The sequence below is a fragment of the Hakea prostrata genome, chromosome 7 (assembly GCF_041222555.1).
Source record: "Hakea prostrata isolate BN-2017 chromosome 7, UWA_Hpros_2, whole genome shotgun sequence".
NCBI classification, from domain to species: Eukaryota; Viridiplantae; Streptophyta; class Magnoliopsida; order Proteales; family Proteaceae; genus Hakea; species Hakea prostrata.
The window spans coordinates 53570019-53642107 of record NC_142606.1 but is presented as its reverse complement, the minus strand read 5'-3'; the positions used below and the strand labels follow the sequence as shown (position 1 = coordinate 53642107).

At 38.5% G+C, this 72089-nt stretch overlaps 2 protein-coding genes across 2 annotated transcripts; both read left to right on the top strand.

The window, feature by feature from the left end:
- The first annotated feature begins 18239 nt into the window (after positions 1-18239).
- On the top strand, positions 18240-38961 carry LOC149011381 (early nodulin-93-like). The gene is made up of 4 exons (XM_089164262.1): positions 18240-18668; positions 18900-18961; positions 19647-19722; positions 38474-38961. Exons 1-4 carry the CDS (start codon positions 18575-18577, stop codon positions 38557-38559), a joined length of 318 nt encoding a protein of 105 aa, XP_089020388.1. The 5' UTR covers positions 18240-18574; the 3' UTR covers positions 38560-38961.
- Positions 38962-41555: 2594 nt separating this feature from the next.
- On the top strand, positions 41556-48893 carry MKK6 (MAP kinase kinase 6). Its single transcript, XM_089164261.1, has 8 exons — positions 41556-41874; positions 42072-42156; positions 42972-43106; positions 44144-44368; positions 44459-44641; positions 44799-45022; positions 48157-48202; positions 48300-48893. Exons 1-8 carry the CDS (start codon positions 41804-41806, stop codon positions 48390-48392), a joined length of 1062 nt encoding a protein of 353 aa, XP_089020387.1. The 5' UTR covers positions 41556-41803; the 3' UTR covers positions 48393-48893.
- The last annotated feature ends 23196 nt before the right edge of the window (positions 48894-72089 follow it).

Sequence of the window (72089 nt, the reverse complement as noted above, 5' to 3'; positions counted from 1 at the left end):
GAACGTCTTCATAAACATAGACTTCATCAATCAAGCACAGACGCTCCCACTCCAAGGTAGGGCTAATCATGGTACGTAACATGATCACTCGAGAGATCATTACCGAAATCTTCATAGTTGCCAACACCTTGCGTATAGTACGCTTCTTCAGCTTGCGCTTCCTCATATTGGCCTTCATAATACTCAGTAGCTATCGAATAATCTAACAAAAGATATTTGCACAAAAAGGAGTGAGTTCAAAAGAACTTAGCAAGACAAGTTAATCCACAACAGCATAAATAACATGATTGCAAAACATAGCATGATGCAATGTGATATGAAATAGACAATGTATGTATGATTCTAACTCTATGTATGCTGGTCTCTATAGGCAGACATGCTTTAAGTCATAGCTCCATACTTCTTTGGGAGGGTCTCAATTCACTCATCCTCGGTTGGCAATGGGCCCTTCATCCCTTGGGACAATCCATGGCTAGGGTATAGGTCACCGCTCTCTCACATCCGTTTGGTCTAAGTATTGGCGCATGTCAAGGTAAAACCTAGCCAAATGCAAGTCATCTACTTAGTTATATCAAATCAGATCCAGATACATCCATTCCTCGCCACTGGTGATCCTTTCCGGTATCCTTCACACTAGAGTCACGATAGTCCCTAACTACGGACTCATCGACCCTACTGGTCATCCACAAATAATACACAGGAAGTTCTCATGTCCCCTCACGGATTGGTTACCGGTTTTGAATGCGCATGAGCCCAAGTCTACTATTTGCAACCCTACCAATAAATGGCCCCCATAATGTGATTCATGTCCTCTCACAGATTGGTTACCGGTCTTGAGCGCCCACGAATCCCCATTGCTACCACGGGTCGTTCAGTCTCAATACCCTTCCGAATCGGGTCTAATATAACGGGGACATCCTAGCCAAACACTGCTAGACAAGCTTTAGGTATGACAATCAATAATCCGGGAAAGTGTCAATGTCACGCCCTCCCAGCCGGTACCCTATCTGGCATACCCGAGAGTGTGATCCACAGCCCGAAGATCAGGTATCGAGTGATCAACCTCCCACATAAACAATAACATAATCATGAACAATCATAATAAAAGTGCGGAAGATAAACCATAGATCCAATAAAGAAAGAATGAATCATAAATGAATCAGAATAATAGATATAATCGAGTGTCAAACAGATAAGTAAAGTGAGGCAAAAATCCCACTTTACAACCAGCGGAAAAGTAGCTCTAAAAGAATAAACTAGACAAAATCTAATCCCAGTAGCAAGTACATTGGGTAACTAAATTGTTCTCCACCTTATAGACAACATCCTTATAAGTGTAAATCTCATAAATGGCACAAGGACGCTTCCACTCAATGGTCGGACTAAGCATCGTACGGAGCATAACCACTCGCGGGATCTTCAGTGTAATTGTGGTAACCGCAATCACCTTCCTGGAGATATGCCTCTTCGACTTGCGCTTCTTCATAGGGACCGTCATAGTACTCAGTACCTGCAGGATAGTCTAACAAACATGGTACAATAAAGGAATGAGTTTCAAAGAAACTCGGTAAAGCGATTAAAATCCATAATAACATAAATGGCGGGATTCCGAACAAACATAAATGCAATATGATATGAGACAAACAATGAATGAATGAATCTAACTCTATGTATGCTTTGGTCTCTATTGGCGGACATGCTTTAAGTCATAGCACCGTACTTCTTTAGGAAAGTCCACTCACATCCTCAACCATTTAAGATATCTTGGATTCTCTCACGGATCATTTCACCGGTCTTGAGCAGCCGATTGGTAATGGGTCCTTCATCCCTCGGGACAAACCATGGCGGGGGTTAAGTCAACACACTCTCTCACAACCATTTGGTATAAATCTTGGCGCATGTCGGGGTAAAACCTAGCCAAATGCAAGTCTTCTACTTAGTTACATCAAGTCGGATCCGGATACTTCCATTCCTCGTCCCCGACGATCCTTTCCGGTATCCTTCACACTAGAGTCCTCATAGTCCCTGACTACGGACTCATCAACCCTATTGGATATCCACATATGGTAAACGGGAAGCTCTCACGTCCTCTCACGGGTTGGTTACCGGTCTTAAGCGCCCGTGAGCCCAAGTCTAACCATATGCAACCCTACCAATAAATGGCCCCCACAATGTGATTCCTGTCCTCTCACGGGTTGGTTATCGGTCTTAAGCGCCCATGAATCCCCATTGCTACCACGGGTCGTTCGGTCTCAATACCCCTCCGAATAGGGTCTGACATAACAGGACATCCTAGCCAAACACTACTAGACAATCCTAGATATGTCATCCAACAGCTTAGGAAGGTGTCCAGAGGGCATCTCCGGAAACATCCCATAATATTCCCGTAGTAGTCCAAGGACAGAAGTGTCAAAAGGACACCTCCCCTTTCCAAACCATACTTAAGCATACACATGCATCAATTCATATCATCACATATATGGTAACTTCATATAAGGAAAGAAATCAATAATTACAATCACTTGTATAACATTGGTAAGTAAATCATACATGAATCAATTCAATATGAATAAGTAATGCTACTGTAATCAAAGTTATGCAACAGTAGTATATCATTGTAAGAATCTAATTTAGGAATCATATCAATGATATTCAAATATAGAAACTAGATTCATGCTATCTATGTAATTAAGGAAATAACCATCCTTACCTTTTATAACTCGCAAAGGAATCCTAAGAAATCAAGTAAGATCTTGGCAAACTTGAGAAGAATGTCCTAAACAAGTATATACAACATATTAGGAAAGATCCCTAACAGAAAAGATACCAAAACATCCAACAAAGACCAATTCTGGAGTTGCTGTACTCATTGGTCGAGTGGATTGGTCGATCTGGTCCATCGACCAATCGATCGACCAATGCGAGACGATAACCTAGAAAAACCGAGTTTTAAGATATGAAATCCGAATCTGGGTGGTTCAAAAGGGTACTAATCAAGGGGTAAACTACATCAGCAGTATTCCAACATATAGGGGACCTCAAAACACCAATCAAATCAAGGTATCAAGATCCAAATTAGGAAACAAAAAGTTACCATAATTAGATCAACCATGGATCTTGATGAATTCGAAATAGAAATCAAAGACAAGAACAATAGGAGGATGGATCATTGCTTCATGTAATGGTATCATGAAAACATACTTAGATCTTCAAGGAACAAGGCTTAGTAGCATAAATCTAAATTAGGAAATAAAACCTACCATATATGTAACTACCATGCTTCATGAAGAATACATAGTATGGTAGAAGAGAACAATTAGAGATTGATAGATCATGGATCATGGAAAGAAAACACAGTAACTAACTACTAACATGATCAACATAGAAGATCCAAAGAGATCAGAATTCAAATCAGATGTTTAACAAGATTAGATCATGGTTTGATCATGATTCCTTCAAAAGCTTGCAATGATCATGGTTAAGATCATTATTCTAGCCTCAAATCCTTAGGATGATCATGAGAACATGTTCAGAGATGTTTGCAACAGAGAATGCAACATCTCTTCTACTGTCTCAACTTAAAAAGGAAACAAAAACAAAGATGGAGGAGAAGAAGAGAGAGTAGACATACCTTTTGATGCAAAAAGAAGAGTTTCGACGAAGATCCGTCAAGAAAACACCAAGAATGCAAGGGAGATGACTTGCGAGAGGTCTTTGGTTCGCTCGAGAGTTTGGAGGCAGCAAATACGAAGTGGACTCGAGATTGGACTTAAATAGAGCAAGAACAACCTAATTGCCAAAGACAACACTCATTGGTCGAGTGGATTGGTCGACTGGTCCATCGACCAATCGGTCGACCAATGCCGACAAAGAAGTCCAAAACAGGGGAATTGAAGGCCCAGATCAAATCCAATCCTAAAGGGGTTTTGCACACAAGTCAAGTGACTTACCTAATAGGTAGAAATGCCTTCAAACCAAGATAGAGAGCACTCCAAGTCCATCAACTAATCAGATCTTCATCACGATTCAGTTTCCATAAATAGAACTTCATCATCAACTTTCATGGATTTAAAGCCAGACACCAAGTCCTCCACTGGGATGGCCCAAAGCTGACTTCTTACTTTACTTCGGGTCATCGGACCTACAAATAACAAGGTTTCCGGGTCAAGGTTAGGGCTGGGTTTTACAGTCAAAGGGCACCATCGGAAATATCTCATACTATTCCCACTGATGTCCAAGGACAAAAATGTCAAAATGACACTTCCGAATCCCAAATCATACCTATTCATCACATTCTCAAATCAGTCATAACATACATAACTGATATCTCATCATATAGAAAGATACACATAAACATGATCAATCGCATATGTAACTAATTAGAATAAGTATTCATAATCAAAAGAATACATGAACATGATATTGTTGTAGTTAAAGTACTTGCATCAGTAATAGAATAATAAGAAAATACATTTATGGTAGTGAATCTAAGAGAATCCCAAAATAGAAACTAAGATTCATGCAATCTACATAATTTTGGAAATAACTGTTCTACCTTAAATAGCTTTGATGAATATCCAAAGATCAAAGAGAGTGGTTCCAAACTTAGCAAATAAACCCTAAACAATCATAGATACATCATTAGGAAAGATGCCTAAAAGATTGAAGATCAAACGAATCAAATCGGATGAAGAACACAGCTACTGTCTTGCTTGGTCGATCGGGTGGTAGCTTGGTCAAACAATCAACCAGCTGAAACAGTACGAAGCAAAAATGTGGTTTTTTATCCGAAACTCAATCTAAAGATCCGAAACACTACAAAACTTGGAGAAAACCTCTAGAACAGTAATCTAACACTAAAATAGCATAGATTAAACACTAACAATGATTAAAAACACTACTTACTAATTTGGAAACATGACTTTCTAATTTGGTAAAAAATCATAGTTTTCGATGAAAACATGCTATGAATCCAAAGGAAAAACTAGAGATGATAGGATCTCATCCTAGTAGAAGATAAGCAAGAGATCAGACATGAAAACATCATGCAAAACAGATCTAACATGCTTAAGAAATCGAATCGAACGAATGATCATGGTTTCATGAAGATTTCACAATGATCATGGCGAAGATCAATATGAAGATCTTAAAACCTTAAGAATGAAAGGAGATTGTAGAAGAGATGGTTGCAAGGATGCAACATCTTCTTCATAGTCTCAATCACAAAGAATAAAACATAGTAAGAGTAGATCTATACAACACAAGAGAGATTACTAACCTTTGATTGAAGAATAGGAGATGAGAAGCTTGAAGTCTCGCAAAGTTCTTCACAAACACCAAGGAGAGGCTTTGAGAGAGTCTTCCTACGTTCTCTAAGGGTTTTAGAAACAAAGGAGGATATGAAACTCGTACTTCTGTTATATAGAGCACCAACAGACCTAAACAGAAGATTTTGACAGATTCTGACCCTGTTGGTCGATTGGGCCAACTCAAGTCCAAACCTAATGAGCTTCTCCCAATACAACATATGACTTACCTAGTATAGAGAAATGCCTTTGAATCATGTCTAACTATACTTTAAGTCCATCAACTAGACTCAATTTCAACAAGGTGGTCCCTTTCCAGTTCTGAACAAGCTTCCAAGTATGGAACACCATCATCAACTTCCATGGGTTCTGGGTAAACCACCATGCCTTCCACTGAGATGGCCCATAGTTGGCTTTTTCCTTTACTTCGGGTCTTCGGACCTACAAACAACAAGGTTTTTGGGTCAAGGTGAGGGCTGGATTTCACAATCATCATAAAGCGGTAGAGTTGCATATAATATATAAGGGCTCCTGGGCGGCTTGACCAGTAACCAACAGGACATGGAGAGCATCCTGTCCATTATATATGGATGATCATTGGGTTAAGGAATGGGGTCCAATAGATGCCTCCCGTTGAGGATTCCATTCCTAGGTGGGAAAGTATCGAACCAAAGTGGCACTAGGCATGAGGGGAGATATTGGATACTGAACCGAGTTGGTTGGTGCCATAGGGGAAGTATCTATACCACATATAGTACGAGACCATATGACTTTGCACTGGGCTAGGATTATCCTTTACACGCGCCAAATCTTATACCAAATGGTGATGTGAGAGAGTGGTGACCTATACCCCAACCATGGCTTGACAAGACTTTACCCAACAACCAGGGAGAACCCAATAGACATCTCTTGTTAAGGGAGTGACTGAGACTGCCCAAAAGAGAATGGTGTACAAACTTAATGTGTGTCTACCATAGAGACCTCATGATAGAGTTAGGAGCATAATATTATAACCATTCATATATCATATCATTGTCGTTAATTACATTCGATATTCATGCTATATGTGCGGGGTGGAATCTTGTGAACAAATGCATGATATGATGTGGAATTTTGTGAACGAATGCATGATATGATGTTGAGTTGACCTCACTGAGTTCTGTTGAACTCATTCCTTTTTATATATCTGTTTCTATTAGAATATATTGCAGGTTATAAGGACTCCTTCCAAGTGGAGGATTAGTCGCCGGTAGAATTTCTTAAAGGAGTGTCTGAAGAAGATGTAAATTCACATGGAGCTTCATGCACGTGCAAGGACTGTTCTTATGGGATTGGATTCCATTAGGGAACCAGTTTAGTTTAAATTCTGTTGCAACAAGCTATTCTTCCTTTAAACTCTGATGTCCATTTTGATTAACTTTAGATAATGGATGATTGTAACCTTTCGATAATCCAGATTCGATAATTTTATATTTGAACTTGATTTATTCTTGTCCATTTAATAATGCTTTATCATGTGTTGTATGGAATTGTCAGTGAACCTAGGTTTTGCAGTGTATCACCCCCATGGGTATTCAAGTATGATCGGATCTGGCTGGGTGGGGTGTGACATATGCAACCCTACCATTGCATGATAAACAATAAAACATTGAGTCTCCTCACGGACTAGTTACCTCTTTTAGATGATACAGAGTCACATCATTGCCATCACGAGTCACTTAGCTTCAATACCCTTGCCAAAAGGGTAGTAGCATGAAGGGACACCTAACCATGCAATCTAGACCCCTAGTCATGTGGGACAACAACCATGAGAGTGCTAGGGGTATCAGAGGAAAGTGTCCCATACCACAACCCCTGATATCCCAAGCTAGGAACACCAAGCTAGGTATTCCCCAATCAGAATCGCATCAAACACATCATTCCACACTAAGCAAAGTAGTAAAATGCATTAATCATCAATCATGACACTTCATTAACAAGTAAAAATGCATAAGGATAATTACAGTAGGTTATAAGACTATTGACATGTACAGAAAAGTAAGTAGTTCATCATAACATCATTTCAGCCATACATGCAATTGTGTCCTTACTTGTTTTAGCAAGAAAAGTATTGAAAAACGTGCTCGATCTCCAAAGCAAATAAACTAACAGATCCCAAAAAAAAACCCTAGATTAAGATTATAATGTTACATTAGGGTCTAAGAGTTAAACTAGGTAAAAACAACGTAAACACACCTCTTGGAAGCATGTTGATTGATTAAGGTAGTTGGTCAGTTAATTGATCGCCTTAAGTGACCGCCCCACTCTAGGACAGAATTCCAAGTCCGAAATTAATACTTTTGATCACCCATCCTCAATTTGATTTTGGGTTTTCTAAGTCTAAATCATGTCTTTAGACTTCCAAAGTGGTCACTTAGACTACAGATCACATGAGGGAATAATTTAATTTCACATCTTCTTCTTCGATAAGATCTGCCATTAAATCAAATATAAAATCCATTCTCTTGGTATGATCCAATCGAGATACTCGATGGAAAAAAGATTAAACTAATCCAAATCACTACCACAGAATTTAGAAGAAGAATAACTACTGTCTCACAAGATAACATTCATAGAATAAGAGAGTGGTTAAACTTACCTCCACTTGGATCCAAAAGTAGCAAACTCACAAAATTCATCGTAGAAAGAGGTTCCTCTCCACCTACCACGTGTGTTCTACCTTTACTCAGTCCACAGTAGCGTCCACAAATAAAATAAATGCAAAATTAGGCCATGGAAGACAATAAATAAGGTGTCGGGGGTAAATTAGGGTTTTTAGGCAGGGTTTTCCAATTGACTGCTAGGGTGGCCAGTCCCTTGGTCAATCGACCGCCTTAAAAAACCGCACCTTGGTATTTTTTAGTACGTGGGCATCTGCACTCCCGGTTGATTCCTAGCTCTGTTGCAACCTTAACCAACATGTGGAGGGGTTTTACCTTGTTCACAGACATCTTCAACTCAACCTTTCTCGCACTGGATATCCATCTGCCCAATCCATTTGGGTTCTGGTTGGATCTCCTTCCGTTTCTAGTAAGGCAAGTTCTTCACCAACAATATCTAAATCCCTGGGCTCTGGGGCCGAAACAGGGGCCTCTATCTGGATAGCCCACAGCTTCTTCCAGCTAGAGCTTCGGTTACTAGGACCTACAATTTGGTTTTCGGGTTAGGAATACGAGGGTTATTAAAAGGGGCATGACCAGCTCTGCCCATGGATTTGTATAGCATTCCTTGAGTCTAACTGTATCTAATAGACTAAAACTAGTTATCCTTGTAATTGTTGGGATAATGAGATAGACGAAAACTTGAGATGCATGATGTCAAACACAATAAGAGAGAAATTATAATGTGGAGATCTAATACCATCCATATATAGGAAATGGAATTTTTACTATTTGATTTCACTTCTAAAAACTCAATGCAATCCCTTAATGCTTATGTTAGGGAAGGCAAAATTGGAAGAAATTCGAGCCCTTGTGAGTTAGCGACAGGTGCTAATTAACGATGGACAAAGAGGCAATTATAAGTGTCCTAGATTGAATTAATTTAGGAGTTATATTCCTATTTGAGTTTGGTTATTTCCTATTGGGAATACTACTGCAAATGGCATATAAATAAGAGTGTTTTTAAGGGAAGTGCTCATTAATTGCATCTTGAGCCTCCTCAGCAAGATCGAGCTTCTCTTCTTTTTCTCTTTTTCATTCCTCTCCTTATTTTCTTCTCTAAATTTCATGGTTTTAGAGTTGTAGCTCATCTTTGTTGTGGTGAGGACTAATTTTCGTCAAAATTGAAAATTGGTTCGTGATAAGATCATTCATAATCAAATTTGAATTGATCGAAAGTGCTGAGGTGTTTCGAAAAATTAAAGAAGTATGAATTTGACAAGATGAAATTTGTAAAGTCTACTCTTGTCTTTTTTTTTTTTTTTTTTGTAAGAGTGTACTCTTGTCAAAGTTGAATACAGATGTGATGGCATAAATTGGACTTCGTTTTGAGGGCCTAAACATAATAGCAAGATTGTGTTGACTTTGGATTCCATGCATAGATAGTGCATACAAGGAAGTTGTTGCAATGTATAATGGATATTCCTATATTATATTTTGGCATTCTTTTTTGGTATAGAGGTAAATCTATCATCATCCATTTTCTTGTAACTATTAATAGTCTCTTAACAGCGGTTGAGAGGTGTAGAAAGTAGGAAGAGAAAAATTGGCTAGGTTGTAATTATCTTCTTCTTCTTCTTCTTCCTCATAGTGGAACACTATATCTATCTGGCCGTAAACATAGACTTTGGGTAAACCACATAAATTCTTTGTTTTGTGTGCTTATACATTTTGCTCGGTTTTTCTAACAACTGGTATTAGAGCTTTGATTTTGAAATCATATCTAAAAGGGGATTTAAATCAAGTGATAGCTTTGACAAAGGATGGAAAGACAAAAATCGAGAAGTTCAATAGGTACAACTTTCAGTGGTGGAACTTGCAAATGGAGGATCTTTTGTACAACAACGATCCTTATCTTCCATTATCTAGAAATAAATCATATAATATAAAGGAAGATTAACAGAAAATTCTTGATTGAAAGGCAATGGCTACGGCGTGGTTGTCTCTCATGTTGCAAGTTTCCTTCAACGTCACGAAAGAGATCACAAGGGCAGCAGGGATGGGAGAACTAGCTAGGTTATCCGAAAATCCCTTTGCCTCTAATAAAGTTTTTTGATGAAAAATTTTGTTTAATACCATATCTAATTTTGGATATGGTTGCTGAACAATTGTAATCTGTGGATGTCACTTTTGATGATGAACTTAAAGCCTTTTTGTTTTTGTGTTCTTTGCCTGAAAGTTGGAATAACTTGGTTATGATTGTTGGTAATGCAATCACAAGAAAGTTAGTCTTCAATGACGTTGTTAGTTGTATATTCAATGATGAGATGCAAAGAAAAAATTTTGAGGTCTCTCCTAGAACTGTATTATCAGCTGAAATAAAGACAAAAAAACAAGAAAAGGGTATAAATTTTGATGGAAAAAAGTTATAATCAAGAGGCAAATCATAGTCTTGAGGAAATAGATAACTTGAAGGCAAAATCGTCAAAAAGTGTTGGACTTGGGGGAAGGCAAGGGCATATAAAGAAAGACTTTTGAAGTGAAAAAATAAGGAAATAAAAGGAAAGCAAGCAAATGAAAAAAACTCTAATATAGCACTACAAAAAGGTCCCTTATGGTTATAAATAATTAACTATGATTTTTTTAATCGAAGCTAAAAGTCTCTTCTAAACAACATTCCATATGTTGGAATATAAAATAGTTATTGTTGCAGTATATAAGAACAATAATAACAAATACATTTATAGATGTGGTTGCAAAATTTTAACTAAAAATCATAGTAATATGGTTGGGATGTGGTTAGCCAACCCAAGATGAAGGGTGGACTAGGATTTAGAAAGCTGGCTCTAGTAAATGATGCTTTCATGATGAAGGTGGCTTGGGGGTTTTTTAAAACAAAACTCGCTTTGGGCGTCTGTTCTTAAAGCTAAGTATGGATCCTCTAGAAGGAAGGGAGTTTTTACAGTTTCGGCCCTAGATTCCCCTTTGTGGAGACCAGTTTGTAAAGTGGCTCCTTTGGTTGTTTCAAACTATAGCTATATTTTGGATGATGGCACCTCTATCTATTTTTGGCTTGATGATTAGTTGGGGATGGGATGCAATCTTGAGGAGGCTACAGTTCAATAGGTCCCTAATAATTTGAAATGGGAGGTAGTGGCAAAGTTGTCAATCCAGAGGGTGAATGGAGGAGGGAGATTCTTGATAATTATCTTGATGCTCAATCAATGGAGAGGATTTCTGCTACTATTCCTCTTTCGGTGATTGGAGGTTGTGATGTGGTTGCTTGGAAGCCAACGGAGGATGGCATTTTTACTCTTCAGTCAGCTTAAGATATCCTAGCGGGAGATGGCCAAGTGGTGAGAAGTGTGGGAGATGATCGACTATGGGAAGTTGTCTAGACGCTTCAAGTGCCTATGAGGATTTCCTATTTCCTCTGGTTAGCAATTCATGGTAGGCTCCTTACTAAAACTTGGTTAAAATACCTGCATCTTTCTTCACATGACAGGTGTATTTTTTGCATGGTTGGTGTTGAAGATACTCTAAATATTTTAAGAGATACTCTACATATTTTAAGAGATACTCTACATATTTTAAGAGTGTGGTGGGAGATGTTATCGGAGGCACAAAGGGGGGGTTTTTTCAGTGTTAATTTTGAGGAATGGATTACTCTCAATCTTGTTGGTGCGATGGCACGAGCTAAAGATGGTTGGGATCGTCTTTTTGCTTGCACAGTGTCCTTGCTATGGTTTTGGCTTTAGATTATGGGGCATCTGTGATGGAGGGTTGGGACACATGCTCGGACTATAGGGATCAAAGGTGTTGTTGTGAAAGGAAGGTGGCATCCACCACCAACTAGGTGGATAAAATTAAATGTCGATGTTGCTGTGAGTAAGAGGGCAAGCAATGGAATGGTGGGAGGTGTTTTCCGAAATTCGCAAGGTCAATTCATGGGAGGGTTTGCTAGACGGGTACCCTCTGGGAGTGTTCTTGAGTTGGAGTTAAGAGATATTTGGGTTGGCCTATATGTGGCTAAGGAAATGAGTTTCATGCCTCTTCATTTCGAGTCGGACTCCTTGAAGGCTGTGAATCTTTTGGACTCTGGATGCGTGGATCGGGGTAGATTTGACAGGCTAATAGATGAGATTGGCTTGGTGCTTGATGGTGGGGATTGCATTAGGTGTTGTCACGTGGGACATGACGCAAATAAGGTTGCCGATTGGATGTCTAAAATGACACTTAGTCTTGAGTGTTCTTCGATGTTTATTCAGAATGCTCCCTCAGCTTTGGAGGAGATTCTCATGGCGGATCGTATTTCTTGTCGTTCTTAGTGCTCTTCTTAGGTCATTGACCTCGTTTAGTTTAACAAAAAAAAAAATCATAGTAATATGGACTATTTATTACTATGGTTTTCCAAAATGCAATAACAAATTCCCTCTAATTGCAAAATATTACGGTTATGTATTACAATATTTTTTTATATTTTAAACTATGGTATTTAAAACCGTAGCAATAAAAAACATTATTGCTACGAAATAAAAAAACTACGTCTAAAAGTTCTAGTAATATGCAAAACTTATTGTTGTGGTAATAAGAAATATAGTAGTATTGACTTTTTTTAACTAACAAAATAAAATTGTAGTTTCGAATTGTAATAATATAGATTATATAATAGCTAAAGTACTTGAAAATTTGTAGTAAACAATTTTTTTTTAGCCAACATGGTTAAAAATCATAGTAATATTGTATAATTGTGGTGTTTGGAACTATAACAATAGATGATGTTGTAAATGTAAAAACATAATTGCACTTAACAAGTTTAGTACAACATATATTTTGTACATACTAAACCATAACAACAGAATTCCTATAAACAAAACTATCATTGAAACCACTTATTTTACGTTATCACTTTGAATTATTCTCTAGTTGGTCATCCTAGTTGTTTGGACAAATTTATACTAGTTCATGAATTTTATTTGTTTTTTCATTTGAAGTTTGTGATTTGTATCTACGATTTTATACTAGTGGTATTAAGTCAAAGAAATATAATTTATTAGAGTTATAAAGCTAGGGAATCAATAGTTGGGTGCAGTAACTTGCTTCCCCTCCTTCTCCCTTCCTTGACCATACCTTAATTTAAATTTAAAAATAATAAGATAACTATTTTATTAAAATAAGTTTTTTCTTATTGTTAAGGATGTTTTGCTCAGCAAATCTATGATTTTAATAGCTTGGGCTGATTGTTTTTCTCATCTATTTGAAACCATAGAATCTTATGATTTTATTTAAGGGTGTCAATTGGTTCGGTTTTAGTTTGGTCCTAGACAATAATAGTGCAATCTAAATCCAATCCAAGAACCAAGTTAGTTTTAGAGTTGGATTTAGATAGGCACGTACCTAGTTTCAATGCCAATTCAGTTCTAGAATATGGTTATAAATCAGCCCCAAATAAGGTTCCTTAAAAAAATTACATATATCGGCCTAGTTTTTCTTCTCTAAAGGTTGTTTCATTTTTTGGTAAATCTAGCGTGCTGGAAATTGTTGGATTTTTAGAAAGAAAATGTGCATTTCAGCTTACAAAGCTTTCCATGAGATCTCTTTGCCCAATTTGATGCTTGAAAATTACTTTGTTATGTTTAAAGATCCCTTTGAGATCATACTATCAGGTGCATTCCTCCTCTTGGGTTTATTAAGATGGATACGGATACAACTTGGAATCAAGCTACCAAAAAGGGAGGGTTGGGGGTGATCTTCAGAAACTTTCATGGAGAGTCTATTTCTAGAATATGGTTATAAATCAGCCCAAATATGGTTCCTTAAAAAGTTTTATATAACGTATTTCTAAAGTTAATAATGAGATTATTTTTTTGCATGAAACTTATAATTAAATTAATGTTGTTATTGAATGTGATCAGGCAGACTAGATCTATTTATGTAAATCAAGAGACCATACCTTGCTTGTAATTTTCCTTCCTTAAGTGACTTAATGATATTAGTCTTGAAAGTTACAGGTATAGTTTGATTTCATTTTTTCTTTTCTTAAAAAGTTGATTGCAGCATTTGAGAAGATGCTTGATAGTTTGGTGATTCAAGTAATAAGTTTGAACCAAGTAATGTGAACTGACTCAAGTGAAAAGAGAAAAACCAATAGGAATAGAAAAATATATGGGTAATTTTGGTGTTTAGAAATATGAAGGGAGAATGAGAGGTAAAGGTTTGGTTTTTTTTTGGAAGTCAGATATGAGAGTTTGAGTAGGAAAGTTTTAGTAAATAGAGTCTAGGTCTAGGGGAGTGATAGATATTTGCTCTTTATAAACAGAAAGAAACTGTAAACAAATAGAGAAAACACAAGACAACCAAATAGAATATATTTTCCTCTTATTCTCTAGTGAAATTTCAACCCAGTCATTGTTTGTGTGAAAGCTTTTCCTCTCTTCATCTTCTCCACCTTCCTTTCACTGGTTAAATGATAATTGTGATTCATTTTTTCTCCATCTCAGCATTCCACTGTGATTTGTTGAGGGAGAATCTGATCCATGAGGATCTCCCCTTATTTTATGCCCTCACCGTTACAAAATGCTCTAACATTCCCTTGTTTTGTTGCTAAGTGAAATTAAATATGTGCATTTATAATGGAAAGGGGCGGAACCAGGATTCAATAGTAGGGGGCCAAATAATAAAAGTTCAGATTGGGGAAGCACGGCTATATATATTTTGTGGTGCCCACATATATGTGACAAAAATAGATAAATTATTAATAATGGTATTTTTTTTCAACAAAATATAGGTAAATTAAAGCATCAGTTAAAAAAATACACATGTGACTTTAACCCTAAAAAATTTGCCAAAAAAAAAAAAAAAAAAATTTAGTAAGAGATGCAAACCAATGGTATTTAGTTACATTACAATTATAGACATTTTATTTAAAATATAAAATCAAATAATAAAAATTGCAAAATAAATGCAAAAACAAAGAATATAAAATCAAATAAAGAATAACATAAAAATAAGTAAAAGAGAAAAAATAAATAAATTGAAAAAGAGAAAGAGAACCAAATTGTGCAGAAGATTTTTTTCCAAGTTTTCCTTAATCCACACTTATAGAATAAATTAAAAAAAAAAAAGAAATTGAAGAGAATAAATAGAAAGAAAAGAGGAGAATGAGAGAATAAATAGGGATTGAGGAGTTAATTTCCATTAGAAATGACATTTTGAATATTTAATAATATTTTTTTTCAAAAATTTTCCATAACCCACGTTTATAGAAGAAGAATATATAGGAAGAAAATATGTGAGAGAGAAGAGGGGAGAATTAATCGGAATTGAGGAGTTAGTTTCCATTAGAAATGGCATTTTGAATATTTAATAATAAATTTTTTTAAAAATTTCCCTTAACCCACGTTTATAGAAGGAGAATAAATAAGAAAAAAGATGTGAAAGAGAAGAGAGGGGAGAATAAATAGGGATTGAAGATTTATTTTTTAAATAGGGATGACATTTATACCCATTATTTTACATTTAAATTTTGTTTTCAAATTTGAGGGGGGCCAAATAGTGATATTTCACATGTGAGAAGAGAAAAAAATTGAAAAAAATGAAGGAAATTAATATAAAAAATGAAAAACCTAAGCAAATAATAAAAAAATTTAAATATCCGGGGGGGTGCCCCCGGCCCCTTAGTGGGTCCGCCCCTGAATGAAGATAGGTGTGATATGGGGGCTTAGGACATATATAAGACATTTTGTCACTTGTTTTGGCCAGGTAACATTCTCTTATGATCCCTAGTTCCCAATCTTTGAGAGAAGTTTGTCATCTTAGTAAAAAATAAATAAAGGATTTTACTATTTTTTTTTCTTCTCTAACTCTATATTGAGGCATACGATCTTTCTAAACTTCTATTTTCAGATCCGAAGCCTTTTAGTTAATTAGCGTAGCTACCAATTCTGATGAGACCATCGAGTTATCTGCATACAAAATGGGTTGACCTTGGGTAGGTTGAGGGTGCCTCCGACAATCAAGTTAGTGCTTCGCACAACAAAGAGGGAGACTAGTGTATGTCTCTAAATAACAGTATGATAGCTGGTGGAGTAGATTTGTTACTTTCACCCTGTTCAGGTTTGGGGTATTTATAATATTACCTTAGCGTTTGGTTACCATTTGATTCAACTAGCGACCACCTATTATGAGTTGTTCAATCTCTTGCAGAGTTGTACTCCCACTTGGTTACGTTTGCTCAGGCGTGATGTGTGTGCGGGATGTTTCCTTATTCTACTTAACTTGGATTTTTTCCCTAGCCATCCACCAAGAACTCCTTGTATAGGCCTCTTCCCGAGTTGGTACTAGGATACTATAGTTTGACATTGGTTTGATAATGCTAAACCTAGTTGGCCGTCCTAGGTATAACAAGTATAATATGTTTTGGAACCGCTAGTTTCACTTTTAATAGACCTCCCTATTTTCTTACTTTGTCTCAACAAGGTATAGTGAAAATATGATTAATGATTTCTCGTGAGTATTTATTAAATGATTATTTGTATTTGGGAATACCTACTCTAGAGTAATAGAGCTTGATTTTTTTATGGTCAATTTGCACATGGTGATTCATGTTTTCTTTATTTTTACAAATTTTCAAATTTACTTTTTATTTTTAGAGTTTTTTTTTTAATTGTCCATTGTAGTTTTTTTAGTCAATAGTCTTAGTTGTTCTTTTAAGTTGAGATTAATCTTTTATTACCTATATGTGTCATAGGTATTCAGTGCCATAGCAGTCATAATGAGTTTACAATGCAATACAATCTCTCTTTCTTAGCAAGTCATAATGTTTTTTTTTGTCTCAAGAAGCTAAAATGAAAAGAAAGTGTTTTATTTTCTTATTAGCATTTATTAAGTAATAGTTAATTGTTATTTTTATTGATATTAATTGCTAAATGCCTCAAAAGATTGAATCACATTGAATCAAGGTGGTAGAATCAATACAAAGTTCTAGCACCTCATAAAGCTTGGAAAGCGGTTAAAGGTCCAACCTCCCTAGGGGAGGTCTTGGGTTCGCACCCATTCGGCGGCCTTAATTATATAAAAAAAACTTCTCTTGAAGATGTAATCGTGGTGCGCGTAAGCTGGCCCAGATGAACCTCATATCCAAAAAAAGCTTGGAAAGCTTGAATCCAATCACAAGTTGTGAATGACATAAAACCTCAACTACTAATCCAATTATTATATCTTCTTTAGGGTGTAGATGGAGGAAAGCATGGAGGGTTGCACAATATGAATTATTAGAGTTAAGTTTTTCAAGACAAATTGACCCAAAAAAAAAAATAAATAAAGCCAGAATTATTGATTTCTTAGGTAATAGGATTTTGGTGTGCCAAATTCAGTTTAAGCATTTACTCTTTTTGGATGTTAATCAATTTATTGTACTTTAGTAATATTTTGAAAGAATTTTTTCTTATTACTCATTAAATAGATTTGAATTTAAATGAATTGTACATTAAGTGGATTCTTTGGATTTAATAAACATTAAATAAAAAAATAATTACAGAAAAAAAGTCGAAACTATAAATTTGGGGCTAAAATCTACAATTTATATTTTTATGCAAAAAAAATCCTTCTTGAATTCTAGTTATAAGTTTTACAAAACAATTACAATTACATATTTATTATTAAAGAATCTACTATTATATACTTGCAATAAAAAAAAATTTAATTCTAAATCTATAATTATAAAGTTGTAAATTTGTTACAGAAAAATCTTAAGAGTATAGATTAGTTGTGGAAACATTTGCAACTGTTGCCAATAGAACAGTAGTAGGATGGTTAGGAACTTGATTTCTCAGTGGAGAGGTCATGGGTTCAACTCCTACCGGCGGCCTATATAATATCCATATCTCTATATGTAAAAAGCGCATTTGTACAAAACAAAATATTTATAACTAAAATATCTATTACGCCAACGGAGAGCTGTTCTAGTGGTTGAAACCATCCCCTACTTAATAAAACCCCTTTATAAAAATAATATATATATTATCAGAATATATATATTACCATAAATTAGCAATAAAAATATCTGCACAATTGTAATGTCCTTTGTTAATATAAAAATATTCACTACAATATCTGTAGTTAGATTTTTTTTAAAATGTATCACAATGTTAAACACTAATTACATGTCAATGATAGATTAGTCAAGCGGTTAACGTTGTCTTTAATACGTTTGATCCCATAGTAACAAGCTACTTTTAAAATAAAACAACCAACACGAAACGGTAACGTTGTCTTTAATACGTTTGATCCGATGCGTTTCACGCGTGGAGGATACAGTGCAGTGTGCTCCACCCATCCCGTTGCGATGTGATCCGAGATGAAACGCTCTCCACTGAGCGTTGGACTCTGACTCTGTTTCGGATTCAAAATTGATTCCCGTCTCTCCAGCAACTGAAAAGGTGGCAGCTTTTTGAAGTAGGAAATGCCCATACGCTTCTCCATCTGAGGATTGCTGTTAGGTTTTACAGTTTCAATACAACACTGTTTATATATATATAATCTGCAAATTCATCTCCATTTTCATATTTGTTTTAGCTGTATAGTTGATTCATCTCCTTCTAACGAGAAGAGAAGAAGAAAAAGAAAACAATGGGTATTCCATCTGAAATGAGAGATGCTTGGATTAACAGAAGACAATTGATCCCCTCTCCGTACGAAGATGAGAAAAAACGGTGTATTCAAGGTATAATTGTTCTCTTTCATAACTTTGCTCTTCGTTTTTTTCTGTTGCTTTTTCTTTGTTTCTATAATCCGAAACGAATTGTCTGTTGTCGTTAACAATTCGAAACGACGAGAAGTTTTAATTTGATAGCTGCGGAGCCTTATTTCAAATATATTATTATTATTATTATTATTATTATTATTATTATTATTATTATTATTATTATTATTATTATTATTATTTTATTTGCAGAGGGGGTTCGTGCTGGGTTAAAGGCTGCTGCTATTGCTTGCGTGGTTACTACTGGGCCAACGGTATATGTTCTCTCTCTCTCTGTTTTGTTTGAAGAAGGGTGTTCTGTCAAATATGATATCCCTTCCCTTCTTGTAATTTGTAATGGGGTCTTTTATCTCTTTTTAAGACGTATTACCATGAAGCTACCAAGAGAGAGCATAAGCCATGATTTCTTCCTTATACGATCAACTCCATAAGATATAGTAGAAAATTTACCAGTCACCTTCACAGCAATCCACTTGGCTGATACCTGAGGAACAATCTTCGGTTTTCATTTTTAGAGGCAGTATAAATATTTTGAATTGTTGGACAATTGGTTGCAGAATCCACAATACCAGTGAAGAAAAGAAAATGCTTTTGAATTATTTGACTCATCCCCTTTCCAAAATATGTATTTCTCCTACTATGCTATGCTTTGTAAGAACTGTTTCTATTAAGAAACAATCTCAATGGAAAAAATAGTTGAATAATTTCATATGAGAGAACCTCAAATATATAGGCAGCATACATCCCATGCTGTTAGGTAACTATGAACAATAAAAGAAAGATATAAAACATAGAAATACAATACATGGAAATGTTTAGGGAAAGGATGAAAAATCATCCTTATCACGCCTAATAGTTTCTGTATTATGGATGCTCTTATTTCTTTGCCTCTCTTTCCCTTTCATCTGAATTTTCATTTTTATCATATTATTGTTTCAGTTGCTTGCAGTTCGTATGATTCCTTGGGCAAAGCGTAACCTTAAATATACGGCACAGGCACTCATCATATCTGCAGGTACTATTAATACCGGTTCTGTTTTATGCTGTACATTTATATTTTAGTGATTTAGTGATGGGTAGGTAAATTTATTATACTAGAATCGGAAAGAAAATACACATAGTAGTAGAGTTGTTGAAGAAGAAAATGGATGAATCACCTAACCAATAAGTACAATACTTAGCTTGGATTAATAAACACAAATTATGGGATAACAGCTGTAAACATGGATGCTGGATGACCCCCCCTTTTGTAAGCTATTTCCTTACCACTTATCTGCTTACATTGGAATAGTCAATTCAATTGGGAGGCTGGATACATAAGGTGTTTGTCAATTATATTGAAAAACGTCGAAAAGGAGATCAGGAGAATATGGGAGATCAATTCAGCTTTGGTCGCTTAGAATTTGTGAAGACTACAGATCTAAGCAGCTTTAGTTGATTTTAGATTTCAGAAAAACAAAACAAAAATAGGACTTAGGTACCTTGAAAAACCAAACTCACTTCATCTGGTTGGCGTTTCTCTCATTCATTAATCTTCCCACTTGCTCTACCCAAAAAGAGAAAGTCCAAATGTACTTGCTGGATATGTACAACCAAAATGGCAAATGGAAAAAAATATAAATAGAATTTATAAGCAAAAGTTATTTTTTGTTAATCGTTTATGGTGAAACAACAGCCTTACTAAAATCTCGGGTGACTGATGCAGATCCATCGCTGAGTTGGACTCTTGAGGGTTGGGCCCTTTGTTTGATGGGGTTGTTCCTTATGGGCCTCAAACATGAGTACCGAAGTTGTACTTGGATATAGGCTTATTTATTTAGTTTAAATAATGTTTTATTGATTGAATCATGGTAGTTGTGGTTCAGTTGTTTATTTCTTGGTCCAACTTGATTTAGGGTACATAGGTCATTTTATGCCCTTATTAGCTTTTAAATTTAGTTAAATCATATTACCAGATTCCCATGCAGGAGCTGAAGTTGTGTTTTGTTCAAAGTCCTTTTAGATTTTTAGCTAGGTTTTAGTTTAGTCCCTAGGTGTTATCAAAACTGGTTTTCTATTTTATTTGCATTCCTTTTAGAATTACTTTATAACTGGCTGATTAAGTAAAGTCCCTACTTTTTGGTTTAGTCAACTAGTTTCCTACTTTATCTAATTCCTTTTAGAATTACTTTGTAATGAGCTTATTAGCTCTCTTTTATAGACCACATTGATGGGATGTGTAAAATTAGACTGGAATGTCGATGTTACAGAGTGCTACCTGTTTTCTCTGTGAGATCCTGTGATGTAGTGTTTAAAGTCTAGATTGAAGCTTCTTGGTGTTTCAAGGCTAACTAGTTGTCTAAAGTTAAAGGTGGTAATTAGAGTTTAGCATTTTGAAGTCCAAATGTGTGCTGTTAGTCTGCATTTAGTCTGTTACTTGGATTGTCTGCTTCTTGTTGTAGTTATGTTTAGGACTGTCAGAGAGTTGCTGCCATTGAAAACTGGCTTTAAAAAGTAAATTTCTTGGAGGAAGAATCCTGTTCTAACTTAGTTCCAGACCTTCCCACCGTCAGAAACGTCTTATATTTGCAGGTTATAAGCTCAACAGTTTCCCCTGCATAGATCCAAATTTTGTTCAAGCCTGTCAATTAAAAGCCCATTCACTTGCCGGTCCTACTTCTTCTAAACGGCCCTACTTTTTTAGGATCCTTATTCAACCATCAAAATTGATTCATATGCTAAGGATAGAAACCCCCCGCTCTCCCGGGCCGCCCTCCAAGGTACCTATACTTGATCCTACCTGCAGCCCTAAAACCCCAAGAAATCCTTGTGTTTCTGTTAACCCTAGAATTACCCAAAACCCTCATTTCGACAATCATACCTCCCACTATTGGTTTTCTTCTAATTCTCCCAAAATCCATTTTGCTTGATCCCGCCTTGCCCCAAAAGCTAACCTAAACCATAGTTATCTAATGTCACAATGCTTAACCCTAAAACAGATGCATTTGGCTGTTTATTATTTGAAGATTTTGGCTATTGGCCCTCAATCCTATTGAGGTACATATCAGTGTGAACCTGATATTTAGCTTTCTGGCATTGTCCTCTCCAGTTCTTGTTAAGATCATCTGGTACTACATGTCAAATTTCCAAACTAATCTCTGTACTCATCCTTCTTGGTTTCTCATTCTTAACCTGCAGGTCTGGGCCTGCTGAAACTTGTCAATGCTTTGAAATCCATTAGTTGTCCAAAAACAGAGTTTGTAATGTTGACAGTTGACCAAAAAAAAAAAAAAAAAAAACAGAAGTTTGTAAGAAATGCTGGTTTTATATATTGGTTTGTCAATATTGATATTCATTGATACCTGTTTAACCGGACTCATTACATAGTCAGCTGAAACTTCCTAAACCCTCATCTTCCAACCTTTTGATTTATATTATCGTACTTTAAGATTTAGCTTTTATTATACACTCAGTGTCAACAAAATCCAGTGGTTTGTAGGTTATAGATGTCAAACAGCAGGTGCAAGGCTGCACATGTCACCCTCTCCAGGCCCTGCCACTGGTGCACTGAGTAAACCTCCTAACCCCCCCCCCCCCCCTTATAGTCAAGTGTTAAATAAGTACTGAGATACATAATTCCCATCAACTACCAAAATTATGTTTTAAGGACCCTGATAGAGCCTTGTTGTAAACTTCATTAATCTTTAACCAGAACTGAAGGAAAACAAACTACTAGCTGCTGAATGTAATTCTAAGATAACAGTAGCATTACGATTGACTAGAATAACCATGAAACAGTAGCTGCATTCATTTAGTAATATCAAGTAATAGAACTCAACAGATAACCAGAACAGCTCCCACTCAACAGAGCTCCTCCGAGAGGTCTCCCCTCTCCCACAAGCCTCACTTGCTCCTTCTCCTTCTCTTCCCTCCTTCCTCTCCTCTCTCCCTCCTTACATACCCTAATCGTTCTAACAAACTATTACATGCCTTCCCACTCATCCCCTGCCATGAGCCTGTCTCTTCTGCAGCACTGCTGTGAGCAGAGTAATGATTGTTATCCAATAGAATGTTGCCAGCTGTTCCTTCCTTGCTTTTGTCCCCTTCAGCCACTGGAAGTGATATTGTTCTCTTCTCTTTATTTTTACGCTTGTACACCTTAGTTATGAGGGGTCTATCAACACTCCCTCCCTTCAGTTTCACCTTGTCCTCAAGGTGAAAATCAGGAAATTGGTTATGCACTTCAAAAAAATCCTCCCAAGTATTCTCACAACTGGGTAGTTGCTTCCATGAATCAGCACTTCAAGTGATCCTTGGGTGGAATAGCGGATGTCCAATAATTCTTCCGGGATGAGTTGAAGTTCCCCATCATCCGCTAAACATGATGGCAGCGGCTGAGTAGTGATGTTACTGCCCACCACTTTCTTAGCTGAGATACATGAAAAACTGGATGTACTTTGGAAGTTGGTGGAAGGATGAGTTTGTAAGCCACGGGACTGATTTGAGCTGCAATCGGATATGGACCATAATAACGATGGCTGAGCTTCTCATTGGGGCGTTTGGCTAACTTCTTGAATCGGTACGGCTGAAGCTTGAGAAAGACTTCCTCCCCTACTTGGAAAGTGACAGTCCTTTGGTGTTGATTTGCATGATAACGCATGCGATCTTGAGCCACACACAAATTCGACTTCAACTCGTCGAGAATGTGATCTCTTGCCCGTAAGAAATTGTCAACTTCTTCCACCTTGGAGTGATGGCCCTCCCATTTAAGCAAAGGTGGTGGTTCGCGGCCATAAACAATTTGAAAGGGTGTCATCTTAGTAGCTGAATGGTGTGGTATTGTACCAGATTCAGCCCATGACAGCCAATTAGTCCACTCCTTCGGTTGCCTAGCATAGAAACAGCGGAGATAAATCTCCAATCCCCGATTGACAACTTCTGTTTGTCCATCTGTTTGAGGGTGATATGCACTGCTGAACTTGAGGTTGGTGCCCGCCAACTTGAAGAGTTCCTTCCAAAAGATGCTCATGAAAGCCCTGTCCCTATCCGACACAATTGATTTTGGAAACCCACGGAGCCGCACTATTTCTTTGCTGAAAATCACAGCTATCTCCTTGGCTGTATAGGGATGTGTGATGGCAATGAAATGCCCATACTTAGACAGTCTGTCCACCACCACAAGTATGGTATCTTCCCCTCGGGTTTTGGGCAACCCACCAATGAAGTCCAAACTGATGTCCTCCCAGATTTGATTTGGTATGGGTAGGGGCTGAAGCAGCCCTGCTGGTTTCATGGCCTGATGCTTGCTTCTTTGACATACATCGCAACTTGCCACAAAATCTTTTACCATTCTCTTCATGCCTATCCAGTATGCTACTGCTGCAAGCCTTTTATAGGTGCGGAAATACCCGGAATGACCCCCAAAAGGTGTGGAATGGAATTCAGCAAGTAATTTAGGAATCATTCGAGAATTTTCAGGAATAAACAATCGCCCTTTATAAAAGAGTGTACCATTCTGCAATGTACAATCTGAAAATTCAGGGGAACCATTGATGAGTGATTGTATCACTTTGCGATAGCGCTCTGATTGCTGGATCTTATTGTCTAAGCCTTCTTCCTCTTCCCATAATGCTGCTGACAAGCTGGAAAGACGTATTGTGCCCTCCATTTGTCTTGATAAGGCATCTGCCGCCTTGTTTTCACACCCGGGCTATAAAGGACCTCGAAATCAAACCCCAAAAGCTTCATTATCCACCTCTGCTGGTCTTCAGCTATCAACTTCTGGTCCATTAAATATTTTAGGCTCCTTTGGTCCGTGCGTACTTTGAAATGCCTCCCCATTAAGTAATGGCGCCACTTTTGAATAGCTAAGACCATAGCCATCAGCTCTTTCTCATAAACCGATTTGGCACGGGCTCGCTGGGGTAGTGCCTTACTCCAAAAAGCTATGGGATGTCCTTCTTGCATAAGTACAACTCCTAGTCCAACTCCCGAAGCATCAGTCTCCACTACAAATTCCTTTGTAAAATCAGGCATAGCTAGTACAGGTACGGTGGTCATTTCTGCCTTCAAAACTTCAAATGCTTGAGTGGCTGAATCATCCCATTGGAAAGCCTCTTTCTTCAATAAATTGGTGAGAGGTGTTGCAATTTTCCCATAATCCCGAACAAAACGTCGGTAATATCCGGTGAGGCCAAGGAACCCTCTAAGAGCTCGAATATTCTTTGGTATTGCCATTCCATCATGCAAATTATCTTTTGTGGATCTGCTTCTACCCCTTCAGATGATATGATGTGCCCCAGGTAGTCTAATTTGGTCACCGTAAATGAGCATTTCTTTTTGTTCACCACCAAGCAATGCTGTGTTAGGAGATCTAAGACCACTCGTAAGTGACTCAAATGGTCTTTCAAAGTCCTGCTATACACCAAGATATCATCAAAAAACACTAACACACATTTCCTCAAATATTCGCGGAATACCTCGTTCATGAGAGCTTGAAAGGTGGCTGGAGCATTTGATAACCCAAAGGGCATCACGAGGAATTCGTAATGTCCGTCATGTGTTCGAAATGCTGTCTTCTCTTCGTCTCCCTTGGCAATCCTGATTTGATGGTACCCCGACTTGATGTCAAGCTTACTAAACACTTTGGCGCCACCTAGCTCATCTAACAACTCATCTATTGCTGGTATGGGGAATTTATTAGGCACTGTTAACTTGTTAAGTGCTCGATAGTCCACACAAATTCTCCACCTGCCATCTTTCTTTTGCACCAACAACACTGGACTCAAATAAGGACCAACACTTGTTCGTATTAACCTGGCAGCTAACATTTCCTTGACTAACCTCTCAACTTCATCCTTCTGTGAGTGAGGGTACCTGTATGGCCTGAGATTTGGGGGGTTGCTGTCGTTGGTCATACGTATTGAGTGGTCATATGGTCGGCATGGTGGTAGCCCTCTTGGTTCTGCAAAGAGTGGCTTAAAGTCCTCCAGCATCTCTTGTATCTCCCACCTGATATTTGCAATGTTCTGGTTATCTGCGGACATTGGTTTCAACCAAAAGCCATCGCCCTCTTCCTGAACTGCCTTCCATAGTTGTTGCAGAGTTGTTTCCAGTCTAAGTAATGCAGGGTCCCCTTTCAACTGTACTGGTTTATTTTCCCACATGAACTTCATGGTTTGAAGCTTCCAATTACTCTGTACATCACCCAATGCTGATAGCCATTCCACTCCTAATATCACATCAATGCCACCCAATTCGAATGGTAATAACTCCTGTACAAACGTTACTCCATTGATGACAATAGGCACATCGTGACAGATTCCTTGCCCTCGAACATTATTGTCGTCGCCTAAGGTCACATGAAATTGCTTCTCACCCTCAATCTTCAAGCCTATTTTCTCTGTCATGGTACGTGATATGAAGTTATGGGTTGCTCCACAGTCGACGAGCAACACCACCGATGCATCGTTTATGTGCCCATGAAGTTTTATAGTGCAAGGTGAGTCAAAACCAGCTAACGAACTGTGCGATAGTTCAGCTTCAATCACTGGGTCAATATGAGTATCGTCACTTGCGTCGATAGCCACTGCGACCTCCACCGTTTTGCCCCTTGCCTCGCCCTCGTGGAATAACATCACTCGCAGCTGCTTCAACGGGCATTGGTGGCCTCTAGAGTATGGACCGTCGCATCTAAAGCAAAGCCTTTGTCCATCTTAGTTTTCGTTTCTTCTGGAGTTAACCACCTGGGTTTGCTACTGCCGCTAGAGGCGGGTGTTGCAGAGACACTCGTTGAAGACGATGGGTTCGAGTTTGGTTGCCCTACGGTTGGTCGAATGGTTGTACTTGAACCGGAGCCTGTTTGGTTTGTTGAACCCACTGGAATGGACCATGCACTTGGTTGATTCGATCGATTTATTCCAATGGAGCGTTGGGCCGCAGGTTGGATCAAATTATTAATGGGCTGCATCAAACTAGTAATGGGATGGGCCACCGATAACCCTTTAGGCCCACGAATGGCTTGGTTTTTGGCTTCAATTGATTGGGCCAAGTCCATAATCTGGGCCAGCCCATTAGGTTGGAATAACCTTAACTCAGCCCTAATCTCCTCCTTTAATCCCGATAGGAAAGCTCCCTGAAGCCATTCATCTTCCCTAGCGCCGGCAGCGGCGACAAGAGCTTCGAACTGGCCACGATACTCGACGACGGTGTGATCTTGCCGGAGCTCCATAATCGCCTCTAGTGGTGTCTTAGCTTGAGTTGATCCGAATCGCTTCCTTAGCTCTTGCTTCAGCTTTTCCCAAGAACGAAGTGGATTCTGAAGTTCACAAAACTGTACCCAGCCTAACGCCGATCCCTCAAAACAAATCAAGGCGGCCTGTAATTTCTCTGCTTTCGTCAATCCTTGTAGCATAAAATACCCCTTTGCCCTGGCTGTCCACCCATGTGGGTCATCGCCATTGAAGATGGGAAGTTCGAGATATCTGGGAAAAAAATCGCGTCGTCCAACAGAGGTCAGAATTCGTTGCTCTTGTAACAGGGTACTTTGCACATCATCCTCCCTGTTTATGGTGACTTCAGGCGATGTTTCTTTGACTTCCAACGATTTTCCTTTTTGTTGTTCCATTGGCTTAAAATGAAGGTGTTGTCATTGTTGGCAACTTAAGTGGGCTTTTGATATGGTACAACAACACACAAAAAGGTTCCTTTTGCAATTGTTTTTATATGAAAAAAAGGAAGAGAAGATTGCTGCAATGTTTTGGGAAAGTAAATTTGAGAGAAAGAAGACAAGATTGCTGCAATGTTTTTGGAAAGTAGATTTGAGAGAAAGAAGAGAAAATTGCTGCAACATCTTGGGAAAGTAAATTTGAGAGAAAGAAGAGAAGATTGCTGCAACGTTTTTGGAAAGTAGATTTGAGAGAAAGAAGAGAAGATTGCTGCAACGTTTTTGGAAAATAGATTTGAGAGAATGAAGAGAAGATATTGCTGAAATGATTTGAATCGTTCTTTCTTCACATCTTCTATTATTCTGAAATTTAAAAAAAAAAGAAGAAGAGAAGAAGATGTTGCTGCTGCTGATTTAAGATCTGTGTTTTTTTGAGCAAGAAGATGTTCTGCTGCTGCTGGAAGATGTTGTTGCTACAGCTTGAAGATCTGCATTTTTAAACAAAGAGATGCTGTTGCGTTTTTTAACAAGAAGAAGCTGCTGTTGAAGGAAAGTCTTTTGTTTTGCTGAATAAGAAAGAAAGTGAAAAGAGAAGGAAGAAGCAGCAGCAGCAAGGGTGTGCATGAAACAAAGAACAGAGGTGCAACAAGTTTTTTCTAAAGAGAAAGATTGAAAAGAGAAAGAAGAATTGGAGAAAAAGAAAGAAAAAAAAAAAAAAAACAAGTATTGTTACCATGCATCTTACACAAGTGAGGTAACCCATATTCACAAGTTCTTGTCTATTATTTTCTAGCTATGTTAACTGATGAAAGACCTAGATCATGAATGTAATTGGGGGAACTTGAATTATTGTTTTACATTATAACCTAACAAATTGGAGCTTGTCTAGGGGGTTGGGGTTGGTGCCCTTGTTTGAATTACATTTTAGACTAAAGCAGGGATTGGTGTTCCTAGACTATTGTAGCAGTCAAAATATCTAGGAGTGTATTGAGTAATATACGAAACCCTAGGTAGGGTATTACTCCGTGGACGTAGGCAATTTGGCTGAACCACAAACTCTGGTGCATTGTGTCTTTGGTTTATTTTTCGTTGTTGCACATATTGGAGTGCCTTGATTGCAGAGTGGTGGTACACTATCTGGTAGGCCCAGCCACATTGTGGTGTGTGGTGGACGTGTCCTTGTGCAATCTTTTTTCGAGATTAAAGAAGCTTCACATCGAAACGAATTTTTGAAGACAATGATTCACCCTCCCCTCTCAGTGTCAATCTGAGAATAACAATTGGCATCAGAGCGAGGTTCTCGTGAAGAGAAGTTTAACCACTTCGGGATTTGATCAGAGAGTTTGTAAGAATGACCACAAGTGAAGGCAGCTCCAAAGACTTTGGGAAAGTTCCTATTTTTGATGGTATTGGATATACTTTTTGGAAAAGAAGAATGTAGATATACATTGGATCTCTAGGGTATGATGTATTGCAGTTTGTGATTAATGGCTATGAGGAACCAGTAGCTCCCCTTATAGACAATGAGGCAAAAAGGGCTTATGCACACAATCTCAAGGCATTAAATGCTATTATGTTTGGGCTGAATGAAGAAGTCATGGCTAAAGTAATGGACTGTAATACAGCTAAAGAAGTCTGGGACAGGTTGATAAGCATCTATGAAGGGGACATCAAAGTTAAAAAAGCCAAACTGCAAATCTTTAGAGCACAATTTGAAAGTCTTAAGATGACTGAAGAAGAAGACATAGATAGCTACATGGTCAAAGTAAATGAGGTTGTAAACTCCATCAGAGGAGTTGGAGAAAAAAATTGAAAATTCTGTGATATGTCAGAAGATTCTCCGATCTGTGCTTCCCAAATATGACTCCAAAGTCTCGGCCATTGAAGAAGCCAAAGACTTGGATACAATCACTCTTGATGAAGTACATGGAACACTTAAAACCTATGAGATGAGAACTGAAAAGGGCAAGTTCACAGAGAAGGAAGTAGCATTTAAAGCAATGAAGAAGCTAAGGGTCAAAGAAGAAAAAGAATCTGAAGACTCCGATGATGAACTAATAGCTTACTTAGCTAGAAAGTTTAAGAAAGGAACAGGTAAACACAAGAGAAAAGCACCTTTTGAGTGCTTCAGTTGTGGTGGAATATGACACTTTGCCTCTAAATGTCCTAAGAGAGGAAACATAGATGAAGAGGAAGAGAAAGAGGAAGAGAGAAATGATAGGAAGGGAAAGGAAAAATTCTTACCAAAGAAAAAGAAAAGCCATTTCAAAAGGAGAAGTCTTTTGACTAAGAATGAATGTTACTCCTCTGAAGAAGAATCAGATGAAGACAATGACTCAACTGATGAAGTTTTATTTATGGCTATTGAAGATGATGAATCACTTCAAACTAAAGAAAAGTTTGATGATAATGAAGACACTGAAGGTGAAATTGATTATGTTGGTGAGTTGTACTCTGCCTTGCTTGATCTCAAAAAGGAAAGGAAGAGAAATAGAGAAATGAAGAATCAACTTGAAAATTCTGAGACAACAATCAAGGAGTTGACTATCATAACTATTGAATTGGAGCATGTTATAAATTACTCATCATCTTGCCTCTCTCTCAAGTGTAAAGAGTGTGAAGAGCTTGAGAAAGAAGTTGGAAGGTTAAGATCAGAACTTGAAGGAGAACAAAAGAGGAGTTATTTAGAAGCTACCACATCATCCACTCCAGTTACATTGAACTTTAAGGACAAGATAGTTGAAAATCAAGTGACAGGGACTGCTCATTTTACTTCTACTTGGGGAAGAGATAAGGTACTAGATGAGATTTTGAGTGTTCAAAGGTCACCTCATATTAAAACTGGTCTTGGATACTCAAAAGGGGGAATGTTCAAATGTAAATAAGACCAATGGAAATGGAAATACAACAAATCCAGTGAGTCTTGATGAGGAGCACCAAAAGAATCTATATATTGGGAAGACCAAGCCAAAGATGAGTAAAGAAGGCTATACTAGAGCTTATCATAAAACATTTAATTGTCAAGGCTTTAATGGGTATTGTTATGGATGCAACAACTTTGGACATAAAGTGGCAAATTGCAGAAGACAAAACAGGGATGTGGCATTCAACAACATAAACAGATTTGCTCCATTGGATAAGGTTAAAATAGAATGCTTCAGGTGTTTTAAGTTGGAACATATTGCAAGGTATTGTTGGACTGCTCTTCCTTCACAGAAGAAGATAAACCTTCTCCAAAAGCTAGCTCAAAGACATGCACAATCAATTCAAAGGAAACCGAGGGAACCTATTGTTGTATCAAATAAAACAGTTTGGGTTGAGAAAGGACAAAAAGGAAAAATGATAAATTCCTTGGTAGTTCAAACAACTTTCAAGGCTTATAGTAGTGAGGCACCTTGGATTCTTGATAGTGGGTATTCCACACATATGACAGGTGACAAGAATAGGTTCTCAAGCCTTGATGTAGTGAAAGGTGGTTCAGTGAGATTTGACAACAATGATGGGGCCAAGATTGAAGGTAGAGGCTCAGTTAAGCTGGATGAAGGAAAGTTAAAATCCAATAATGTTCTATATGTGAGTGGGCTCAAACACAATCTTCTTAGTGTGAGCCAAATCAGTGATGGTGGATATGAAGTTCTTTTCACTAAAGAAGGTTGTGAAATCAAGAAGCCAAAAAATGGCAAAGCAGTGGCTTTAGGAATCAGAATAACAGAAAACTTATATGTCTTATCAAACACTAGTGAAGACAGGTGCATGGTGAGTCAAGAGGATGAAAGCTTGTTATGGCACAGGAGATTGGGGCATATAAATTTCAAGAATCTTGCCAAGCTCAGTAAAAGGGAAGTTGTGAGAGATCTTCCAAAGATTAAAAGGCCTTCAAATCATGTATGTGGTCTATGTTAAAAAGGGAAGCAAATTAGAGCCACTTACAAGCCCATGGAGTATCATATATGCAGCTCCCTTGATTTAATTCACACTGACTTATGTGGTCCTATGAGAACAGAAGCTTTTTGGAGGAGAAAGGTACCTCATGCTTTTCATTGATAAATGCACAAGAATGACTTGGGTATCCTTTCTAAAAGAGAAGACATAGGCATTGGACAACTTTATAGCTTTCAAGAAGCTAGTTGAAAATGAAACAGGGAAGACTATAAAATGCCTAAGATTAGATCAAGGTAAGAAATATACATGGAGAAAATTTTCAGAATTTTGTTGTGAGCATGGCATAAAGATCCAACATTCAGCTGCTAGGACTCCACAACAAAATGGAGTAGTGGAAAGAAAGAATCGAACTGTTCAAGAGATGGAAAGAACAATGCTCTCTGAAAGTAATATATCAAAAATGTTTTGGAGAGAAGGAGTCTACAGCATAGTTGTCAAGGCGTTGCCTAGGCGTTGCTTAATCGTCGCCTCGGCGTCCGGGTGCCTTCGGAGCGCCTCAAATCGGCGTCGCCTTATTTTTAGGCAATAAAGCAACCGCCTTAGGGTATGAGGCGTCCGCTTTTTTTTTTTTTTAAATCACATGAAAGATGCCAAATTGAAGGCATATATTGAATTACTTATTAGATTCCGATTGTAAAGTATCTATTGTTTGAACCTATATGCATATTTATAATGACGCTATATGTGATCAAAATAAAAAAATAAAAACAAACAAAATCGAAAGATAATAAGTTCTTGACTCAAGTCCCACACTCTCACTCTCACTCTAATCCTAATCTCTTTGTCTTTTCCTCTCTTCCCTTCGATTCCCGTTACAACACTCCGGCAAGCAGTGGCCAACAACAGGCGACTTCTTTTCTTGGTCTTCCTGCGACTTTTTATTTAGGACCTACTATGTGTGGTTTGTAGTATGTTGGATGACTTGAGGTAGGCTAATATTAGATTTTTTATTATATAAGATATGATAGATTTATAATGGATTATAGTGAATGAGATGTACACTAAAAATTTCACTTAAAACGCCTCAACCGCCTTAAAAGCGCCTCGGAGGGCGCCTCATTGACTCATCGCCTCAACTAGCCTAAACCGCCTTGTATCGCCTCGTCGCCGTGACAACTATGGTCTACAGTTCAGTCTACATCTTAAACAGGTGCATGGTGGGACCAAATAAATCAAAAACTCCATATGAAATGTGGTACAACAGGAAGCCAACTGTGAAGCATTTTAGAGTTTTTGGGTCCAAATGTTTCATCAAGAGAAAGGAAGAAAATTTGGGAAAGTTTGATGACAGGACTGATGAAGGTATCTTTTTGGGTATTCTTCTAAAAGCAAGGCATATAGGTGCTTTAACAAAAGACTTCGAAAAGTTGTAGAAAGCTCAGATGTGAAGATAGATGAAAATCTACCTCAGCCCAAATTTGTTGCGACTGAAGTCTCGACCTTGGACAATGTTGAAGATAATGAAGAGTTTGAAAATGAGACTCCACATGGAGTAGAGTCCAATGAACATGAGTCTGATGTTGAACCAGAAAGAGATGGAAGACCCAAGGATAACAAATGGAACAAAGTGCATCCTCCTGATCAAATCATTGGCACATTAGATGAAGGGATACAAACAAGAAAGCTAAAGAAAAAGAAGACTGCTTTCTCATTGATATCTCAAGAAGAGCCCAAATCAGTCCATGAAGCTTGTAAAGATGAAAATTGGGTGAAAGCAATGAATGAAGAGCTTGACCAAATTGAAAAGAACAACACTTGGGAACTAGTTCCTAGACCAACTGATAAGAATGTTATTGGCACCAAGTGGGTATTTAGAAATAAAATGAATGAAGAAGGGCAAGTTGTCAGAAACAAGGCCAGATTGGTGTGTAAGGGATATGCTCAAGTAGAAGGGATAGATTTTGATGAAACTTTTGCTCCAGTGGCAAGGTTGGAATCCATTAGAATGTTCCTAGCTTTGGCAGCCTTTAAGGAGTTTAAAGTTTATCAAATGGATGTTAAATCAGCCTTTCTAAATGGTGATTTAGAAGAACAAGTCTACATTGAGCAGCCGGATGGATTTGAAATAGGTGATGATCCAAATATGGTATGCAAACTCAAGAAAGCATTATATGGTTTGAAACAAGCTCCAAGAGCTTGGTATTCATAACTTGACACTTACTTGCTACAATTAGGTTTAAAGAAAGGAACCGTGGACAGCAACCTCTATGTCATGGCTGAAGTTTGTAGTAAATTGGTAGTTGTTGTGTATGTGGATGACATCATCTTTGGAGGTCATTGTGATGAAGTCTGTCAAGGTTTTGTAAGGAAGATGAGTACAGAATTTGAAATGTCCATGCTTGGAGAGCTATCCTACTTCTTGGGTTTACAAGTAAATCAAATGGCAAGTGGCATATTCATATCTCAAATGAAGTATGTCAAGGAAATGTTAAAGAAATTCATGATGGAAGATTGCAAACCAGTGGGAACTCCTATGGTGGTTGGATGCAAGTTGAGCTCAAGTGATGAGTCCCCCTCAGTTGATCAAACTCACTATAGATCTATGATTGGTAGTCTCTTATACCTAACAGCATCAAGACTAGACATTTTACAAGCAGTGTGTTTTGTGTCAAGGTTTCAAGCAAACCCAAAGGAGACTCATCAACAAGCAGTGAAAAGGATTTTCAAGTACTTAAAAGGGTCTATGGAATATGGGTTATGGTATCCTAAGTCTAAGGACTTCACACTTACAGCCTTCTCAGATGCAGATTGGGCTGGAAGCATTGATGACAGAAAGAGCACTAGTGGAGGTGCATTCTACTTGGGCAGAAGTTTGGTTGCTTGGCATAGTAAGAAGCAAGATTCTATATCTTTGTCTACAACAGAAGCTGAATATATAGCAGTTGCAATCAGTTGTACTCAAGTGATTTGGATGAAGAGACAAATTTATGATTTTGGCATCAAATGTGATAAACCTATAGCTATCAAGTGTGATAACATGAGTGCTATCAATATCTCCAAGAATCCAGTGCAACATTCTAGGACCAAGCATATTGATATAAGATATCACTTTTTGAAAGAAAAAGTGATAAAAGGTGAAGTGAGCTTGGAGTTTGTTCCCACAGAAAATCAAGTGGCTGATATCTTCACAAAACCACTGTCCAAACATTGTTTTGAGAGATTAAGAGTAAAGCTTGGGGTGGTGGCTCCAAGGGGGAGCAAGTGAGAAAATACATAGAACATCATCTCTCCATAGGATAGGAAGGTGCAGTGGGCACTCCTATGGAAGAGTCTATGTAAGGGGAGCTCTATGGTAGGGTGAGCACAAAGCACCCTTTGTACTTGTTGTCAAAGGGGGAGATTGTTGTTCCATTGGCTTAAAATGAAGGTGTTGTCATTGTTGGCAACTTAAGTGGGCTTTGATATGGTACAAAAACACACAAAAAGGTTCCTTTTGCAATTGTTTTTATATGAAAAAAAGGAAGAGAAGATTGCTGCAATGTTTTGGGAAAGTAAATTTGAGAGAAAGAAGACAAGATTGCTGCAACGTTTTTGGAAAGTAGATTTGAGAGAAAGAAGAGAAGATTGCTGCAACATCTTGGGAAAGTAAATTTGAGAGAAAGAAGAGAAGATTGCTGCAACGTTTTTGGAAAGTAGATTTGAGAGAAAGAAGAGAAGATTGTTGCAACGTTTTTGGAAAGTAGATTTGAGAGAATGAAGAGAAGATATTGCTGAAATGATTTGAATCGTTCTTTCTTCACATCTTCTATTATTCTGAAATTTAAAAAAAAAGAAGAAGAAGAGAAGAAGACGTTGCTGCTGCTGATTTAAGATCTGTGTTTTTTTGAACAAGAAGATGTTCTGCTGCTGCTGGAAGATGTTGTTATAGCTTGAAGATCTGCATTTTTAAACAAAGAGATGCTGCTGTGTTTTTGAACAAGAAGAAGCTGTTGTTGAAGGAAAGTCTTTTGTTTTGCTGAATAAAAAAGAAAGTGAAAAGAGAAGGAAGAAGAAGTAGCAGCAAGGGTGTGCATGAAACAAAGAACAGATGTGCAACAAGTTTTTTCTAAAGAGAAAGATTGAAAAGAGAAAGAAGAATTGGAGAAAAAGAAAGAAAAAAAAAACAAGTATTGTTACCATGCATCTTACACAAGTGAGGTAACCCATATTCACAAGTTTTTGTCTATTATTTTCTAGGCTATGTTAACTGATGAAAGACCTAGATCATGAATGTAATTGGGGGAATTTGAATTATTGTTTTACATTGTAACCTAACAAGTTGGAGCTTGTCTAGGGGGTTGGGGTTGGTGCCCTTGTTTGAATTACATTTTAGACTAAAGTAGGGATTGGTGTTCCTAGACTGTTGTAGTAGTCAAAATATCTAGGAGTGTATTGAGTAATATACGAACCCTAGGTAGGGTATTACTCCGTGGACATAGGCAATTTGGCCGAACCACGTAAACTCTGGTGCATTGTCTTTGGTTTATTTTTCTTTGTTGCACATATTGGAGTGTCTTGATTGCAGAGTGGTGGTACACTGTCTGGTAGACCCAGCCACATTGTGGTGTGTGGTGGACGTGTCCTTGTGCAATTGATAGCTACAAGAATGTTCTAATCAATCTTGTTTCGAGATTAAAGAAGCTTCACATCGAAACGAATTTTTGAAGACACTGATTCACCTTCCCCTCTCAGTGTCAATCTGGGAATAACACTTTTAACAGGTATGCTCTTATCTCACTTATAAATGCTGTATTACTCTGTTCGACCCTGTCTAATTTTGAATCAATCAATACGAGCTGGTTCTGCAAGTCCTTCACACTTGCCTCCACAATCTCAACTCTGGACTCCATTCGACTCTTTACCATTCCCTGGGATTAACGCGCTTTGATACCACGATGATAGAGCCTCGATGTAAACTTCATTAATCTTTAACCAGAACTGAAGGAAAACAAACTACTAGCTGCTGAATGTAATTCTAAGATAACAGTAGCATTACAATTGACTAGAATAACCATGAAACAGTAGCTGCATTCATTTAGTAATATCTGAATTGACAAAACTAAGAACATAAGTTGATTCTACTCTCTACTATTTAATCTGAGAAAAACAACAAGTAATAGAACTCAACAGATAACCAGAACAGCTCCCACTCAACAGAGCTCCTCCGAGAGGTCTCCCCTCTCCCACAAGCCTCGCTTGCTCCTTCTCCTTCTCTTCCCTCCTTCCTCTCCTCTCTCCCTCCTTACATACCCTAATCGTTCTAACAAACTATTACATGTCTTCCCACTCATCCCCTGCCACGTGGCCTGTCTCTTCTGCAGCACTGCTGTGAGCAGAGTAATGATTGTTATCCAATAGAATGTTGCCAGCTGTTCCTTCCTTGCTTTTGTCCCCTTCAGCCACCGGAAGTGATATTGTTGTCTTCTTTTTATTTTTACGCTTGTACACCTTAGTTATGAGGGGTCTATCAGACCCCAACTAAATTCCTCACTAGTCCCTACTTATCGGACTTCTATATTTATACGCTTTAACACTCCCCTCAAACTGAGCATAGATACTAACCATGCCCAGGTTTAAAAATATAATCAACTCCTACAGTTCCAAAGGCTATGTAGACAAATGTGCTAGTTCACCAAAGGAGAAAAAAAAGGTAAACAAATACGCTAGTTCTTCTTATACAAACATGAATGAGAGGACTAAGTTCTTGCTGCAGCTTCTCATGAAAAAATTGGTAATCATCTTCAATTTGTTTTTTACATTCATGAATTGCCATAATGGCATCGATGATCTATCAATAAATTGAAGCTCTCCCAACAATTGTGTTACCCATGTCATCTCACAAATGACATGTGTCATACTTGTGGAATTTTGGGAAGACTTCATGTGACACCAAGGGGAATTGTCTGGATAATTCCATTGTACTTCTCAGGAATCAGACACTCTACCTTCCTGCTCTCACGTGAAGTTCGTATTCATATTATGGTACAACAGAAGGGGAAGTCAAGAAGAAAACATTGTGCAGCAAGAAGTAGGAGGCATTAAATGATGCTTCTTCCATTCACATTATGTAAAACTGAAAAAGTTAATTTTTGTTGTGTGCGCTTGCTAACATAATACACATGGTGCTTATTTCACATTCCATTTCCTATTCTACCTTTACGATATGAATTCTAAGTTGGAACGCTCATCAGACAAGCTAGATCCACATCAGATGTAATGGATTTCTCATTCCCAAGGTTCAAAAATCTTCCAATCCTAGCATGGATGAATTAGCCAAATGAGTGCCAGAATGATTCTTCATTTTGTGTATACTTTCAATTTATCTTTTTAGTTGTGTGAAGCCCCATAATCATGGTGTTTTCTATTCCTTTGTTGGTTTTGTTTTCCTGTTATGTTTTGTGTTACCTTGTATTGTCCTGTTCTTCTAGTAAACTGATTGCTCTTACACATTTTTCTTTCTCTTTTCTTTTTGTATAATTCAACAATGAATCTCATGGAGAGTTTGGTCCTGGCTTAGGACGAATGCTGATGCCATGCTTAACACATGCAAGTTGGGCAGTGTCTATGTTAATTTTATTCATTTGTGATTCTCTGAAATTCTATTGATTTAGCCAGAACTTCATGTTTACTCAAAACATGTTTTGTACTGTTTTCTGTGATTTGTGATTGTGTTCCTATGGTTTCATTTTTGTTGCAACATTATCATAAAGGAGACTCAGAAAAAACTAGGTGATAAAAAATGATAAATTTCTCAGACAAGCCTTGCAGATGGCTGATATATGCTGATGACTTACCCTGCCTTAACTTTAATTGGTTCCTTGTATTCCTTAGCCAAAGGTCTCTGCCTACATTAAGTATGATAGAGTTTTATTATTATTATAATTTTCTGCTCAATGTTGCATTGGAAGCTGGGTTTTACTTGACATCCTCTGGTTGGGAGTTGTGATCTTCAAGTTTTTTCCTGATGAATACAAAATCTCTCTCTGTCTGCACACACAGACACTAACAGTTGGTGATGAATTGAGGCAGTTAAATTTGTTTGATGTTTAGCTTTAACATTAGCCCTCCAGACATACATTTTGACTTTTTTCTGCAGAAAATTCACCAATCAAGTCATTCTTTTGCAGAACTTACTCAGTTCTCTCAAAATGAATTCATTAAAGTGGAAAGCTAAACTGTTGCTTTGTTTACTGATGAACAGCTTCAATTGCATCATACTTCGTCACAGTTGATAAAACTATTTTGGCATGTGCACGAAAGAATGCACGGTATGATAAAGCAGCTTAACAAGCTGGATATTCAAGTTTATAAGATCTCCAACGTTGATTGGATGAGATACATTTGTACAAGCCCTACATTAGTTTTTCTGTGTATCCCTTTTGGCGTCCTTTTTCTTTCCTTTTACTAATTTTTTTTGTAATAAGGATTAAGGCATCCAATGTATTTTTGGGTGCTTGTATGCGGCTTTTCCCCCCAATAAAGCACATCATTTGTTTAATGAAACTGTAACACTTCCGAAGTCTGCAATTGGACCTGCATGCAAGTTGCAGTTCTTATGTCCAATTCTCAATGTAACTTGCAGGCTTGTTGAAATTCTTAATGTGAAGAACCAACACAGATTTTGACTTAGTGGCAAGAGAGCAGATCTCAGCTCATTTACTTTGTTTAATGTTTTTCACTTGCATGATAGCATATAAGCAAACCATTGTGCATCAGTGCAGTAACAAAAAAAATACAGATTACTCTAATGAAAAGAGAAAGAACTTCTTCAATGGAGTGGACCCTTTCAGAATAGATCCTTGTTTATCTCCACTGAATCTCCTGCAGCTTAGAAGAAGGAAGTTCTCAATCTCCTTTCCTCTTTCCTTGTTGTACCCAAGTATTCATAAAAGAGGAGCTTGCACAATCTCTCTTAGAACTGCCGAATCATGGAGGCGCCTCCAATGCATTGACAGACGGATACTCAGATTGGTGAAAGCAATCTACATTCCCTGGCTCAAGTCTTTGCTTGTACCAGTCACTTGGCGTGGTACAGATTTGAGGAGAAAGATTAAAAGGTGGAGGATGATGCCAACAACAGGGCATTCTTTCAATGATGGGGAATCAATGCGAGTTTTTTCCTGAAGGAAGCTTCAGTATACCATTGGGTGAGAACCCGGAGGGGAGGGTTGGCTAGTTGTGAACACAGACGGATCGAAGCAGATCTAGACATGTTGCTACGGGTAGAGTTTACAGTGGCCATTGTAGGAGGGGCAGCAGGGACGAATCCTTATATGTGAGCTTAAGGGTATTCCCGGACTTCATTGAATGCTCTTCAAGTTATCTGTAGGGAAGTTTTGCCACCTTAGCATGTACCCAAGTTGTTGGAGGACATTTCTACTTGGTGGATGGGTTTCAGCAGTGTAGGGTGATACACAAGTCTTTGCAAAACAAATAGATCACCTGATTACCAATGGCATGATAGCCATGGCAACCATCCCTCAAGTAAGAAAGTCCAACTTTAGGTGCTTTTGCTTTCCAAAGATAAAATAGAGTCAATGTTTAAAGGCCTTCGTTTTAGGTTCTTAGGGCAATAAATCATTAGGTGGGAGAGAATCTTTATTTTTAAAAATGGAAAGGGTTGAGGGTGGGCTATTGTGGAAACACATTCATATTTCCTTGGGTGAGGGGAAAAATGGCAAGTTGTTTTGACATTCCCAAACAGAGGTCTTTTAACTATGACATCTCACTCATCTTTTAAAAATACATTGTTCCAACTCCATTAGAATGGTTAGTGGGATACCTGTAAAGACTATTAAACGCTTCTTTATTATACTTAATCTCCACCGACTCTTAACCATTTTTTTTACACCCTTTTCGATCTTTTTCCCTATTTTTCGTAAGGGCATTTAGATAGTCTCGTACAATTCAAAAGGGTAGTTTTGGAATAAAAAAATAACAATGGTTTAAGTTTAACACTAATATGATCAATAGTTACCCAACTTCACAGTGTTTTATAAATGATAAAATGGGTTATCACTGTTTGAAGACTTTTGATTTTTGGAGGCGTTAAAGAGTAATACATGCTCCAAGACACATTCAGTAAGAATCTTTATTTTTAAAAATGGAAAGGGGTGTAGATGAATCCGGATCTTCTCCCCGTCTAGGGAGCATAGAGTGCTCTCCCATGGCTTCCTGACCACAAAAACCAGTGGGTCCCACCGGTGTTGAAAAAAGTTTTTTTTTTCCCAAAAAGTGTTTTTTACAGTAGGCCCCACTGAGATATGTGGTAGCGTCGGGAAGCACAAAAAGTGTTTTAAAAATAGAAAGGGGCGTTTGACAAAGTGCTCCCCGTCGGGGTCGGTGATCCAGACTCGGTGTAGATGGGCTATTATGCAAACGCCATAATATTATTATTATTATATTATTATTATTATTATTAGGGATAATTACTATTGACCCCCTGTACTTTGATTTTATTACTATTGTATCCCGGTACTTCTCAAAATTACTAATCCAACCTTCTTGCCCATTACTATTGCCCCCTCGAAGTTCCGTTAGTTTACTAATGATGTGGATCTTTATATTTTCTCAAAAACCCTATACCCTCATCTTATCTCTTCTTTTCCCTTTTATCATATTACGGGGTCCCTTAATTACTGTGGGAAAGTAGTTATAATCCGTTTTATTAAAAAAACCACCAAATAAAGAAAAATGATTGATACTCTGTCGGGGGAATTATTCAACTCAAATTGTTGATTCACCTACTTTCTTGTTTGTGGGTGGAACCATTGGTTTGTTTTGTTATTTCTTTAATTCTTGGTTCCCTTTCTTTAATTTATTTCGGTTTGGATTTGCCCATTTCTTAAATTCAAATAAATGAAGCTTGTGGGCGGAAACCAAATCATTTGGATTTTGCCTTTCTTTTTCATTGTTTAGTGGGTGGCCTTGGTTTGGTTTTGCCTTTCTTAATTCTTTGGTTTGGGTTTCTTATCTGTTTTTATAATGGGGTGCTCGTCTTTTGTTTCTTAATTTTAATGGGGCATTGCATTCATATACACTTACGGCTACTTACACCGTTATGGAGGGGGCAATGTATTTCGTAGACCAGGGCTTATTGTAATAAATCAAACTACAGGGGGCAACAGTAATAATCCCTTATTATTATTATTATTATTATTATTATTATTATTATTATTATTATTATTATTATTTTTGGTAGAACAAACGCCATATTAACTAAATGGATTAAAAAGTAATTTTCAGTAAAACAACGGTCAAGAATCCCAATACGCCGGAAAAAAGGGAAACCGAATCCACCGTTTAACTTTTCGCGGTCTTCTCTTGTTTGAATGTTAGGGCGAAGTTCACTTCACTCTCTTTTTCTGTCTCTCTCTCTCTCTATCTTCTTGTTGTCTACTTCTTCATAAAGAAGATCGCATCTTCCATTAATACTCTCCTTCTCTTTCTCTCTGTTTCTCCCCCTATGTACTTGCCATTTCAATTCTAGATTTCTGGGAAATCAGAAGAACCCTAGGAACACAAAGTCATCATGAAAAGCAAGCCATTAAAGCAGCTCATGCTCTCGGTTCCTGCTCAAGAAACCCCTATTACCAACTTCCTGTGAGAAATTTGGGTTAATTCTTTCTTTCCTTGTTTTTGCAGAGATATGGATTACTTTTTGTTCTTGTCCATTTTTTCAGATTGTTTTCTTTCTTATTTACTTTATTTAATTTCTTGATGTTTCAGAAGAACTTATTTTCTGATTTGAGGATTTCCTATTTTGTGTTTTATGATGATTAGGATTTTGTAATTTTCAGGACAGCAAGCGGCACATTTCAGGATGGAGATCTGCTCTTGAATCAGAAAGGCTTGCGGCTAATTTCTGAAGACAAGGAAAGCCGTGTAAGTTTATGCTAGTTCTTGCTTTACCAACGTTGTCGAGTCGTCTGTCTTTTATGGATGCGGGATCTGATTGATTTTCTCTCTAATTGTTTTTTCAATGATCGCCCCTAATCATTCTTCACAATTTTTATCGCTGGGTTTTACCCTCTACGTGGAAATGATCTTTTAAATTCAAAATCGTAGTTCATGATCAGATGGAAGAGTACATAACATAGGGTGAATCTGTGTTGCCTTCCCCTCTGTGCTTCCGGTAGGAAGTAATATAATTAACTAGGTGACACAGTTGAGTGTCTATCCGCTAAACATACTGTGGAGGACTGAGAAGATAAACTTCCGACCAGGGTGGATTTTTGGTCAGGAAACTAAATTGTCACTCTCTGCCACGTGTACTTGTTGAATCATTTCCTTATACTTCAAACACAGGAGCTCAAAGTGAAGAGATTTAGGGACGTGTAAATTATGCAATATGTTCTGCATTTAATCATCAAAGAGATGGAAGCACATTTCCTTACTCGAAATCCCTTCCTATTGTCTTTTCAGTTTTGTTTATGTATATTTTGGTCTCTGTTTTACTGTCATTGCTTGCTCAATAATGATAGAGATACGTGGGATAATTATGTTTCTCTTGCAAACATGTCATTTTTCCTTTTGCTTGATGAGTATTCCCACATGCATATGTTATTAGCTGATAGTAAATTGAAGGCAATGCTTAGACATGAATTAATTCCCCATTGGCACATTATGTTTTGTTTATTTTAGGTTACCTATGTGTGCCTAATTTTCTTATAAGATTGTTGTAATATTCTCATTGTCAGCCCTCGGATGCAAAAGAGCTAAATTTCCAATTCTCATTGGAAGACCTTGAGACGATTAAAGTTATTGGAAAGGGCAGTGGTGGTGTTGTTCAACTTGTTCGCCACAAATGGGTTGGAACATTATTTGCGCTAAAGGTCATTATGCTGGACATGTCTTATCTCTCCCACCTTTTTGGAAAGTTAACTTTTTATTTCAATTGAAGTATTTGTTCAGAATGTTATGTGACTTTCTGGTGTACAGGTTGCTAATGTTTCCTGAAAATTAGAGAATTTAATTTTTATCCTAAATCCGAGAAAACTTTGATCATGACTATTTGGACTGATGACAATTCTGTGAAATCGTTTTTAGAATTTGCATGTCTGTTATACAAAGTGTCCATGTACTTCACTTTCTTTAGTGTTCAACTTCCAGATTAGTAAAGACATATAAAACTATCTTTTCTTGCTAGTGATGATTCTTTATGGGCTGACTATTGTGGTCAAGAAGTCAAGCAACACAGATATAAATTTAAGAATTATTACTAAAGGAATCAGTGTCCTTTCTTCTTATGTTGCTTATGGTACAGTAAAATCCACTTTGTTAACTAGAAATATATCCGTGTATATTTGGCTTTGAGAAATTATTGGTTCTCCTAGAGCTAAGAACTGCTGTGTGAAGTTATGAAGGTTTAATATTTTTACCAAACTTGAGGTAAGAAGGTTAGGTAATTTGTTCCTGAAACTAGCCCAAATGGTAAGTGCAATATTTGAACTGTGATGTTGTTGATGGTAGATATTGCCATAAAATTTAGATAGTTGAATATTCATGATTGTTGAGTGCTAATAGCAGAATAATCTGTCAATTAACAAAAATGTCGGTGGATTTGTTGTTGTTGTTGCCCCATGGTCATACTCCCCAATATCCTCCAGGGCTGGCACGATGAGTGGTTCTCATCTTAACATTTTCTTGACAGAAAACGATATCTCCGCTGAATCTTACCGGTGTATTTGATAAAGATGCAAATGGGCCAGGCTTGACAACTAGCATTTCCTTAAAGATATGAATGGTCCAGGCTCAGCAACTATTGTATTCCCATTTAGTAGGGAAAAATCTTGGTTGAGTCAACTAGAGTTTAAGCTTGGCAGTGTACTTTAGCAGCTTCATGATGTTGATGGAGTGATGTATTCTGCAGGTCATCCAGATGAATATTCAAGAGGCTGTCCGAAAACAAATAGTGCAGGAGCTAAAAATAAATCAAGCATCACAGTGTTCACATGTTGTGGTTTGCTATCACTCTTTCTACCACAATGGGGTAATCTCTCTTGTGCTAGAATACATGGACCGTGGATCCCTGGCTGATGTAATCAAGCAAGTCAAAACAATTCTAGAGCCATATCTTGCAGTAGTTTGTAAGCAGGTTAGTATCTGTCATCATTACAGATTTCAAATGTTCTTGGACAGACCAAGGCTTGTCTTTTGACTAACATATTCAATGTATCTATTCCAGGTTTTACTTGGTCTTGTTTACTTGCACCATGAAAGGCATGTAATTCATAGGGACATAAAGCCATCTAACTTACTAGTTAACCGGAAAGGGCAAGTGAAGATAACAGATTTTGGGGTCAGTGCAATGCTTGCCAGCTCGATGGGTCAGCGGGATACGTTTGTAGGAACTTACAATTACATGGCGGTATGTTGATTTATTATTTTTAATGTTTCAGACTGAAATATTGAATTGATTGGCATCATTTCCTCTTCCTATGTCAAATATATTACTCATGGGAACATCTGTTGTGCATGGTCACAATTAACTTTAATATAAATGTTTTGCATCTTCTGTTTTTCAGCCTGAGCGTATTAGTGGAAGTACTTATGATTATAGTAGTGATATTTGGAGTTTGGGCATTGTAATACTTGAATGTGCCATTGGGCGTTTCCCCTATATACAGTCTGAGGATCAAGAAAGGTGGCCAAGCTTTTATGAGCTTCTGGAAGCCATTGTGGAGAAACCCCCACCTTCTGCTCCTGCAGATCAGTTCTCCCCAGAATTCTGTGCATTTATATCATCCTGGTATGAGTCCATATCATAGTTGATAACTAAGTCATTTTCATCTTGCTAACCAATTATATTGTATCTCCACTTGGTCTGCAAACTACCTTCTCAACCAGTCCTTGAATTTACCTTTAATTAGTTTTATTTGTATTTCTATGTTTTGTCCAGCAGTCATTGTTAATTAATTTTTCTGTAATGGACTGTGCCTGTGGTCGTTTAGTTTGAATGTTTGGAAACCTCAATCAGGTTGCTCATGACATAGAAACTCGAGTGATATGTGTAGGTTGCTGGATTTATCATCCAACCTCTGTTCTTAAGAATAGGTTATAGTTCAACATCATGACTTTCTTTTTTCTGTTTGAAGTAACGTACTTTGTCTATCCTGTGTTTTGGATGTGGAATGGGGATGAAAATTACCAATAACTTCTCGGTGACCTTATAATCATCACTTGCATGCTTAAGAATGAATTTCAGAATGATTAATACAAAGTTTCTGTCAGAAGTTGTGGTGAATGTTTTTTTTTATTTTCTTTGTCTTGGATGAATTATATAATAACTAACCAAGACTCAAAGGGGAAGAAGAATGTACAAGAAGAGAAGGAGAGAGGGGGGGGGATGAGGGATTAACCGACTAGTCAGCAAAAGAGATGAACCAAAACCCTAGGAGGCAATAATAACTCTGTTCCTAGGGGTGTCCAAAACAGGGGGATGGGGGAGAGATTGAAGCCTAGCTGATACATTGAATTAGATTGATGTAACCCAATTCTAGTGTTAAGGATTCTTTGACATAATTCCTTAGAATCTAGGGTTAGCCCAAAATCTATCTTTGTTGAACCAGCTATTAATTGTCAAATTAGAATGGGATGGATAATTTGTATGGATAGGTTTTGGGATGTTCAAAGGTTCAGCAAAATCTAGTAGGTTGATTTTAGGATAACAAGAAACCTATTGGAAGAATTACAATTGATATGGGTAGTGTTTGTGACATGTTGGGCTTTTAACAGAATCCCATGGGATGATTTGAGAAACTCAAAATCCATATGGGTTGAGACAGAGATATAGGATATGTTAAGGATTACTAGGAAGTCTGCAGTTGGGTATGGGAGGGTCCAGGGATGATCTTAGATGCCAAAATCACCTAGGGTTGAAAGAAATAGTAGGGGAAGGCTTAGGGAACTAGTTCTACTGGAGGGAAAAGGTATTTCTTGAATGATTCTTGGGCAGTCTTGTTGATTCTTTTCTTTTTTTTCTTTCTTCTCTTTTCTTCTTTCATTTTCTGTTTCAGACCTGCTGCAAGCCAGAGAGGGGGCTGAGAGAGAAAAGAAGGGGGGGGGGGGGGTTCTGCAGGGGTTTAGGAAGGTGGGGAGGAGTTTAGATGCATCATAGAGGTGGGGGAGGGGCCCAGGAAGGATTGCAGGGGGTGGGAGGGGTTTCTTGGAGGGTGTGATTGGGGGGGGGGGGGGATGCGAGTGAGAGAAAAGGGGAGGGAAGGGGCTGGGGTGCTGTACTTACTTGAGAAGGCTGATGATGGAAGAATGCTGCTGGAACTTGAGGATATGCTGCTGAAATTGGAGAAAGATGCAACTGATTCCACCATGGCCCTTTGAAGAAAGCCATGACTTGTTTCCCACCAGACTCTTAATTCTTTATTCAATTCAACCTCCTTTACATTAAGGTAGGGTAGGCTATATATGGCCTTACAATTGGAGGGAAAAGACTTGGACTGAAATAGGGAAACCTAACTTGACTCAACTAGGGAATCCTGTATAGACTAGGTTCCCCCTTAATAACCACAACAATAAAAAAAATAAAAAAATAAAAGAAAGAAAGAAAGAAAGAAAGAAGCAGAAGGAATTTTAAAGAAAGACAACTTGCAATATTAAAGCTAATTATCCAAAAGGAATCTCACTTTAAAATGGATTCCAATTGGGCCTCCCACTGACTAAGATTCTATCATAACTCACAAAGTACTAGTTCAAATAAAAAAAATAAAGATAGATCCATGACTCTTGGGTTGAGGGGGTTTCAACCAGACCCCTTTTGAGCCCCAAAAGGGCTGGAATATGACATCACAAATAGCTCTCCAAACCAAGTCTAGAGATCTTGATTAGGAGGTGATCTTCTAAGGTTTGTCCCACCTTAAACATGAGATCAAGGTGTTGAACACCAATTTGCTTACCAAGTCACAAATAGAAGTGTCTCAAGAACCAAACCCAATCCCTAGAGAATCCAAAAGGACCGTTTGGAGCAGGGCAAAATAATGATAATGGCTTTTGCCCATAAGGAGTGGGAGAAGGGGCAAGAGAAGAAAAAATGCAATTGGGGTTGGCATTTAGGTGATAGTGGATGAGAAAGGACTAGGTGGGGACACAAAGGATAAAGGCTTTCTAAGAACATAAGGCACGGTGAGGGGTGTGGCCTTTGAACATCATGTCCAAGGGTGAAACATCATCTGTTTGTGTTCTTTATTGCTTGCATGTTCTGTTGAATAAACTTAGGAGTTTGAGCAAAAGTGACGACCAGGGAAAGTTGTCTACCTATAGGAAAATATGAACATTAGCTAATCTTTTAGCACATTGCCTTTGTTTTTATTTGTATAGGTCCTATCTAACATCTATCCTATTCTACAACGGAGGGGGCGAGAGGCGTGAACCAGGAGATTTGAACCCAAGACTTCCTGGAAGCAATGGGCTTTCCACAGACACCCCTGTGCACTAGGCACTAGTCATAGTAGCTCCAAGACTTCGTTAACTTCAACAAAGAATATATTCTTAATCCCTTCTTGTGTTTTCAAAAATTTTTGTTTACTGGGTACAATATTATAAGAATAGAGCCATAATTTGTCAGGAACCATCATTAATTTCACTTTTGTTCTAAGAAGAAGTATAGACCTCTTCACTGCTGAATTGTAATATCCAAGTTTTTTGCTAAGAAACAAGTTGAGCTGCGAGAATATAAGGCCATTCTTTCCTGCCATAAAGTAATAAAATTTAAGAAGTTTGACTTGTGAAAATTTTCCTTTTGTTCCCTGGCGATATGTAATTTGTGGTCAATAAAGACATTTTCAATTGGTAGATTACAAGTACAATGGCTTTAACAGTATTTAGTAGCATGTACTGAGAACTCAATGCTGTTATTGGATTTGCTGACAGCATACAAAAGGACCCTCGAGATAGAAAGTCATCTTTGGACCTTCTGGTTAGCATCACTGCCTTCTTATTATTGCTTCAAATTTGGTATTCATTTTATTCAAGTTAACAGTGCTTAATGTCTGATTGTCTCTGTCCATTTGCAGAGTCATCCATTCATCAAAAAGTTTGAGGATCAGGACATTGATCTTGGAATTCTAGTGGGCAGTTTAGAACCTCCTGTAAACTTCCCTAGGTAAACTTTTCCTTGATTGTAAAATTTTTAGCCATATGTAATAGGTCGTTGCTTACAATGCTGATGAGACATCTAGTTAAAGATGCTTTCTTATTGTTCCTTTTAAATACAAAATAAGTAGACATAAATATGGTGTCTTGTGATTTATGTTTTGAGTAGATAAAGTAGTTTTCCCCTGTGATTGTTATTCTCGACAGTTCCACTTAAAAGGGTTCTTGCTCAGGAATGTAAAATGATAAATTTGACCATCAGATACCATTGGAGTGGTCTGAATAGATCATGTAGACCAGGTTGATCTTTCAAAGTTATTTTGTACTTGTGATCAGGTTGTTAATGTAAAGCTGTTGGTCCTTACACAAATTTTTAAGGTTTTAGGTTAGCATTTTCACTGGGAAGTGAATTAGCTGTTTTAGGCCTCTAGAGAAAGAGAAAACATGTTTGTAAAAGAGGATATCACAGGAGCCCGAAGCCAGATTGATCAGATCCTGATTCCACCGAGCATCCTTAAAGAAAATTTTATCAGATTGTGAAACCGAATTATGGATATCATCTGTATTCTGATGCTAATACCATTTTTTGGGTAAATAGCTGATGTTAATACTTGATATGTATGATAAGAATAGGAGACTAAAACATAATTTTTATACATGAAACTGATTCCAAACTGGTAAATTTGATAGGAGAGCATTTGGTTACTTGTCTGCCCGTTATAAACCATTTAAGACCCATTTGATGACCCACACAGAAACAATATTTTTGGTGTTAACTTACCTTGAGAAACAAAATGATCTTCTAGAAACCGTGTGATAAAATGATTTTTTGAAAGGATAAATGTAGGAAGGCCGTGAGAGAATACATTGGCTGGATGTCCTTAATTTTCACCATTTATTTTATGAGATTTAATCTCATCTATTGAATTTTTTATTTTTATTTTTATTGTTTTTTTGAAATGTAGCTTGTTATGGGGTGGAAACTAAATTACTAATATACGTTATTGAATTATTTCATACTTAATTTATGGGAATCGAATTGTCACCGTTTCTCCTCTTTCATTAATTGTTGTCTCTTTCTTCCAAAAAAAATAAAAATTAATTGTTGTCTCTCCCCTCAAAATTTCCTTCTCTTCCGTTAATTGTTATCCTTCCCTTTAAATTTTTATTTTCAGTAGTAGTCACTCCCCTAAACTTAACGGATTTTGCTTGGGAGTAGTGCTTATGTGGTACTGTTCCAAGCAATGAATGGTTGGATCTCATTTTTTAAGCTTGGATTAAATCTTCACCGTTGATTATTAGCATGTGTAATAAAAGTCATTTTAAGTGGTTTTGACTCGGTTTTAACTCGGACCGTGGGATCAATCAGTTCCGAACCAAATGATTATGGTGGGACTTCAACATTGGATTGATCCACCGTCTTCCCCAACAGCTCCTGGAAGAAAGAGACAATAGCTACTTCTCATTTTTAAGTTGAGAGTAGCTTTTGAAGTTTGGAACTTCTGCAATAAAGTTGGTAAAGAAGCTCCTGGGATGGGAAGTTCAAGAGCTGCTGATTGTTTTGAAAGCCCCTTTCATCTCACCCATTCTAATAAAGCCATGGCTTGATGATATAGGTTTGGTTGGTTCATGTATCCATTACCAAAGCAAGGGAAGTTTCCTCCTTTGAAAGGCTTCACAGGTTTCCCATTTTGCGGACAACCTAGACATTGTTTTGAGCTTTGATCACTCTATGCTTCAATGAAGAATCTGCGGAGTTCAAAACGAATAACAACAAATAGCTAGCATGAACGATCCCTTTAACAAGACAATAGGAAAAAAATGAACCAAAGAAGAAAAAAAAACTTTTTGGAGATTAAATGCAGCGTCAATAAGAAAAATCCTTGTTTTGGGAGGAGCCTAAGAATAGGAATGCAGTCTTGAGTAGAACCTAAGATTTATTTTCCCAAGTTTTCCTGGAGCTTACTTGATAACAGATAAAAACAATCAGCAGCTCTTGGACTTCCCATCCCAGGAGCTCTTGGGGAAGACGGTGGATCAATCCAATGTTGAAGTCCACCGTAATCATATGGTTTGTTTTGGTTCGCAATTGGCTGATCCCACGGTCCGAATTAAAGTCACTTAAACCGAATCAAAGCCACTTAAAATTACTTTTATTACACATGCTGATAATCAACGGTGAAGATTTAATTCAAGCTTCAAAAATGAAATCCAACCGTTCATTGCTTGGAACAGTGCCACATAAGCACAGCTCCCAAGCAAAATCCCAACTTAACCCCAATAATCATTCCGATTGCATCATCGAGCTCCTTCTTCAACTTTGGATGCTTCCCAAAGTACTCATTTGGAGTCATTGTGCTATGTTTTTTCTGTTAAAGATTGAAGTACATTTCCATGAGAAATAAAAAACGAATAATTTTAATAGTGAAATAAATTGTAATAGATTTTTTTCTCTCACCTTGAACTTTTATTCTAATGAGATTTCCTTTTTCCAATTATTCGGACTCGTTCGAGGATTTCTCTTTTGCCTCTTTCAGCTTCACCAACTACAACTTATAAATACTCCTTTTAATTATTTAATTAATGAATTTCATCGAAAGTTAGCATGTCTTCAATGGTTTGTACCTTAAAGCACAACTTAGTTAATTTCTTCACTAGTTTCTAATTGCATAGTAAAGAAAACACGAGGAGGGAAGGTTTTCACTGAGTTTCAGGGTCCCCAATTGTAAACTTAAAATATTAAAAATCCTGGAATGTAAAATTATTTACAGCCACGTGGTTATATTTATTGCGATCCAAGAATGAAGTTTTGCAGATATTTCAAGATTTTTGCAAAATGGTTCACACTCAATTTCGGACGAGTATTAAAATCTTGCGGACAGATAATGGCAGAGAGTATACAAATACTCCTTTTCAGTCCTATCTTAGAAATATGAGAATCTTGCATCAAACATCCTGTGTTGGCACACCTCAACAAAATGGAGTTGCTGAACGTAAGAATAGGCATTTGCTGGAGGTGACCCGTTCTTTACTTTTTCATGGAAATCTTCCAAAAATTTATTGGTCTGATGCGGTTCTTACAAGTTGTTATTTGATTAATCGTCTTCCAAGTAGTGTGTTATAATTCAAGATTCCACTTGAAGTTCTCTATAATCGTTCAATTACAATGACTCATCTTAGAGTCTTTGGTTGTGTTGCTTATGTCCACTCACGCATGGTAGCAAACTTGATCCTCGTTCTCGGGTGTGTATTTTTGGGGTACTCACATCACAAAGGGCTATAAATGTTATCATCCTTCCACCAAGAAAGTTTTTATTTCTCGTTATGTTTCCTTTAATGAAACTCACATGTTTTATCTGGCGAGTCAAATTCGGGGGAGAATATGGATAATTATAATGAACTTGTTGTGCGAATTTGCTCCTACCCCATTACCAAGTATGCCGATAGCTCATCAATCGACATTGAGCAACAAAATCTTGATACTCAAGAGCCACAAATATTGGTTCCACCTCCGAGAATGACAGACATCATCTATATAAGTTCAGGTCAACTCGAGTCTCTAAACCTTCCATCGATTGCATGACTTTTCAACATATCATGCGAAAATATCCCATTCAATCTCATATCTGTTATGATCGTATTTCTCCTCAATTTCTTACATTTTTAACTGCCATTGATGATCATAAGGAACCAATTAATTACCTTGAAGCCAAGAATTCATCGGTATGGATAAGGCTATGGAAGGCGACTAAAGGCCCTTGATAAGAATCATACTTGGGATATTGTTCCACTTCCAAATGGTGTACACCCAGTTGGTTGTCGATGGGTCTATAAAACCAAATACAACGTGATGGTACAATTGAAAGATACAAGGCTAGGCTTGTTGCCAAAGGATATACCCAAACATATGAGGTTGACTATAAGGAAACTTTTGCACCGTAGTGAAGATGAACACCGTAAGAGTGTTAATGTCAATAGTGTTATTGTGAATGGCCTCTCTTTCAAATGGATGTTAAGAATGCATTCTTACAAGGAGATTTGCTAGAAGAAGTTTACATGGAAGTTCCTCCAGGTCATCCATTAAAAAATCAAGATGGTATTGCCTGATTGAAAAGGCAATATACGGTCTTAAGCAATCACCACGGCGTGGTATGAGGTTAGTACAGCCCTTATAGTTTTTGGATTCAAAAGAGTGGATCGACTCTTCAATGTTTGTCAAGAAAACTAATGGCGGTATAGTTGTCGTCTTAGTCTACGTTGATGACATAGTTATCACTTGGGGATAATCATCGAAATTACTACTCTCAAGCAATATTTGGATAAAACTTTTGACATCAAGGATTTGGGAAAACTTCGATATTTTCTTGGTATTGAAGTTGCAAGCTCTAGTAGGATTGTTCATTTGTCAAAGGAAATAAACTCTTGACCTTCTAAAAGAACTGGAAAATGGGTGTGAAACCAGCTAATTCTCCCATGGACTATAATAGCAAAGTGGTCAATGATTCTACTCCTCTGCAGATATTTGTTGTTTCCAACGATTAGTAGGCGGCTAATTTATCTTACTATTACTAGACCTGATATTGCTTATTCGTGAGTTATGTGAGCCAATTCATGCATGCTCCTACCAAAGGACATATGGAGTTGGTAGACCGTATTCTATGTTACTTGAAGTCATCTCCGGCGAGGTATATGGATGAAGAAAATGGAACACTATTATTGAAGGATTCTCTCGATGCTGATTGGGCGGGTAATCCTATTGATCGAAAATCAACTACGGCTTCTGCGTATTTGTTGGAGGAAATCTAGTCACTTGGAAAAGTAAAAAATAAAGTGTGGTTGCACGTTCCAAGGTGAAGCTGAGTATAGAGCAATGGCATCCGCAACTAGTGAATTGGTATGGATCGATCTCTTCTTCAAGAATTAGGATTTGGCGCTTTAGTCAACCTATGAAGCTCTTCCCTGATAATCAAGCGCTACTCACATTGCTTCCAACCCAGATTTCATGAAAGAACCAAACACATTGAAATTGATTGTCATTTTATTCGTGAGAAAGTCCAAGATGGAACTATTGAAACTCCATTCATAAGAAGTGAAGAGCAACTTGCAGATATTTTCACAAAAGCTTTATCCAAGGGAACATTCCAAAAACTATTGTCCAAGTTGACCTCAGATGTTATCTTCGATCCAACTTGAGGGGGAGTGTTATCGGATATTAGTCTTTCAGTGTAACACAAAGACTAATAGTCCCACTCATTGTAAAGTTCTTTTACTTGTAGAATTCTACTCATTGTAAAATACCACATCATGTACACTACCATCTCTATTTTAAGATAATGAAAGCTCTCCCCAGAACACAGTTGATTGGGGATTTCACCGTGGACGTAGACTTCATACTGAAGATCGAACCACGTTAAAATTGTGTTTCTATTTTGAACATTTCTCTCATTGAGTAAGGTGGAGGTAAGACGACCAGTAGATTCGTATGAAACCTTTGAATCAGTCATGATGAATACTTCTACCCGTGCAACAACCAATCAATAACCAAGCAAAGGGTTAAAAGAGATGTTTTGCCTTTCCTTTCTCCCTTTTTTTTTTTTTTTTTTTTTTTTTTTTTTTAAATTTGGAGAAACAAAATCAGAATGGCAAAGGGTTTACACGTTAAACCCAAAGCAGAAAGGCAAAAAAAAAAAAAAAAAAGGGTTTTTTGAAGGCTTCAAAAAACGTGAGACCCAAGCACTAACCAAGTGCCAAGCAAACAAAGAAACTGAATATGAATGAATTTGAATTTAGAATTCAGAGCAGCAAATCTTACCACGTTTGTGCAAGTCCCGAAAACAAAGAAGAGACCTAAAGATGCTGTGATTCTCAAAAAACGGACTTGATGAAGATAATCAACGTTGCTTCGTGAAACTAAAACTGCTTCAGCAACTCAGAGAGGGAAGCAAATCGTCTCTCCTTGCGGAGATGCGGCACAAAGCCGAGAAGAGGGTTCTGAAGAACCGAAAAAAAAATTAAAAAAATACCAAGACCGGATCTTTGCCATCACCGAATTAATTCCCAGATCGTATATGCTCTAATACCATGTTCAAAATAGAAACACAATTTTAACGTGGTTCGATCTTCAGAATGAAGTCTACGTCCACGGTGAAATTCCCAATCAACTGTGTTCTGGGGAGAGCTTTCATTATCTTTAAATAGAGATGGTAGTGTACATGATGTGGTATTTTACAATGAGTAGAGTTCTACAAGTAAAAGAACTTTACAATGAGTGGGACTATTAGTCTTTGTGTTACACTGAAAGACTAATATCCGATAACAGTAAAATTAAATATTTATATTTCATGTATACCTTTGTTTTTTAAATCCTCACCTTTTGATTCGCTTACTGATACACATGTCATATTCTTGATTGTAGTACTAATATGAGTTTTTTCTTTGATGGGTATAAAAAAAGCGATACTAGTTAAAAGAGCAAATATTATAGAATCTGAAAATTTTAAGGGAAGGATTTAACGCATGAGATTAAATGTGACAGAATTAAGGGTTGAAAATCAGGAACAAGGTAGTGTCAAGGTTGTCCTGTTACCACCTTCTCTTTTTGAAATGTAAATTGAATTTTTTTTGAAAATTTATGCTTTAAGAAATAGTTTTGACGCAGCAACTACTTCTCAGACTCAAGTATGTTGTCCGAAAACAGAAGGTGGATTGGATTTACGCCGATTACGGGAATGGAATGATGTGGCTTTAATTCATCATTTATGGAATCTTTGTTCTTCCCGTAATTCCATTTGGGTAAATTTTGTTTGGCATCGATGGTTACGCAAAGCCTCTCTCTGGTCCATTTTAATTCCAACGAATTGTTCAAATTCTTTCAGATCAATTCTCCGGCTTCGTTCTAAGGGTTGTGGCTTAATCTGGTACTTTTTAAAAGATGGAAATTGCACTCTTTTGTGGAGTGATCCTTGGTTGCCACTTGGATCTTTAGATGAAGTGAGTTGTCCCATTTCTCAAGCTTTGGGGAGAAATGCTTTGGATCGTGTCTCTCAGTTAAGGAACGTGCATAGTGGAGGGAGTGGATGGATTACATCTTCAACTGATTTGGTTATTCAAAACCGTTTACGTGAGATTAAATTAATCCACTGTTATACATCTTTGCAGTGAGATACTCCAGTGTGGCTGCCTGAAAAACACGGTAAATTTTCTCGTCAAAGTGCATGGGAATGCATTCGGGTTCGTCACTTACCAATGGACTGGGCCTCTTTGATATGGTTTCCTTTGCACCAACCTCGGTTTTCCTTCATTACCTGGCTAGCGATTAAAGGAAGATTACAAACAAAATCATGTCTTTTTAACATGGGAATTACAGAAGATCTACGCTGCCCACTGTGTGATTCAACGCCTGAAATAGAGGATCATCTCTTCTTTAATTGCCTTGTTTCCGCTTGGATCTGGTGCGCGGTCTTGCTATTGAATGGGTTTAATTGTGCTCCTCTTTCATCGCTATTGGATGAACTTCAGTGGCTCAATTCTCACTATCTAGGTGACTCTCTTATGATGCACGTTCGTAAATTCAGTTTTACAGCCACAGTTTATCGATTATGGGAATCTCGTAATTTCATTCTTTATCGGAATGAGAGGAGACAAGCCTATGTGATGCTGAATCTCATATTGGGTGGTACCCAAAATCTCGTAATTTCATTCTTTGTCTCATGTTCAACTCCTTTTGAGTAAAGAAGTATTTCAAACTCTTATGGTCCGTGAATATGGCAATCTTCTCACCGTAAAGGTAATGTCTCCAAATCTTCAAAGCGAAGACAACAGCGGCAAGTTCTAGATCGTGAGTGGGGTAATTCCACTCATAATCTTTCAATTGTGGAGAAGCATAGGCTACGACCTTACCATGTTGCATCAGCACGCAACCCAAACCAACCTTCGACGCATCAGTATAGATTGTCATACCGCCGAAACTATCAGGTATTGTCAGGACCGGGGCACTTGTCAATCTATCTTTCAACTCTTGGAAATTCTTCTCACAAGCGTCGGACCAAACAAACTTCTCTTCTTTCCTGGTCAGCTTTGTCATAGGAATAGCCAACCGAGAAAAGTTCTGAATAAACCTTCTGTAGTAACCCGCCAATCCAACGAAACTTCTTATTTCCATAACAGTCTTCGGTCTTTCCCAATCAGCCATTGCTTGGACTTTTTCGGGATCAACACGAATACCTTCAGCTGAAACCACATGGTCGAGAAATACTACTCTCTTGAGCCAGAAATCACACTTGTTGAACTTGGCGTAAAGCTTCTTTTCTCATAGCCTTTGCAAAGTGAAACTTAGATGCCTCGCATGCTCTTCTTCATTCTTCGAATAGATCAAGATGTCGTCGATGAAGACAATCACAAACTTATCAAGCACATCATGAAATACTCGGTTCATGAGGTCCATAAACACTGCAGGAGCATTAGTCAATCCTAAAGGCATGAGTCGAAATTCATAATGACCATACCTCGTTCTGAAAGCTGTCTTGAAGATATCACTTGGCTTCACTTTCAACTGGTGATATCCAGATCTCAAGTCAATCTTCGAGAACACTGCTGCACCCTTCAACTGATCGAAGAGATCATCAATTTTGGGCAGTAGGTATCTATTCTTGATGGTCAGCTTGTTCAACTCATGGTAGTTGATGCACAGACGCATATTACCATCCTTCTTCTTAACAAACAAAACTGGAGCTCCCAAGGTGATACACTAGGTTGTACAAAACCTCTATCAATGAGCTCATTCAACTAGTTTTGTAGTTCCTTCAGTTCAGTAGGAGCCATCCTATATGGAGCTTTAGATACCAGAGCGGCACCAGGGATAAGATCAATAGAAAACTCAACATCCCTATCTAGAGGCACTCCCGATAGATCATCAGGGAAGACATCAACAAAATCCCAGACAATCTGGACTTCGTCAACTCTTTTCTCTACTTTACCCTTGCCTTCAGATGAAGCATCATCCACTAGGGCTTAGACTTGCATCAGTGTAGACAGGATCTTCTTACGAATCCTTCTTCTCTCACCTTGAAATTCAAAGACCGGACTTCCACAGATTTGGAACTGAATTTTCCTTGAGGAACAAAGAAATGCAGCTTTTTGGGCTGTCAACCAATCGATTCCCAAAATGACATCAAAGTCATTCATATTGAGAAGTACCAAATTGGCTTCCAAGTTCTTCTCACCAATCAAAACAGAACATTTAACTAACCCTTTATCTAGTTTCACAGAAGGACCAATAGGTGTCCTAATCAGTAAACTACTAGATAACTTCTTGGGCACTAGGTCAGTCTTCTTGATGAATGCAGATGATACGAATGAATGAGATGCACCCGTATCAAATAAGACAAATGCAGGAAAAGAAGCGACTAACAATGTACCTGTAATCACATCATGGCTTGCATCCGGTTCAGTACCGGAAATACTGAACACTCTACCGGAGGGAGGAGCAGGAGCATTCTTCACTAAAGGAGCAGGCTGCTGGACAGGCCTCTTCGGACAGGCACAAGCAAAATGACCAGCTTGCTTACAAAAAAAGGCAAACAGATTGCTAGATCCCACTGGAGTAGCTGCAACTAGGGGCTTTTGAACCAAGGGCCTAGGATTTGCATTCACAGGCCTAACATTCGCATTCAACGGTGGTCGATTCCCGCCATACTGTCTAAACTGGCCGAGCTGCTGAAAAGCAGGAGTGGGTAGGGTGTAGGTCTCACAAAGCGCCGATCGTTACGATCCACCAAACCAGGATTCCTGGGCTGCCAGGGCCTTTGCACATGTGCACTCTCCACATGTGCACTCTCCTTATCAGTTTCTTCCAACTTCTTTGAATTCTACACCACTTGAGCATAGTCACTATAGGATGGACAGTGAGGTATGCTTTAATGGCAGGGCGCAGTCCTTTAAAGAATTTCTTCGCTTTGGCGATGTCAAGCTTCAAAGAGTCAGGAGCAAAGAAATGAAGCTCCTCAAACTTTTGTTGGTACTCCAACACAGACAAGGATCCCTGTGTAAGAGCCATAAATTCAGCCTCTTTCGCATCTTTCACCGCTTCAGGGAAGTAGTTCATGTAGAAAGCTTCTTTGAACAAATCCCACGTTACAACACCCGCATGCAAACCTTCCAAAACAGGCCGAGTGGAGGTCCACCAAGCATCCGCTTCATGTTGCAACTCTTGTTCAGCAAACAGAATCTTTTGGGCTTCAGAACATTGCAGATGTCGAAAAGCCTTCTCTAACTCACAAAGCCACTTGTTAGGAAACAAGGGGTCCTTGGTCACCCCGTGAAGGTGGGCACTTGCAGTTTCAGGAAACTCTCCATCAGACGAGTATGAGGAGTTCCGGCTAATCCTCCCGCATTCGGGACTACGGTATGATGGTTTTCGTTAACACCAGCACGAGTCTCATTATGCAGAGTCATAAAACCCGTCAGCACCTGATTAAATTGGGCTGCTTGCTGCTGCATCATATTGCCCATGATGTTGGCAATATCGTGGAAATTACCGACATTCGGGGCATTGGGTATCTCATGGGTACCCTGATCGCTAGTATTGGTCTGTTGATCTTGACCATCACCGGGTATCTCACCACGACCATTTCTCAAGGTAACCATTTTGCAAAAACCGAAAACATCAAAACACCGAATTTCGAAGTTTCATCATAATATACAAGTCCAAATGATTCGAAAATTTAAATCATGCTTAAATACATCCATTTAGTCATCAAACAATAATCCATAGAACAAAAATCACATTTTCCAAAAATTCAACAGAAATTGGAGCTACTGTCTCTTTTGGTCAAGTGGTCTAGTCGACCAGTCAGTCGACCAAGGCTTACAACATGCGAATTTTAGGGTTTTAAGTGCCAAAATCCCATTCAAACTCATTCCAAACTTTGCCAACTTGAAAGGGAGCTCTGGGGAAGAGGTGTTAAAGCATTCCTAAGTGTTTTCCAAGTAGTTTGGTGCTTCATCAACAACACTACAACACTCATTCATCTTCACACAAGGTAAATCTCCATATTCACTTTCAATTTCATCTTCTTATGTTTGCATTTCAACAAAATCCATGTTTTACTTGTGTCTATAGCTAGAAATCATGCTTAGGAACACTTAGAAACATGTTCCCTAGGTTTTTAGCACAACTTCATGCTTAAACAACAAGTTCTAACACAATCTTGCACTTTCACATCGCTTTCGTATTGAAATCGTTAACTTTTAGAAAAAATTCAATTTCTCACAAACCGCTTGGAGTTTTTGCACGAAATCAAATGCTACATGCTCAAAATGATATTGTGAATGTGAACATGTAATTTGATCTTACCAATTCCAAAATTTCAAAAATCAAATGTTGACCTAGAATGCAAAATCCCCAAATTCCTTCTTGCTGAATTTTCAACTTTAGACCGAGATTTCGATCGATTTTCACCAAATAAACATCATAGACATGCAATTCTAAGTATTGCGAACATGCTAGTATGTTCAATTTGCATTTCCCCCAAATTTTCAAGTTTGATGAAAATTACGAAAATGCCCTTTTGGCTAAATTTTCAAAACAATACCAACAAGCAATGTCTTTTTATCTTTTCCACAGACATCACACCATGTAGAGAGGTGGACGAGGTTGGGGTAGATAGTTGGAGCTAGGCGAGGCAAAGGTAGAGTGCCAACTCAGCCGAGGGAGGAGGTCATACTACTCGATTGCTTCGATACACCACAGGCAGAGTTCCTGTACGAGGCATACTTTGAGTACTGTCACATAGAGTACGGGCAGCTTCTTCACTTACGAGAGTTGAGAGTGTTTAGGATCCGACAGAGATTCGGAGGGCATGGACTCATCTCTTCACGGTGGATTTGCCCGTCTATCTTGAGCTTGTGAGGTTGTTCTTCAGCAACCTTACTTCTATCGAGGAGGCTAGAGGACCAGGTCGTCCTTTCAGATTCATTCTCGAGAGCAGGGTCAGAGAGACAGAGATCCGCTTCTCTACTAGGGCACTGGCACATATTCTCTAGGTGCCACACTATCCATGACAGTGCTTATGGATACCATCAAGAGTAGAGGTGGACAGATACTTGCTACCCTACGAGCTTCACGAGATATGTGCTACTCTTTGGGATGACTTAGGGTGTTACCTTCTACGGGATAGTGGACAGATGATAGATTCGGCTAGGATCATCGGTCGCATTGTCGGCTGAAACATTATGCCGAAGGCCGGACATCACAACTGGGATTCCGTGATGGAGGTCGTAGTCATTTACCGCATCTACATGGGCTTTCAGATAGACTTGTCCTACATCTTCCAGCAGGTCATGATAGATCTGGTAGCACGTCCGAGCATGAGGAACCTTTGCTTCGGGAGACTACTGACATTGATATTCCGACACTTTGGGGTTAGTTTTGAGGACACAGACGTGCTTACTGACACACTAGGGGTATGCTATTGGGACTAGGACTATCAGGCAGATGAGGCTCACTCAGACTGTGAGGTCTCCGGGTCCAGATGGTGAGGAGGATATAGATGAGGATGAGGATGAGGTTCCAGCAGATAAGGGTGATGCTGGTCTAGATTCTGATGATCAGGAGGAGAATATAGAGATGCATGAGGCTGATACTAAGTATCCTAAGATTCCCAAATCACCACACTTCGAGACAGGAGGACCTTCACATTCAGTCCCAGAGGCTTCTGATTTAGGTGCTCAGATGAGATTGATGACTTCCATGCTAGAGAGGATGGAGGTCAGACAAAAGCAGATGTATGAGAGGATGGAGTCACGGCATGATAGGATAGAGTCTCAGATTACATAGATGGCCGAGGACACTTCAGAGCATTTAGAGATCAGAGGAGATCACCTAAATAGATTGTACTTAGGATTTCCATTTATGCATTATCAAATGTAATCGTTGTAAAAACTTTTGAAATTAATGAAGTTCATTTTGTTTCACTTATTATTGTATATTATGCACTTTTCTTTTATTGTATTAGGTGACATTTGTTTAAGTATAATTATGGTATGTTATTCCAAAAGTCCAGTTATGCTTTATTAATTAAGTTTCTAATCCAAGTGTTCTATTATTCACTTCTAAGAGTAGATGAGTCATCTCAAATCTATGACTCAGGAATGTTCCGTTATTATTTTCTATGGCTAGGATTTCCTTGAACTTTGGGCTCTGATACCACTCTGTCACATCCACCCAGCCGGTACTCTACCTGGCATACCCGAGTGTGTGATCCATAGCCCCGAAGATCAAGTATCTAGGTAATCAACCTCCCACATAGACAATAACATAATCATGAACATAAATAATCAATGTGGAAAGTATAAAAGAGAGATCCAAATAAGAAAGGAAAAAATCCAATATCATCAGAGTACGAAAGACAATCAAAATGTCAAAATCATAAAGTAAAGTGAGGCGGAATTCTCACCCTACTAACAGTGAAATAGTAGTTCAAAAAAAGAAAAGGAAAAGGGATGAAAACTAATCCCAGTAGCAAGTACAATAAGTAACTAAATTGTTCTTAATCTTATAGACGACATCTCTATAAGTATAAATCTCAAAAATGGCGCAAGGGGGCTTCCACTCTATGGTCGGACTAAGCATCATACGCAGCATAACCATCCGTGGAATCTTCAGTGTAATTGTCATAACCGCGATCACCTTCTTGGAGATATGTCTCTTCTCCTTGCGCTTCTTCATACGAGCAGTCATAATACTAAGAACCTGTAGAGAAATCTAACAATACATAACACAAAAGGAGTGAGTTTCAAAAGAAACCCAATAAGGCAATTAATCCATAATAACATAAATAGCAGGATTTCAAAGCAAAGTAAGATGCAATATGATATGAAAAATATGATGCATTATGATTCTAACTCTATGTATGTTGGTCTCTATTGGAAGACATGCTTTAAGTCATAGCACCGTACTTCTTTGGGAAGGTCTCATCACACAATGCCTTATGGTAGTGGGTCCGGCATTGTCACACCCCACCCGTCGGTCTCGGTTACCCTCCCGACAACCCGTGGGTGCGATCCGTCACAAGATCCAAGGTTTTAGTCTATCAACAATATTTAAGACAAATAAAGATAATCAAGAGCAAAGACTATTCAATAACTGAATTAAATGAATTACAGGAGTCCAAAATACTCCAATGTCAATAAATAAAGGAAAGAAATAATGAATAAAATGGATAAAGGTATCAGCGGAAGTAAACAAAAATGTTATATCAATTTCTTCCCAGTTTCCTTTTCTAAATCTAAAAATGTTTTTCATGGATCTCAAGGTAAGGTGTTCTACAGCTCAACTCTATTCGCCGAGCGAACTTTCTGACCACCCTCTGCCTTTGATCATCAATAGGTGCGATAAGCGCACTCCATGCAGCTACAGGAGCTCCCGCACATGCTATTTCCATCTCCCACTGACGGTGCCACATCTTCTTCATACGGGATGGTTCCTTCATAGGAAACCAGTCCATCTTCCTGTAAAGTTCCTTCTTCTGTGCAGGCTAATAAACAATACAAAATAAAGGCGTGAGTTCTAAAGAACTCAGTAAGAAACAATCAACATCCCATCAATATATCCAATAATGCCAAGATACATGAATAATATAAGTGAATGCAAAACATGAATGATACTATGATTTCTAACTATGCAGGTCTCTAATAATTGACATGTCACATCCACCCAGCCGGTACCCCATTTGGAATACCCGGGATGTGATCCACAATCCAAGGATCAATGATCTGAGGTCCATGCCTCCCACATACACGGTAACACAATCATGAACAATAATAATCAATGGTAAAAACAGCTTGTCACATCCACCCAGCCGGTACCCCATTTGGAATACCCGGGATGTGATCCACAGTCCAAGGATCAATGATTTGAGGTCCATGCCTCCCACATACACGGTAACACAATCATGAACAGTAATAATCAATGGTAAAAACAGCTAATACTAAGTATCATGAATAAGATAAGATTAACTAAATCAGAGTGCGGAATATAGATAATAATAAAGTGTGATCAAAATCATAAAGGGTGAGAAGGTGTGGTAGCCACCCTCTCAGAGCAGCGGAAAAGAAGTAAATCAAGTTAGTTACATATCCAAGTGTCACCAGAATAATTCATAAACAAGTTAATTACAATATCCAAGGTTCCACAAATACACCAGGGGAATGGGGCACTATGCTAGGGTTTCTTCTATACTAATGGTAGTCTCCTCAACAGTACGGATGAAGTAAACCCAATGCTGCCGCTCCCGCACAACTGTGGGGCTAACCCTGGTGCGGATAGTAATCCTCCTCGGCTCCAATATACGGATCCTCACCGACGCCACTACCCAGAGGGTAGTATGTGGAATCATAGTCCGCCTCATAGGAGGTGCCATCGTAATCTTCGGTACCTGGAATGTAATCTAAAACATTTGCAAAAAAAGGAATGAGTTCGAAGAACTCAGCAAGGAAGTTATTCCATAATTAGAAATCATACACATTCAGAACATATAGTGTAAAACCCAGCCCTAACCTTGACCCGGAAACCTTGTTATTTGTAGGTCCGATGACCCGAAGTAAAGTAAGAAGTCAGCTTTGGGCCATCCCAGTAGAGGACTTGGTGTCTGGCTTTGAATCCATGAAAGTTGATGATGAGGTTCTATTTATGGAAACTGAATCCTGATGAAGATCTGATTAGTTGATGGACTTGGAGTGCTCTCTATCTTGGTTTGAAGGCATTTCTACCTATTAGGTAAGTCACTTGACTTGTGTGCAAAACCCCTTTAGGATTGGATTTGATCCGGACCTTCAATTCCCTGTTTTGGTCTTCTTGTCGACATTGGTCGACTGATTGGTCGATCGGGGCCGATCGACCAATCCACTCGACCAATGAGTGCTGTCTTTGGCAATTAGGTTGTTCTTGCTCTATTTAAGTCCAATCTCGAGTCCACTTCGTATTTGCTGCCTCCAAACCCTCTAGAACGAACCAAAGACCTCTGCAAGTCATCTCTCTTGCATCCTTGGTGTTTTCTTGACGGATCTTCGTCGAAACTCTTCTTTTTGCATCAAAAGGTATGTCTACTCTCTCTTCTTCTCCTCCATCTTTGTTTTTCTTTCCTTTTTGAGTTGAGACAGTAGAAGAGATGCTGCATTCTCTGTTGCAAACATCTCTGAACATGTTCTCATGATCATCCTAAGGATTTAAGGCTAGAACAATGATCTTAACCATGATCATTGCAAGCTTTTGAAGGAATCATGATCAAACCATGATCTAATCTTTGATTAAACTTCTAATCTGAATTCTGATCTCTTTGGATCTTCTTTGTTGATCATGTTAGTAGTTAATTACTGTGTTTTCTTTCCATGATCCATAATCTATAGATTTCTAGTTGTTCTCTTCTACCATACTATGTGTTCTTCATGATGCATGGTAGTTACATATATGGTAGGTTTTATTTCCTTATTTAGATTTATGCTTCTAAGCCATATTCCATGAAGATCTATGTATGTTTTCATGAAACCTTTACCTGAAGCAATGATCCATCCTCCTATTGTTCTTGTCTTTGTTTTCTATTTCAAATTCATCAAGATCCATGGTTGATTTAATTATGGTAACTTTTTGTTTCCTAATTTGGATCTTGATATCTTGATTGGATTAGTGTTTTGAGGTCCCCTATATGTTAGAATACTACTGATGTAGTCTACCCCTTGATTAGTACCCTTTTGAACCACCAAATTCGGATTTCATATCTTAAAACTCTGTTTTTTTAGGCTCTCGTCTCGCATTGGTCGACTGATTGGTCGACTGGACCACTCGACCAATCCACTCGACCAATGAGTACAAGCAACTCCAGAATTGGTCTATGTTGGATGTTTTGGTATCTTTTCTGTTAGGGATCTTTCCTAATATGTTGTATATACTTGTTTAGGACCTTCTTCTCAAGTTTGCCAAGATCTTACTTGATTTCTTAGGATTCCTTTGCGAGTTATAAAAGGTAAGGATGGTTATTTCCTTAATTACATAGATAGCATGAATCTAGTTTCTATATTTGAATATCATAGATATGATTCCTAAATTAGATTCTTACAATGATATACTACTGTTGCATAACTTTGATTACGTAGCATTACTTATTCATATTAAATTGATTCATGTATGATTTACTTACCAATGTTATACAAGTGATTGTAATTATTGATTTCTTTCCATATATGAAGTTACCATATATGTGATGATATGATTTGATGCATGTGTATGCTTAAGTATGGTTTGGAAAGGAGAGGTGTCCTTTTGACACTTCGTCCTTGGACTACTACGGGAATATTATGGGATGTTTCCCGGAGATGCCCTCTGGACACCTTCCTAAACTGTTGGATGACATATCTAGGATTTGTCTAGTAGTGTTTGGCTAGGATGTCCTGTTATGTCGACCCTAATCGGAGGGGTATTGAGACCGAACGACCCGTGGTAGCAATGGGGATTCATGGGCGCTCAAGACCGGTAACCAACCCGTGAGAGGACAGGAATCACATTGTGGGGGCCATTTATTGGTAGGGTTGCATATGGTTAGACTTGGGCTCACGGGCGCTTAAGACCGGTAACCAACCCGTGAGAGGACGTGAGAGCTTCCCGTTTACCATATGTGGATGATCAATAGGGTTGATGAGTCCGTAGTCCGAGTTGGTCGGTGCCATAGGATACGTTGACTCTAGTGTGAAGGATACCGGAAAGGATCGTCAGGGACGAGGAATGGAAGTATCTGGATTTGACTTGATGTAACTAAGTAGAAGACTTGCATTTGGCTAGGTTTTACCCCGACATGCGCCAAGACTTATACCAAATGGTTGTGAGAGAGTGTGTTGACTTAACCCCCGCCATGGTTTGTCCCGAGGGATGAAGGACCCATTACCAATCGGCTGCTCAAGACCGGTGAAATGATCCGTGAGAGAATCCAAGATATCTTAAATGGTTGAGGATGTGAGTGGACTTTCCTAAAGAGGTACGGTGCTATGACTTAAAGCATGTCTGCCAATAGAGACCAGCATACATAGAGTTAGATTCATTCATTCATTGTTTGTCTCATATCATATTGCATTTATGTTTGTTCGGAATCCCGCCATTTATGTTATTATGGATTTTTAAGCGCCTTACCGAGTTTCTTTGAAACTCATTCCTTTATTGTACAATGTTGTTAGACTATCCTGCAGTACCGAGTACTATGACGGTCCCTATGAAGAAGCGCAAGGCGAAGAGGCATATCTCCGGGAAGGTGATTGCGGTTACCACAATTACTCGAAGATCCCACGAGTGGTTATGCTCCGTACGATGCTTAGTCCGACCATTGAGTGGAAGCGTCCTTGTGCCATTTATGAGATTTACACTTACAAGGATGTTGTCTATAAAGTGGAGAACAATTTAGTTACCCAATGTACTTGCTACTGGGATTAGATTTTGTCTAGTTTATTCTTTAGAGCTACTTTTCCGCTGGATGTAAAGTGGGATTTTTGCTTCACTTTACTTATCTCGTTTGATACTCGATTATATCTATTATTCCGATTCATTTATGATTCATTCTTTCTTTATTGGATCTATGATTTATCTTCCGCACTCTTGTTTTGATTGTTCATGATTATGTTATTGTTTATGTGGGAGGTTGATCACTCGATACCTGATCTTCGGGCTGTGGATCACACTCTCGGGTATGCCGATAGGGTACCGGTGGGAGGGCGTGATGATTTGGTATCAAAGCCCAAGGTTCAGGAGATCCTAACCACAAAACACAACAACCGAACATTCCCGAGTCATTGATCCGAAATGACTCTTCTACTCTTAGAAGTGAATAATAGAACACCTGAATTAGAAACTTGACCTTTGAGGCATAACAGAACATTTCCGAATAACATACCATAAATATACTTGAACAAATGTCACTAATGCAAGGAAAAGAAAGTTGCATAACATACAATAATTAAAGAGGAACAAAATGAACTTCATTAATTTCAAAGGTTTTTGCAACGATTACATCCGAAATGCATAAATGGAAATCCTAAGGTACAGTCTATCTAGGTGATCCGCTCCGATCTCTCGTATGCTCGAACTCCTCTGCTAGCTGAGTCACCCGATGCTCTATTCTATCCGTCGTGACTCCATCCTCTCGTACATCTGCTCCTCGTCTCGACCTCCATCCTCTCTAGCATGGAAGTCATCGATCTCATCTGTGCTCCAAGATCCGAAGTCTCCGGAACCGCATGTGAAGGGCCACCTACCTCAAGTGTGATGAAGGAAACTCGTGATGCACGGGCTCACCTCCGCATATCTGCATCATCTCCGGCCCGATCATCACTATCGGACCGATATCCTCTCCTCCATCCTCCGATCCCCGATCCTCATCCTCCGATTCATCATCATCCTCACCCTCACCGGAGATCTCTCCGACTACGTAGTCTCATCCACGAATGGTCCGAGTCCCAATAGGGTATCCCCGTGATCTAGTGTCCACTGGTGTATCCTCGAAACTCACCCAAATGCCCGAAGATCAAGGTCGTAGTCTCCCATAGCAAAGTTCCGCATGCTAGGCCGCAGAACTAAGTCCGCATGACCCGCGAATGATGTAGGAGAGATCGATCTCGAAGCCCATGTAGATGCGGTAGATGACTAAGGCCTCCATCACCGTGACCCGATGGTGATGTCCGCTCGCATGATGTTTCGCCGACTATCGACCGATAATCCGTGCAACCCGTCATCCGTCCGCTAGTCCACGGTGTGAAGCATCACGCTATCCCATAGCGAGAGCATATCTCGCGGCTCGTACGCATCGATGGCTGTCCGATCTGCTCCTCGCGGTATCCACACACCCGCTGTGGATAGTAAGGAACCCCAAGATCTCAGCCGGTGTCCTAGAGAAGCGAATCCGAGTCCGGAAGACCCTGCTCCCGAGGACAAGTCTAAGTGGATGTCCTTGGCCTCGAGCCTCCTCCGTGTAAGTTAGGTTCCGAAGAACAACCTCACTAGTTCCGGTATCCGGTAGATCCTCGGTGAAGAGATGAGTCCACCGCAAAGTGTCGAACCTCCGCCGAATCCTAAAGGCTCGAGCTGGCGTAGTGAAGTAGACGTCCCATCTCAATGTTGCAAGAGCTGAAGTAGGCCTCGTACGAACTCGGCCCGAGGTGTGTCAAACATGTCGGTCTCCTAACCTCCGTCTAGGCTCGAAAGGAACCCGACCTCTGCCCCTAAGAGCACCTACGATGCGACCACGACCTCTACCTCGTCCTCACCTTCCCCTTTGCATAGTGTATCTGTGAAAGAAGACAAGAGACAATTCCAGTTAGTGCTATCTTAAGATTTGAGCCAAAAGGGTATTTTCGTAATTTTTCGGAAAATTTCAAATTTGGGGGAAATTTGATTTGAACATACTAGCATGTGCAATCTTAATTTCATGTCTATGAAGTTTGTTTGATGAAAATCGATCGAAAACTTGGATTAAAGCGAAAAATTCAGCAAGAAGGAAATTTGGGATTTTGCAATTTAGGTCAAAATTGGATTTTTGAAAAGTTGAAATTGGTTAAATCAAATTGTATGGACCTATCTACAATGTCATCTTGAGCATGTAGCATTTGATCTCGTGTGAAAATTCCAAGCGGTTTGAGAGAAAACGAAATTTTTCTAAAGATATCGATTTCAGTATAAAACTTTCGAGATGAGCACCAATGTGTTAAAACTTGTTGTCTATGCATGGCATTGTGTCTAAAACCTAAGGAATATGTTTCTAAGCATTCCTAAGCATGATTTCTAGCATTGGATACAAGTAAAGCATGGTTTTATTGAAATGCAAGCATGAGAAGATGAAAATGGAAGGAAGATTAAGAGGTTTACCTTGTTTGTGAAGATGGTGTGTTGTGTGTTGTTGTTGAAGCACTAAATCACCTCAAGAACACTTTTGGGAACTCTTGGAGATTTTCCCTAGAGCTCTCTCACCTTTGGAAGAAGTTAGAATGAGGTTGGAATGTGAAAATGAGGCTTATAATGCGAATTTTCGCATTCTCTCGCATTTCGACTCATTGTCGATCGGTCACTCACCAATCACTCACCAATGGTCACAAGACCTCATTTCTGTTGAATTTTTGGAAAATGTGATTTTTCCTTATGGAATATTGTTTGATGACTATATGGATATATTTAAGCATGATTTAAGTTTTCAAATCATTTGGACTTGTGGTTTATGTTGAATCTTAAATTCGTATTTTGATGTTCTCGGTTTTCAGAATGGTTACTTTGAGAAGTGGCGTGTGAATCCAGTGGTCATGGAGGTGGTGAAGTACCTCAGAGGTGGTGAAGTACCTCATGGAGGTGGTGAGATACCAAATGTTGATCGGGGTACTCATGAGATACCTGGTGCCCCGAATGTTGGAAGTTTCGGAGATATTGCCAATATTATGGGCAATATGATGCAGCAGCAAGCAGCTCTTCAACCAGATGTTGGTGGGTTTCATGACTCGCATAATGAGACCGGCTGGTGCTAATGCGAATCCTCATGCCGCAGTCCCGAATGCAGGTTTAGCTGGAACTCCTCATACTCCCGATGGAGAGTTTTCTCAAGATGCAAGTACCCACTTTTACTGGAGTTAAAGGACCCTTGTTTCCTAACAAGTGGCTTTGAGTTGAAAGGCTTTCCACATCCAATGCTCAGCTCAATTTTGTTTGCTTGAACGGTTGCAACAAGAAGCGTGCATGGTGGATCTCCACTCGTCCCTTTTGGAAGGTTTGCATAGAGTTGTAACTTGGAGTTATTCAAAGAGGCTTTTGTATGAACTACTTTAGGCAAGGATCGGAGCTGGTTTATGATTCACTCAGAACTCTCTGTGTTGGAGTACCAACGAAGTTCGAGGAGCTTCATTTCTTTGCTCCAGATTCTCCAAGGAAGACCTCAAAGAAAATTCTCAAAGGACTCCCTACCATTAAAGCTTACCTCACAGCCAGCCTTAGTGAGCTTGCTCAAGTGGTCAACTCAAGAAGTTGGAAGAAACAGAAGGAAAGTGCTCGGTGCAAAGTTATCAGGATTCTTTGTGGATCGTAATGACCTCTTTTGTGAGACCTACACCCTACCCCACTCCTACCTTCCAAGAGTGTGTCCTTTTCCCCCTTTGCTCCCCCACCACGTCGTGCTGCTGCAGCCTTTTGTTCTTGCACCTCTTGATCCCAATCTTTCTTCTTGCTTCATTTTGCTTTCCCCCGCCCCCTAAGATCCGTCCTCTGGAGTTTTCCTCCTATATTTCATTGTTTCCTTTTTTTGTCTTATTTGATCTCATCTCACTCATGTCATCTCATTCATCAAGACTAACCTAATCCCTGTTGTCTAGTTTTTATTGATTAGTACACCTCTTCTTACCCACCCTAACCTACCCAAACCTTGTTATTTGTGGTCCATGACAGTAAAGTAAGAAGTCCTTTCCATCCGGAGGACTGGTGTCCTTAACCTGAAGGTTATGATGAGGTTCTATTTATGAAACGAATCCCGATGAAGATCTATTGTTGATGGACTTGGGTGATCTCTATCTTGGTTTAAGGATTTCTACCTACTAGGTAGTCACTTGACTTGTTCCCCCACACTAGAATTTTAGACGGGGTCCCCCCCCTCTCCTTTTCCCCTGCCAGGGGACGACTATTGTCGGGCCCCCCCCCCACCAGGTCTTCTTAGGTTGTTCTGCTCTATTTAAGCCTAACCTCGAGTCCACTCGTATTTGCTGCCTAAACCTTGACACAAAGCCCAAGTCATCTCTTGATCCTGAGTTTTCTTATCTTAACTCTTCTTTTGCATCAAAAGGTATGTCTACTCTCTCTCTTCTCTACATCTTTTTTTTTCCTTTTGAGTTGAGACGAAGAGATCCATCCTCTTTGAAACATCTTTGAACATGTTCTCATGATCATCCTAAGGATTAAAGGCTAGAACAATGATCTTAACCATGATCATTGCAAGCTTTTGAAGGATTCATGATCAAACCATGATCTAATCTCTGTTAATTTCCTAATCTGAATTCCGATCTCTTTGGATCTTCTTTCATTGATCATGTTAGTGGTTAATGGTTGTGTTTTCTTTCTATGATCCATAATCCATAGAATTCTAGTTGTTTTCTTCTACCTTACTATGTGTTCTTCATGATGCATGATAGTACATATATGGTAGGTTTTATTTCCTTATTTAGATTTATGCTTCTAAGCCTTATTCCATGAAGACCTATGCATGTTTTCATGTTTTCATTACCGAAAGCAATGATCCATCTTCCTATTGTTCTTGTCCTTGTTTTCTATTTCAAAATTCATCAAGATACATGTTTGATTTATTTATGGTAACTTTTTGTTTCCTAATTTGGATCTTGATACCTGGATTTGATTAGTGTTTTGGGGTCCCCTATATGCTAGAATACTACCGATGTAGTCTACCCCTTGATTTTTGGTCGACTGATTGGTCGACTGGACCACTCGACCAATCCACTCGACCAATGAGTTCAGCAACTCCAGAATTGGTCTGTTTCGGATGCTTTGCTATATTTTCTGTTAGGGATCTTTCCTAATATGTTGTATATACTTGTTTAGGACCTTCTTCTCAAGTTTGCCAAGATCTTACTTGATTTCTTAGGATTCTTTGCGAGTTATAAAAGGTAAGGATGGTTATTTCCTTAATTACATAGAT

Excerpts from the sequence above, each read along its gene's own strand:
- LOC149011381 (XM_089164262.1), top strand. The coding sequence starts at position 18,575 with ATGGGTATTCCATCTGAAATGAGAGATGCTTGGATTAACAGAAGACAA. Across the intron at positions 18,962-19,646 it reads TGGTTACTACTGGGCCAACG|TTGCTTGCAGTTCGTATGAT; the intron begins GTATATGTTCTC and ends TTATTGTTTCAG. Across the intron at positions 19,723-38,473 it reads GGCACTCATCATATCTGCAG|CTTCAATTGCATCATACTTC; the intron begins GTACTATTAATA and ends ACTGATGAACAG.
- MKK6 (XM_089164261.1), top strand. The coding sequence starts at position 41,804 with ATGAAAAGCAAGCCATTAAAGCAGCTCATGCTCTCGGTTCCTGCTCAA. Across the intron at positions 45,023-48,156 it reads TGTGCATTTATATCATCCTG|CATACAAAAGGACCCTCGAG; the intron begins GTATGAGTCCAT and ends ATTTGCTGACAG. Across the intron at positions 48,203-48,299 it reads AGTCATCTTTGGACCTTCTG|AGTCATCCATTCATCAAAAA; the intron begins GTTAGCATCACT and ends GTCCATTTGCAG.